The sequence below is a fragment of the Nuphar pumila genome, chromosome 5 (genome assembly GCF_984573655.1).
Source record: "Nuphar pumila chromosome 5, dmNupPumi1.hap1.1, whole genome shotgun sequence".
Classification (NCBI taxonomy): Eukaryota; Viridiplantae; Streptophyta; class Magnoliopsida; order Nymphaeales; family Nymphaeaceae; genus Nuphar; species Nuphar pumila.
Genome location: NC_143253.1, coordinates 87,408,681 through 87,480,769, shown reverse-complemented (window position 1 = coordinate 87,480,769; position 72,089 = coordinate 87,408,681). Strand labels below are relative to the sequence as shown.

Genomic DNA, 72,089 nt, shown 5'->3' with positions numbered 1-72,089 from the left:
AATATTTTGAAAAATTTGGGGTGTTCACAGTAGCCGACGTGGCCACCACAAATGCCTTCGTGTGCTTCTCGCACGACTTCTTTGGCTTCGTCTTCGTCTAAGCATCTGGAATATTCTGAACTGAATCCTCGACGATAAAGGACATTGGCCAAAATGAAGTATCGAGTAGACATACGCTGGATTGCTCGATGCTCTTTCTTTGAGAATTCTGGAGGAAATTCACTGGTTTCTATGAAAGTTTTGATGTTGTAATACCAAGGCTTCTTCCTTTGCTCAGCCTGGTTTACTTGTTCCGCTGGAAAGAAAGCAGGTTGGTCAAGTCTACCAATTTCAAAAGAGCGACAAGATTCTCCATTTCTGAATGCCATAATGGAGCCTAAACTGGCTAGGCTATCAGCCACTTGATTAAAATCTCTCTTGATATGGAAGAGCTGAAATTCTTCAAACTTGCTGACAAGAGCTGAAACAATTTTCTGATAGGGGAATAACTTCTGATCTTTCACTTGCCATTCGACTCGGACTTGATTGACAACGAGTAATGAGTCATCGTAAGCGTGCACTCTCTTGACATTGAAGTCTAGTAGAATTTTTAGACCTTGAATCAGGGCTTCATACTCGGCCATATTGTGGGTTCATTGAAAATCTAACTTGAGAGAAAATGGACTCATTTCTTTTTCAGGGGTGATTAATAAGATTCTGATGCCTATTCCGGCCATATTCTTAGAACCATCGAAAAATAAATTCCAGACTGGAGATTGCTGGATATTGCAAATTTGCTCATCAGGGAAGTCATCTTCGGCTTTCACTTCTTCTGCCAGAGGAAAATCCGCCAATTGATCTGCAATTGCTTGACCTTTGATTGATTGCTGCGAGACATATTCTAAGTCATACTGCATCAGTAAGACTTGCCATTTTGCGACTCGTCCGCTGAGGAAAGGCTGCTCTAAAATATACTTGAGAGGATTGAGTTTGGACAAAATTTTGACTTTAGATGCCACAAGGTAGTGTCTTAGCTTCTGACACATCCATACCAGAGCTAGGTAGGTCTTCTCTATATGAGAGTATTTCTTTTCATAGTCTATGAAAGTCTTACTCACATAATAAATGACGTGCTCTATCAAGCTGCCTTCTTTGTACTGCGCCAAGAATCCGCCGCATGCGACTTGATTGACTGAGATGTATAACAAAAGAGGTTTTCCCAATTCTGGCGGCTTCAAGATAGGAGGATTGAGAAGGTACTTCTTGATCCGATCGAATGATTGCTGACACTCTGGTCCCCATTCGAACTTTACTCCTTTTCTGAGTAAGCGGTTGAAGGGCTCACATCTCATCGCCAAGTTGGAAATAAATCGCCGGATTGATTGCATGCGTCCCTGAAGGCTACGCAACTCTTTGAGATTTTTCGGGGGTGGCATATTAATGATAGCCTTTGCTTTGGCTGGGTCAACTTCAATTCCCTTTTTGCTGACTAGAAATCCCAACAGTTTGCCTGATTCGACTCCAAAGACACATTTTTGCGGGTTAAGCCTTAACTTGTAAAGAATGAGTCTCTTAAAGACTTGATCAAGCGCTTCGAGGTGATCTTCTCCTTCTTTAGATTTCACGAGGATATCATCAACATACGCATCCATGATTTTGAACTTCTGATCGTGAAAGATAACGGCCATTGCCCGTTGATATGTTGCTCCAGCATTCTTGAGCCCAAAAGGCATAACTGTATAGCAGAAAGTACCCCAAGGCGTAGTGAAGGAAGTTTTTGACTGATCGCGGGCGGCCAACTTAATCTGGTTGTAGCCGAAATATCCATCCATGAAGAAGAACATGGCATGTCCAGCTGTGCTGTCAATCAGAAGATCAATGATTGGCAGTGGATAGTCATCCTTCGGAGTTGCCTTGTTGAGATCTCTGAAGTCTATGCAAATCCTGACTTTGCCACTTTTCTTTGGGACAACGACAATATTGGCTAACCAATCTGGATAGTCAATAGGTCGGATAAATCCTGCTTTGAGCAGATCTTCAAGTCCTTCTTTAACTTGTTGTTCTATTCTGGGATCCATTTTCCTCAGCTTTTGCTTAACTGGCTTTACATCTGGCTTCACAACGAGTCGGTGTTCGACCAATTTGGGATCTAAGCCCGCCATATCTTCATATGTCCATGCGAACACTTCTTCATGTTGCTTGAGAAAATTTGTAAGTCTTTCTTTCTCTTCCGGACTCAGACTGGTACCGATCTTGAGAATCTTGGGATTGTCCTCTGAACTGATATTCACATCTTCGGTCGGGTCTTGTACTAGAGTAGATGGTTCATCTTGCTTCTGAACTGAGGCGAACTCTGGTAATTCCTAAAGAGACGGATCAAATTCTGCATAATCATTTAAATGCTTTGCAACCTTGTTATCTCCTGTGCTTGCTTTTACTCGGTGAATTGCTGCTGATTTCTGGAAAGCCTTTGGATTGATAACGAGTTTCTTGATTGTTCGGGAAGACATTTCTGAAATTTTGGATAAGAAATTGGATTTAGGAAAAATCGTCCATCATACGACAAACAATCATTTAAAAAGAACTATGCATAAAATGACATTGAGTTATAAAATGAGGATGTAGAGACAAAAGAGGCAGATGACATCCAGATAGACAAAGAAAATTGACATTTTATTGATTTGAATTGATAAAAGACATTAAGACATTTATTCTGAAAGGAATAGAAAGGAATAGAAAAGAAAATCAACAATTGATTCTCAATGTGCCCCTTTAACAAAAATAGTCTTCTTTGGTGAGCTCCTTCCGGAAAACCCTAGTCCTGCCCTGTGGGGACGATGCTTTTGGATCATTGGCTCGACACGACCATCTTCATTTTTGCCCAGTCCTTTAAAGGGTTGATAACCATGCTTCAAAAGTAAATCAAATCCCTTTCTTACTTTCATGAATTGTGGGAACAATGGATGATCTTTGATAGTGTCGTAGCTGACACGACCTCCAATCTTGAAGAACTTGGGACCTCTCCATCGGGTCATGGCTACAGTGTGCAGGGATAATTCTGATGTTGCCTGAAGTATTTCCCGACTTTCTTTGAGACTGATCTCTTCATTCTCTCTGATGCTATGAATATCTGCAGTGAATGATGGTCGAGGGATCATAGGCTGTGGGAGCCTTTCTTCCGGGTCCTCTCCGAGCACAGTTGTAATCATTCCACCTTTGGACCATTTTACGCATTGATGCAAGGTGGAAGGTACTGTATTTGCATTATGAATCCATATCCTTCCGAGTAACAGATTGTAGGTGGGTGGCACATTGACCATATGAAAAAGCACTGAATGTACCGAATAGTTGATGAAAACTTCCAGGAATATCTTGCCTTTAGCTGTTTGACCATGATTGTCAAACCCATAGATGGTAATAGGATCTGGAATATATTCTTCTTCCTTAATGCCTAGTGCCTTTGCAGTCATTTCGGGACATATATTGAGGTTGCTGCCTCCATCTACTAGCACATGGGGTACTGTCATTCCCCTTACCCGAACGACGATGTAAAGAGCATTATTGTGAAAGGAATGAGGCTTGGGAAGGTCCTCATCCGATAAAGTGATTGGCGCGTTGGTCATGGCCGAATTCACAATTTGTGCCATGTCTTCAGGAGTGGTACTGGGCTTAACTTTGATCTTTCTGAGCAGATCATCCAGTACTTGCTGATGCTTGCAGGAACTCTTGGCCAAGTCGAGAATGGAAACATTGGACAGAGCGGTCAGAGGCTTCTGACTTGAATTCTCCGACTTGGGCTTGATGATTTGATTGAGAAAATCAGGAAGTCCCTTTGACTTGGGGGATGACTTTACAGGTGCTTCAGAAATTTTCATCTTGCTGAATGCTGAGATCAGGTCCATTTTCTTAGAAGCTGGAGCGGCTTGTCGAAGCACTGACACCTGATGTTGAACTTGTAGATCTTGTGCAGAACATGGCTTGATGTGTTCGTGCGGCAGGAATGGTTGTGCAAACACTACTGCTATGGTGTGTGAAGGAAAAGGCTGCTTAAGAATGTCCATTTTTTCTTCTTCTTCTCCTTCTACCAATAAATTCTTGTCAATAAGATCCTGCACAATGTTCTTGAGAACAAAACAGTTCTCAGTGTTGTGTCCCACTGTTCTGTGGAACTTGCAGAATTGATCTTTCCATTTCCCCATAGGCACAAGGGGATCGACCAGTCTATGCAACTTGACCATTTTTTTCGACAGCATATACTCGAGCACATCTTCGAGTGATTGGTCGAGAGGAGTAAATTTTCGGTCATAACTCCATCCTTCATGTTTAACTTTTTCATTGGAATTGTTTGTATTGAGGAGCAGGCTTCATTTTCTGATCTCCTTTATTATTGGAATTGTTTGTGCCGTAGCAGTAATCTTTCTTCTGCCCTTTGTACTGATTTCGGTTATTGTTGTTGTTGTTGTTGGCAGAGAAGGTGAAGTGAGCTTTCTTCTTCTGCTCACCTTGGGGGTTACTCTTGGAAAAAGTGAAGCCTTCATAGACTCCATTCTCTACGCTCAACTCGAGCCATTCTGCTCGCTTAGTGTTATCATCGTAAAATTTTACTTTTGCAAATCAAACTGACCTTTGAAAAAGATTTTGAAAATAACTCACCTCCGTTTTTAAAATGCGGGATAATTCCGATGAATGGGACTCGCCTGTCGGTACGAGGTTCGACCGTTCCTGCCACCTTTAACAGGGGTAATCGAACCAAGGATCAATCTTATACTCTGCTCTATTCAACTTGTCTAAACCATATTCTAATTTCTAAATGCACATGGAATCAGGCATGTGCTATGAATTTTCTGAAAATGCATATTTGAAAACATGATGTTTGCTTTGAATATTGAAAATAATTGGAAAATAAACTCTTTGAAAATCATGAATCAAGGTTGAGATACTGTATTTGAGAAAGAGAAAATCAATTTCTGAAGAATCTAGAGGTTTTGTGAAAATCGATTTTGAAAAATGTGAAATAACTTTGGAAAACTTGATTTCTTTGAATTCAAACTTTGAAATTGAATATATAACTTGGAAAATCAAATTTGGAACTTGGGAAATACTTGAAATATCATTGGCAAATCCATATTTTGAGAAAATCGATTTTTGAATAAGATTTAGAGAATTTTGAGAAAATGATTTCTCTGAATTGAAATTTGAATTGGAATTGGCAAATGCATGAAATGAATGAATATGGATTTGAAATAATTGATTTTGAGGAATTGAGAAAATCCTTTTTGTATTTTTGAGAAATGCAGTACATTTTGAAATTAGCCTAAGAGTGTAGGCTGAATGTGGCTAATGTGAAGATCATAAATCTAGGTATCATTCGTATTCTGACTATGGCCATAAATACAAATTTCACCAAGTTTATAAACTTCATAAAAGCTAGTGTATGTGCCATTCGTGTAGACCATAGTGAGTTTGAATATGCATGAATCATCATCCATCACACATTAACATTATTTAAAAAAATAAACTATATGCAATGCTGCCTAAGCTAAGCAGGAAATGTAAATTCTTATTCCAAAGTTTAATTTAGTTTACATCACTATTGAAAATTAAATATATGAAAAATAAAGTCTTCAATGTACCTGCAAAACTAGAAAACTTGGTTAATGAAAATATGTTGGCTTTTCTAGGTTTATCCAGTAATATCAGGAAATTGCTGGATTTTGCTAGATATAAGCCTTTTTGCCATGATTCCCTTAAATCAAAATGATGAAATATGAAATAAAATTGAATAAATAAGGAAGAGAAGATATGAAATTTCGAAATTGGGGTCAAAATGACCAAAATACCCCTAATAACAAGACTATGGCCTTGAAATTAGGGTTTTCAGAAAGATATTTGGTAAATGCAAGTTTTGAAATACAAATAAAAAAAAATTAAACTAAATATGCTATGACATGATTAAAAATATGAAAATTATGGTTAGAGATTTCGAAATTGAGGTCAAATGACCAAATTGCCCCTGATAGCAAGACTATGGTCTTGAAATCAGGGTTTTTAGAAAATATTTTGGTAAAACTTAGGTTTTATGTACTAAATGAAATCAAATGAACATCAAATTTAACCTAAAGTATCCTAATATGATTATGAATATGATTAAACCCTAAAAATATATGCTTATACACAAAAATCCAAGAATATCACAAAAACTGTGATTTTGGCAGTGCTTTTGGATCTTTCAGGAACCCGGTTTTGCAATTTGCTTAATTCAACCATCAATCAGATTCCAAAATTCATCAAATTTAGTACCTGCACTTGTTATAACCCTAATATCAAATTAGAATTATAAAAATATTTTTTTGGCATTAAATTAATCCGAAAATAGCATCAAACCCTAAAAATATGCTATTTTTAACCTAGTTCACCAACCAGTCTCAGTCCAAGACCAGAACCAGGGGTCAAACCTCCATGAAAATCTATGAAATTTTACAGAGAACAAATAGACAGGAAAACAGAACTTTCCTTTTTACAGATTTGACAAAGCTTTTAAAACCAGGGAGATACCCATCCGACAATCCGGACTTGAATATATTGATTTTAACTTTGGTCTTAACTGATACTTTCAATTGAAAATTCCGGGATAAATAGAAGTGCTCATTCAAAATATTTAAGCTTTTAAAAGTGAACAGTTGACAAAAAAATAATAATACTCATTTTTTACAGATCATAAATCGGATCTGTAGTTTGGGATTTATAAACAACATAAGTCTGATTAAGGTTTTGGAAAACCCTAACGAGTTTTAAATTGAAAATCAGAGTCTCTGACAGAGGAAAAATACTAAAAAGTAAAAAAAAATTCTGAACATTTCACAGTAGCTAGATCTAATCAATATGAATCCATGTCACTTTACAGATCTAGAATCGGATATAAGATGAGAAAAATATCATCACAGCAAGTTACCCTCTTGATTTCAACAACGATTTTAAAGTTTTAAAACCCCGATTTGATGTCTGATTTTTCTGACAGAGTTTCCGAATTCTAAAACCTCTAATTTTTTTACAGTAGTTCAATTACATATGCATGTATCATATATAAAAAAATCAGACATTAACAGCAAGTATTTCAATCTGAAATAGTATGATCTTGACTGTTCTAAACTAAAAACACCCAGAAATCTAATAAAATCTAATAAAACATGCATTAACTAATAAAAACAATAAAACAAACCATAAAACAGTAAATAAAAATTATTTCTATGCTAAAAAACGTAAAATAGACATGAATAAACAGAGAAATAAATAAAAAATTGGGAATCAATGGCTGGAATTTAATATTATCTTTAAAAGCATGAATTTAACCCATTAAAAGGGTAAATCACATGTTTTATTGGTTAATAATGCAAAAGATAATGCTAAAATCGATTCTAATGGATTAGAATCCCTGTAAACACCATGAAACAGAGTTAGATCACTTTCTTGAACCTCTCTTGAGGTTCTTGGACTTGAATCCATGGTTTAATCCATGAAGGGGATGGCACCAATGGCTAAAATTGATTTAAAACATGAAAAAGTATTGAATAAAACTAAAAAAATATTAAAAATATTACCTTGGTGCTTGCAGCTGCAATGGAGGAAGGTGGAGATGCTGGAGAGGAGAGAGAACCCACGAAAATTTGAGAGAGAAAAGACCCCCCCTTTTGACCCCCTTTAGGTCCCCTATTTATAGTAATTTTTTAGGTTTTTAAAAATCACAATTTTGAAAATTTTGGACTCTCCCAAGGGGGGCGATTTTTGTAGAGAATTACCTATATACCCCTAGCCTAAATTATCCTAAATAATGCCTAATTAACCCCTAGCTAATCCTAAAAAATCCTCAAATGTGATGCCACTTGGCATTTTCCACATTTGAGTTTTAAAACACCTTTTAAAAACCTTTAAAAACACTAGTTTTAAAAACTAACTTTCAAAATGAGTTTTCAAAATAAATTTTAACTCTTCTAAACCCCTAACACTAATCAAGACACTGACTAACCCTAGTCTAGCCCTGACTTACTCGAATATGGCACCACCCCGAGTGGGCCCTACTTGAGTTTTTTTTAAAAAAACGATTTTAAAACCTGAAATTGAAGGAGTTTTCAAAAGAGATTCAAAAGTAGACTTGAAAATTAAAAGTTTTGAAATGGCACAGAGTTCCAACTGGGTCAGAACTCCTCTGGATATGGTGCCAACTGAGTGGACCCCACATCAGAGTTTTGAAATTTTGAAATAAATACTGAAAATGGCTTTAAAAAAGGGTTAAAATCAATATTTGAAATTCAAGGTTTTTGAAAATAGGGTTTCAAGCGAGCTGGAACTCCGGGTTAGAGTCCTGAACTCTTAGGACTCTGAGATTTTAGATTTTAAAAGCCAAATGAAAGAATTTTCAAAAGATTTTATCAAGAAATGATGAAATAAGTCAGAAAAACACAGCCAAGGGTAGACTCCTAACTCGACCGACCTCTAAAATAGAGTCCTGAACTAACTGGACTCTGTAAAATGACCTAAATTTTGAAAACAAATGGAAATAAGTGAAAAGGAAATAAAAACAGACTTCAAACAGACTCCTGACTGGACTAGGACTCTGGGACAGAGTTCTGATCGGACTGAAACTCTAGATTTTTTTGGTATTTTCTGAAAAACAAATGAAAGAACTTGTCAAAAAAGTGAAAACAATAACGGAAATTGAAATAAAATAGAGTTCTGATTCAACTGAGACTCTGAGGACAGAGTTCTGATTGAACTAGGACTCTCAAATTTTTGGATTTTCTTGAGAAAACAAATGGGAGGATTTTGAAAAACAAGTGAAAACAGGATAAAATTGAAGTTTTGGTTCAGAGTCCTGATCTAATTAGGACCCTGAGAAAGAGTCCCGATTCGATCAGAACTCTAAGAATTTTGGCTTTCTGATAAGCAAATGATGAAATTTGGGTAAAGCTTTTGAAAACCAGTGAAAATGAAGTATAAAAATCAATTTTGGATAGAGTCCTACTTTGATTAGGACTCTGGAGTAGAGTCCTGATTTGATCAGGACTCTAAGATAAAACCTCAGAATTTTGAAATTCTTTGATAAAAGTGTAATAGTTTTTGTATGTTGAAAGATTTCTGAAAGATTCTCTCAAAATTGAAATCAGGATCAGAGTCCTGATCTAACTAAGACTCTCTGAATAGAGTCTTGCTTTGATTAAAAGTCTGAGTTTCTAACTCATTTTGAAAGATTTTGAAAGATTTGATTGAAAATGGATAGAAATAGTTGTAAAAGATTAGAGTCCCAATCCAATTGAAACTCTGAAGAAGAGTCCTGATCCGACTGGACTCTTGAAGAAGAGTCCTGATCCAACTAGGACTCTGAAATTTTGGCCAAAACAGAAGATTTTGAAAGGTTTTCTTCAAAAATGGGTAAAAAGGTAGTGAAAAGTAGAGTTTTGATCCGACTAGGACTCTGGAAAAAGAGTCCTAATCCAACTAGGACTCTTAAATTTTTGGAGTTTTTTGACAAGTAAAGGAATCCAGAAGCGACACCACCTAAATGGGCCTCATCTGAGAATTAAAATCAATTGAAATTAAGTTTGAAATGAATCCAGATCGTTTTCTAAGAAAGTATTTCAAAATATAAGGTCCCGAGGGTTGGAAAATGACAGAATGTTGAATAAAAAACCAAGTTTTAAAATTGTTTTTGAAAGAAAAGTTTTAAAACTTAAATCTGGATTGAATGTTTTGAAAACAAGAGTGTTGGATCTCGAAAATGAGATGGGATGACATGCAATGCTATGCGATGCAATGAAATGGTATGTCGAATGCATGCAATGACACATGAAATGTAAGTACTGGATGAGGGTGAAAATTTGGGGTGTTTACAGATGCCCTCTTTGCTGCTAAGCTGGTTGAAAGCCAAGCTTAGTGACAAAGAAAACACACCAAATTTGGATTATAAAAATGCCCCAGTTAGATGAATCTGACTGGGTATGAAAGAATTAGTTCAAGTGATGATGGTAGATATGAAATGAAGAATAAGGAGAAAATTTTACTTCGAAAAGAAGTGAGATTCAGGTTTTGCCCTTAACCTGGATGGGACAGAAAATACCTCGTGTACAAACGAAGCTCAGGTTTGACCCTTAACCTGACCGAGAAATGAAATACCTCATCAAAGTGAAGCTCAGGTTTAACCCTTAACCTGATCGGGCGAAAAATGAAATACCTCATCAAAGGAGGCCCAGGTTTGTACCCTTATCCTGATTGGGCAATGAAATACCTCATCAAAGGAGGCTCAGGTTTATACCCTTAACCTGATCGGGCAGAAAATGAAATACCTCATCAAAGGAGGCCCAGGTTTGTACCCTTATCCTGATTGGGCAGAAAATGAAATACCTCATCAAAGGAGGCTCAGGTTTATACCCTTAACCTGATTGGGCAGAAAATGAACGGAATCCTCGAAAGAAGAGACCGTGATGGAACCTTCGGATTTCCACACAATGAATCCGATAAGGGTTTTGCAAAAGGAAGGAAATTGGGATCCCTAAAGTTTGAAAAGGGATTGATTTTGGGCACCTCATTGTTGAGACTAATTAACTTTTGAAATTGCCTTTTGCTGAAATTGGTGGCTTAACCTCAAGTCGAAATTGGACTGTCTATGGTGGGACAGTGGGGACACAGGGAAGTGTGCGAATCTGAGAACCCAGGTGCTTAGATTATACCGAAGAAGGGAAAGAATCTTGAAAACTCCCGTTATCAAGTCTTAAAAAGGGATGGTGTCAGGATGCGCCAAAGATGAACCTCAAGCTCTCGCTTTATGCCAGGATAGCTAGAAAATATTGTCAAAATGTTGAAAATTGTTGTTGATTCAAAATAATTGAAAATGATGCACATTGTTTTGAAAGTATTCCCTCTTTTCTACCTGAAGTATTACCTCCGATTGGGCTTAACTCCATAGAATCAAGATTCGAATTCAAATTGCTTGCGATTGACTTTCTTTCAAGGAAGCTATCAATTTCCTTGATATGGACGAAAAAGAAAGTATTCTTGATATTGCGAGAGCTATTGGTGAAAGAATATTGATAAAAGAATTTCACAAAATTAAAGAAGATTCTTGATAGATTTGGCAGTCTGATATCTTGGGATTCTTTTCTCATGATGATCTTTCTGCACTCTTTTTTTAGCAGATTGGAGCTCTCTTGGATTTTTCGGGAATTACATCATCCTTCATTTTGGAGATGTCCTGACTTGTCTCTCTCTTTTTTTTTTGGGGAAGGGTACGTCACAAACTCCTTCATCTCAGAGATGTTCCGATCCTTCTTTTCTCTCAGGGATTATCTTGACGATTATTGGCTCATTGGTTGGAAATCTCTTGATGATAGCTGGAATTAAATATCCTTTAGGGTTTGTCGGTAGGCTCATCACACTCGCCTTCATCTTGACGGTGATATGAACTTTCCCTGGAAGGATCCGTCACAAACTCCGTCATCTTGGAGATGATCCAAATCTTCTTTGGCCCCGGGGGTCGACTCGCTTAATTCACCTTCATCTTGACGACAATTGAGAGATCCCTTTTGCAGATATTTAATTGCAGCTTAGGTGATTGAGGAGATATGGAAATTGAGTGGATTTTTCTGTATCACCTAGGATATTTCGACTGCTTTATTCTTCAAGAATGGTCTTTAAAAATGTGCCATTGACTGCGATCAATATCAATCACTCATGGCTTTGCAACAACATTGAATTCTCTTTGCTGACCATATCGCGGATTTATTCTTCATCCTTTTGGTTGGCCAATAGAAAGATTTTGAACTTTGAATCCTTTTTCGCGAAAGCATTGCCCTTTCGGAAGTAATAGTGGAGGTATTCTGAAGTAATAATTTTGTGCAATAAAGATTTTTGAAATCAATAAATATTTAATGACAAATTGGCAAAATTTTCTTGAAATCCTTTGTGAAAGCGAGCATTTGAAGCGCAACGCAACACATCCATGACAGAAATTCTCTTCTCCTTTCCCCAAAGGAGAAGATTCAGAAATTATAATTGGGAATTACTCCTCTCTTCCCTGAAGAGGAGGTGTTTGCAAAACGAACTTTCGAAGAGAAATTAAGCTTTCGTCAAAACTTCCTAACATTAGGCTTCTCTTATGGAAAGGGGGCCGGAATTGGTGAGGTTGGTAAATTGGTCATGAAGGAACAAGTTCATCACACTCTCCCTGAAAAGAGGGTCCTTCATGATGAAATGGCCTAGTCTGAAATTATGGGGCCACAAGGAAAGCAAGTCTCCGTCGAGTCTCTCCCTATAAAAAGGGTTCCTTGTGTGAAATTTGGAATTTTGTTTTGCAAACGGTTCACAAAGACACGAGTCCCTTTAAACTCTCTCTGAAAAGGGGCTAAGTGAACGAATTGGATAGCATGCGAAAAGAGCGAGCTCCCTCGAACTCTCCCTATAAAAAGGGTCTCTCGCAAGAGAAAATAATTGAAATTGGGTATTGGGTGACTCAAAAGGGTCAAATTTTGGAAATTGGAATTTTGAAATTTGATATTTGAAATTGGAAATTGGAAATTGATAATTGGAAATTGGAAATTGGAAATTTGGAAATTGATAATTGAAAATTGGAAATTGATTGACCCGAAGGTCGAAATTGTGAATTGGTTTACTGAGAATGACATGGGTTCTATAGGGATTCAGCCTAAGAACGACATTGGTTCAATTGAGAACGGCATTGGTTCACTGGGAACGACATTGGTTCCGCAAAGGTTCAACCTACGAACTATCAATTCCATGGGAATTCAACCTAAGGATCATAGCTTAAGAAGGAATGATTCCAACTTGTGCGCTTTGAATGGACCAGGTGCTAAACTGGGATTTTGAGAGAAGATTCAAATCGGAATTCAATTCTTCAAGGAAAACTAGATGAATTGGATTTTGAAAGACAATTCGAGTCGGAACTCGGATCTTCTAGACCAACTCGCAGGATAGTTTGAGTAGAGGTTCAAACTTGTAAAGGAAAGCTAAGCGAATTGGATTTGAAAGAAAATTCAAGTCGGAACTCTGATTTCCTAGACCAATTCTGAATTGGATTTGGAAGAAGATTCGAATCGGAACTCGACTCTTCTAGACCAATTCTAGAATCTATAGGAAATAAAATTATACGAATTGGATTTGTAAGAAAATTCAAGTCGGAACTTGGATTTTCTAGACCAATTCTGAATTGGATTTGGAAGAAGATTCGAATCGGAACTCGACTCTTCTAGACCAATTCTAGAATCTAGAGGAAGAAAATTATACGAATTGGATTTCACTACAAGAAAATAGGTTGTTAGCGACGGACGTTAGCGACGGAATCTTTCCGTCGCTAGTTAGCGACGGATTGGCGAGCGACAAATATTCGTCGCTATTATCACTGAATCTTATGAAAGTAGCGACGGAAGATAGTCCGTCGCTAATTAGCGACGGATGTTGCGACAGATTGTTTTGTCGGTACGATCGCACCATTTACCGACGACGTTAGCGACGGAAACTAGTCCGTCGCTAACTAGCGACGGATGTGGCGACAGAATATAATCCGTCGCTATTTTCGCGAATTTGATTTTACGTTGGCTTAGCGACGGAATTAATCCGTCGCTAACTTTCGAATAACCCTAATCCCAACTAGGTTTTCCTTTTCTTCTTTCGCTGCTCCTGCGCCGGTCCCGCTCCCGCCGTTCGCCGGTCCCGCCATTCGCCGGTCCCGCCGTTCGCCGGTCCCACCGTCCGCCAGTCCCACCGTCCGCTGGTCCCACCGTTCGCCGCCCAGAGAAAGGTAACGCCCTCCCCCTCCCGTTTCCAGCAAGGGGTTAACCCCCTGCCGGAAAACGAAGGGGGTTAACCCCCTGCCGGAAACGGCAGGGGGTTAACCCCCTCCCGGTTCACGCAGGGGGTTAACCCCCTGCCGTTTCCGGCAGGGGGTTAACCCCCTGCCATTTCCGGCAGGGGGTTAACCCCCTCTCGGTTCACACAGGGGGTTAACCCCCTCCCGGTTCACACAGGGGGTTAACCCCCTGCCGTTTCCGGCAGGGGGTTAACCCCCGTTTTCACACAGGGGGTTAACCCCCTACCGTTTCTGGCAGGGGGTTAACCCCCTCCCGGTTCACATAGGGGGTTAACCCCCTGCCGTTTCCGGCAGGGGGTTAACCCCCATTTTCACGCAGGGGGTTAACCCCCTGCCGTTTCTGGCAGGGGGTTAACCCCCTCCCGGTTCACACAGGGGGTTAACCCCCTGTCGTTTCCGGCAGGGGGTTAACCCCCGTTTTGACGTAAGGGGTTAACCCCCTGCCGTTTTCGGCAGGGGGTTAACCCCCTTCCGGTTCACGCAGGGGGTTAACCCCCATTTTCACGCAGGGGGTTAACCCCCTGCCATTTCCGGCAGGGGGTTAACCCCCTCCCGGTTCACAGGGGGTTAACCCCCTCCCGTTTCCGGCAGGGGGTTAACCCCCTCCCGGTTCACAGGGGGTTAACCCCCGCGTTTTCCTGTAGAGGGTTAACCCCCGCGTTTTCCGGAAGGGGGTTAACCCCCTGCATTTTTCGGCAGAGGACCCTTGCCCCTTGCCTTTCCGGTAGGGGGTCGACCCGGGCAGGGGGTCGACCCCCTGTCGGAACTGCAGGGGAGTCGACCCCTTGTCAGAACAGTTTTTTTTCCGTGGTGACTTCATTTTAAAAAATTGTTTTTTTGTGCAGATTTCTCAACGGAACTCGCTTGTGCCCCGCCACCCGTGGTAAGTAAGTGACAAAAACAATGCAAATCGGGTAAATACCCGTGGTGAGTAAGTGAGGCAAGCGCATCACATGTTATTTAATTTATTGAATGTAACACTTTATTGTTCACACACTCACTTAGTTGTTGATATCTAGGACTGCTTTGTTGGAGTTCGGAGATCATGCTGAGCATGATTTTAATGTATGAATATGGAAGTGTTCTTATTTTTGGAGTACGGAGTCCATGCTATGCGTGGTAGTAGTTAGTGGGATATTGAAGTGTGTTTGCTGCAGGTACATGTTTGACATTTGTTTGATATGAATTATTTCGATGTATTGCAATGTTTGATGTGATTGTATCCATGCTTACATGTAGTTACTTTCAATTTGATTATGTCTTCCATGTGAAATTGTATACTGAAAGCATGCTTCAAATGAATGTATCGTGTCATGAATAGTTTGCACATGAAAATATTAAGTTATCAATGCATGCATCATAATTCTTGTGATTGTATGACATCATATATTGCATGATAAATTTGATATTTTCTTCATCATAGCATTTTGATGGTTCTCTTTTAACTGGTTAGGATACTATTCGTAACATCATACGACAGAATGACTGCAAACCGTGAATGGATGTACCGTAGGATAGTGGACAATGAGTTATCGCATGAATATATGGATGGTGTCGACAGTTTTATTGAATTTGCAACGGCAAGTGTCAGTACGGTAGATCCCACAGGTCGGATTAGGTGTCCCTGCAAGATTTGTAAGAATAATCGATTTGTAGAACCTCATGGCGTTAGACATCACCTATACAGGAAGGGTTTTGTGAGTGATTATCAGAACTGGACGTTTCATGGAGAAGAATTTAGAAACGATTTTGATGCATGGGTGAATGTGGTGCACGATAATCCATATACGGATTTGATATTTGATGCTGCAGGAACAGAACTGGGTTCTGCTATGAGTTCTAGTGATGTAAGAACTGCCGTAGATGAAGAATCACCAAACGATGCAGCTAGTAGATTTTATGATTTACTTAAAGATGCTGATGAGCCACTTTGGAACGGTTGTGAGAGTCACACTATCTTGTCTGCAGTTCTTCAACTAATGAATTTGAAGTCCGAGTATAATTTGAGTCAATCATGTTTTGACCGTTTGTGCATGATTGTGAAGAGTATGTTGCCTAAAGATGAGAAATTGCCACAAAATTTCTATCGTGCGAAAGTTATGGTCAACGCTCTAGGTATGGGTTACAAAAAGATTGATGCTTGTCCAAATCACTGCATGTTGTATTTCAAGGAGCAGGAAAACGACATATCATGCCCGTCATGTGGGCATCCTCGGTTCAAGCCAAAGACAAGAGGCAATGGTAGCACGAGATCAAAGGAAGTTTCATACAAGTCGCTCCGCTACTTTCCTATCACTCCTAGATTGCAGCGATTGTATATGTCTTCAAAGACAGCTAAACACATGAGATGGCATGCAAATAAAGTTCAACACGATGAAAACAAGATCACGCATCCTGTTGACGCTGAAGCTTGGAAGCACTTTGATCGTACTCATCAGAACTTCGCAATGGAAGTGCGAAATGTTAGACTCGGTCTATGTACAGATGGATTTAATCCATTTGGGGGTAGATCAACTCCATACTCATGCTGGCCAGTATTTGTAACTCCATACAACCTTCCACCAAGCTTGTGTATGAAACGTCCAAATCTTTTCTTGTCTCTGTTGATCCCTGGTCCGACCTCACCTGGCCAAAATCTTGATGTATATCTAAGGCCATTGATTGATGAATTAAAAGTACTGTGGGATGACGGTGTTACCACGTATGATGCCCACAAAAAACAAAATTTCAACATGAAGGCCGCTGTTCTATGGACAATCAGTGACTTCCCTGCATATGGTATGTTATCTGGTTGGAGCACACATGGGAGGTTGGCTTGTCCGTACTGCATGGAGGATTCCAAAGCTTTTAGATTGAGGCATGGAAGGAAGCCTTGCTGGTTTGATTGCCATCGTCGATTTCTACCCAGCGATCATCCGTTCCGACGTCAAAAGAATGCATTTACAACAGGCACAACTGAAATGGAAGGTCCATCCTCAAGATTGTCTGGCATAGAGATTTTAAGAAGATTGCGATACTTTCCAGATGTATTAACAGATGCCCGCAGTCCTACACCCTTCCGTGGATTTGGGAAGGAACACAATTGGACGAAAAAGTCTATTTTTTGGGAACTACCGTATTGGCCGACCCTATTGATACGACATAATTTGGATGTGATGCATGTAGAGAAAAATGTGTTTGATAATGTGTTCAATACAGTAATGAATATTAAAGGAAAAACGAAGGATAATCCGAAGGCCCGTATGGATTTAAAATTAATATGTAAAAGACCAGAATTGGAACTCAAAGAGTATAATGGCAAAGTACTGAAACCAAAGGCGAAGTACGTGCTCGGACCTGATCAAATAAAACATGTATGTCAATGGTTGAGACAACTGAGATTTCCAGATGGATATGTCTCTAACATTGCTCGGGCTGTGAAGATTGACGATGGACAGTTATATGGGTTGAAGAGCCATGATTGTCATATTTTTATGCAACGATTGATACCCCTAGCATTCCATGATATGTTAGACAAACCTATATGGGGGGTATTGTCTGAGTTGAGCGGATTTTTCAGAACATTGTGCGCATCGGAGGTCATTGTATCAGATGTAAAGAATCTCGAGGACTCTGTCATCACCACTGTTTGTCTGTTAGAAAAGATATTTACGCCAGCATTTTTCGATGTTATGGAACATTTGATCATACATTTGCCATATGAACTAAGGGTTGGTGGCCCTGTGCAATATCGATGGATGTACCCATTTGAAAGGTATATGTTTTTTTATATTTGTCTCTTTAATGACAGATATTTAAAATTTGAAATGTATATTCTTGTCAGATGCATGTTCGACCTAAAAAAAAAGGTTCGTAATAAAGCAAGAGTAGAAGGCTCTATTTGTGAGGCGTACACTTTAGAAGAGATTTCAAATTTCTCATCTATGTACTTCGAACCTCATATTTCAACACGTTACACATGCCCGCCCCGTAACGATGATGGAGAACAAGTAACTGTAGCTGACAAGCTGTCGATATTTCAACGACTTGGGCATGCATTTGGTAGTTGCCGATCAAGGCTATTGACAGATCGAGAGCAAGATGCAGCACACATCTATATTCTTTTTAATTGTTCAGCGATCGACCCATACATCGAGTAAGTATATGTATATGCAACTCAATTATAAATCCTTTTATGTTCTATATGTGGATACATGGCTCGGTAATATAAGTATTTGTGGTTTGCAGACGATTTGATCTGGAGTTGCAAAGCAAAGTTTCACATCTCACTAATGCAGAAGTACAAAAAGAACGTGAAACTAAGTTTGTGGAGTGGTTGAAACAGTTGGTAAAGAAGCTAACATAATAACAGGGTTACGGTATTCAAGTGTCATTGGTTTGATCCAACTGCAACAAGACTCGACAAAGCTTCAGGCATTGTGGAGGTGAATCATAAATCCAGGTTTGGAACATATGAACCATTCATATTAGCCTCGCAAGCTCAACAAGTTTATTATACTTCATATCCGAGTATAAAAAAGTCAGATAGAAATGAATGGTGGGCAGTTTGCAAGGTGAAATCCAAACTATACCCCGAGTATGATCAGTTACAAGAAGATGAGTTAACTGAAGACAGTGATTACTATCAATCAGATGATGTCTGTGACTTCGCTTATGGTCACGATGTTGCGCATGATATGCATGTCATATCTCCATTAGCTGATGAAACATTCATAGAGGAATGTGATCCAAATGATGTACCAAGTGGATGGGCAAACAATGAAGAAGAAGAAGAAGAAGAAGAAGAAGAAGAAGAAGAAGAAGAAAGTCAAACTAGTGACGAGGAAGAATTCTCAAGCTAGTGAAAAAAATCTTATACTACAAACCTCTATTTAAATGCATTGTAATACTTGATGTGAGTTGTATTGCAATACTTGGTGTGAATGATTAAAATTTTTATTTCAATGTATTGTAATACTTGATACGAATGATTCGAATGCATTGTAATTTATCTGAATGTATTATAATTTATGCAATTAACGAATGATTTGAATTAGTGCAATACTTGATGTCAATGATTTGAATTATTTGAATGCATTGCAATGCTTGATGTGAATGACTTGAATGCATTGTAATACTTGATGTGAATTATTTGAATGTATTGTATGACATATGTTATTTGTTAGAATATGGTTCGTGGAGGTTATAGTGGTCGCTCATCTAGTAGTAGCCAGGCTCAACCTTCATCTTCACGGGCTCCTGTGATAGGTATATCATATAACTAATTAGATGCTTGATTAGTTCAAATGCACATTCTGAGAACTTGGTGTGTATTTTTTTACAGATGATGTTGCGCCTGTATACGACCCACCTACACCAGTTGATCGCACAAGTCAACAGCCAACACAGGAAACAGGGTCTTCACAGGCTGGCACAAGAAGACTCATTCGAATAGTGTATATCGATAATCGACCGTAAGTATTTTGTTTTCAATTATTGCATATCTTTTAAATATTTTATATTGATATTTACTGTGTAACAATTCATGTGCAGCACGAGGTTTGAGCCACAAGAAGTAGTACGGGAGATTAGGAATTCACTTCTTCAACATCTACCAGGACCAGTTGCTCAATGGAAAGAGTACCCAAAGGAGGTATTAGACAGATTGTGGTCCTCATTCATGGTATACAGTTGTTCCTCATAGTTAATGTGTTTCATATTTAATTTATTTAAGCAATGTCTACTAACTTTCTGAAAATATTTGTAGGCTTCGAATCGCTTTGCAACTACGGTGGAAGAAAATGATGCAAGGAAGGTGTGGCAGAAGGTGGCTGCCAATCGATTTGCAGACATGCTGCACACTATGAAGACTGCAGCAAAAAAAGCATCTGGCGTAGTAGATGATCCATTACTGTGGAAGGGCCATGGTCCTATTACTATCAGGAGAGATTACTGGGATGAAATATGCGATATGTGGGCGGGAGATGCATTTAAAAATCGCTCTGCGAAGGCTTCACAAAATCGATCGAAGATGCCCGAAGCCCATCTACACACAGGTGGATCTAAGACATTTGGGAGCCACCTAAAGAAAATGGTAACTCATCAATATATAATATTAATTTTATAAGTATAGTTGCAAATTTGTGTACTAAATCTTTTGTCATTTAACTTCGCAGGAAGCAGAAAAAGGAGGCAGTGTACCATATAAGGATGTGTTTGTAGAAACACATAAACGGAAGACCACGGGAGTCTTCGTATCAGAGAAGGCGAGAACGACAACGGTATGTATTAATTCTATTAATAATCATTGCAATATATATGCAAGTCATCATAATGTTATCATTAATTATTAATGAATACTTTAAACATTATTTTGTAGGAGGCATATGAGCAACAAATGGTAGAGCGATATGGTGAAGACGCTACTCAGCATCCATCATTTGATCCTACAGCATGGGTGACTGCAGCAGGTGAACCCAAAAAAGGTCGCGTGTTCGGGTTTGGGAGTAATATGAACACTTCACCAGTTATTGGTTCTTCCAGTTACGGCTCACCAACTTCTTGCGCCGACATAAGCTCCAAGCAGCCGACTATTCTTTCCGGTGATGATGTATGCGAGATCATTAATGAATCACTGAATAACTACTTCCAATACACCGTCGCCCCCTTTCTCCGAAATGAGATCAAGGCCGCTGTTCAGGATAGGGGATCTTCGATTCCAGGTCCCTCTCAGGTATAATCACATATATAGTTTTTTTGACTATCTTAAAGCACATCTGAGCATGGTAGAATCACATATAGAGTTTTTCTAGATGCCTTAGAACACATATGAACATGCTATAATCACATATTCAATTTTTTTACTGCCTTAGCACACATATGAGCATGATAGAATCACATATATATATATTTAACTTTTTGTCTGTCTTAGAGCACATATGAGCATGATAGAATCACATATAAAGTTTTTTTGATTGCATTAGAACACATAAGCATGCTATAATCACATATTCAGTTTTTTTACTGCCTAAGAACACATATGAGCATATTATAATCACATATTCTGTTTTTTGACTGCCTTAGCACACATATGAACATGCTATAATAACATATAGAGTTTTTTAACTGCCTTAGAACACATATGAACATGTTATATATCATTTATGATAGAATCACATATAAAATTTTTGGCTTTGCCTGCCTTAGAGCACATATGAGCATGCTATATTCACATATTCAATTTTTTTACTGCCTTAGCACACATACGAGCATGATCGAATCACATATATAGTTTTTTGCTTGCCTTAAAGCACATCTGAGCATGGTAGAATCACATATAGAGTTTTTTTATATGCCTTAGAACACATATGAACATGCTATAATCACATATTCAATTTTTTGACTGCCTTAGCACACATATGAGCATGATAGAATCACATATAGAGTTTTTTTATTGCCTTAGATCATACATGAGCACATGATAGAATCACATATAGTGTGTAATTTATTTCATTATATTTTGTTTATCAATACTGACTGTTCTTTTCTTGTGTAGGCTGCTAGCGATAATCAGGGTAGTGGAGCTGAAGGGACAGATAAAGACAATGAACAAGAAGACGCACAAAATCTTGGCGATGATTAGAGGACTGTGTTGAAGAAGTTCTATTTTTTTTATTTTTCCTAATTGTAATTGTTGAATTGTAAATAATTAAACTTCTTAGTTTTAAGGTGGAACGATTAATTATTATAGATACTTGTTATATGAATTTTTTTGTGTGGTTTGTTTTTTATTTACAGGAAATATAAATTGTACAGGAAATATAAATTATACAGTTCTCCGTAATTAATTTTTAAATAATTTTTTTTTGATTTTTTTTCGTTTTTGCGACGGATTAGCGACGGATGATTCTGTCGCTATTCATATTAATCTAGCGACGGCTTAGCGACGGAATTAAATCCGTCGCCACGCCGTGGTCGCCGTTTAGTACCGGCGGATTGGCGACGGAATATAGCGCTCGTTATTCCGTCGCAATTAGCGACGGACTTGGCGACGGAATTATTCCGTCGCCAGTTAGCGTCGAAATATTCGCGACGTAAGCATACTGTCGCCGCGTTGTCGCTAATCCGTCGCTAACCATGTTAGCGACGGATTAGCGACGGATTAGCGACGGAAGGTGGTCGTCGCTAATCTACTGCTCTGTTGTAGTGTTTGTAAGAAAATTCAAGTCGGAACTTGGATTTTCTAGACCAATTCTGAATTGGATTTGGAAGAAGATTCGAATCTGAACTCGACTCTTTTAGACCAATTCTAGAATCTAGAGGAAAGGAAATTATACGAATTGGATTTGTAAGAAAATTCAAGTCGGAACTTGGATTTTCTAGACCAATTCTGAATTGGATTTGGAAGAAGATTCGAATCGAAACTCGACTCTTCTAGACCAATTCTAGAATCTAGAGGAAAGAAAATTATACGAATTGGATTTGTAAGAAAATTCAAGTCGGAACTTGGATTTTCTAGACCAATTCTGAATTGGATTTGGAAGAAGATTCGAATCGAAACTCGACTCTTCTAGACCAATTCTAGAATCTAGAGGAAAGAAAATTATACGAATTGGATTTGTAAGAAAATTCAAGTCGGAACTTGGATTTTCTAGACCAATTCTGAATTGGATTTAGAAGAAGATTCGAATTGGAATTCGACTCTTCTAGACCAATTCTAGAATCTAGAGGAAAGAAAATTATACGAATTGGATTTGTAAGAAAATTCAAGTCAGAACTTGGATTTTCTAGACCAATTCTGAATTGGCTTTGGAAGAAGATTCGAATCGGAACTCGACTCTTCTAGACCAATTCTAGACATTTAAAGGAAAGAAAAGTTGATAAGTATGACATTTGGGACTAGTTCAACTAGCACGAGCATCAGATTTTGGAAGAGTACCAGTACGAGCACTGGATTTTGAAAGATTATCAGTACGAGCACTGCATTTTAAATGGTTACCAGTACGAGCACTGGGTTTTAAATGATTATCAGTACGAGTACTGGGTTTTGAAAGTTTACCAGCACGAACACTGGATTTTTGAAAAATTACAAGCACGAACACTGGATTCTGAAGAATTACTAATTGATTTTGATGGAAGATTTTCAGTCTTCACCTTTACGACAACTTGGGCGACTGTCGGGGCCTCAGGATTTATCCCTTATCCTGAATGGGGAGTTCAATGCAAATTGATGTAGATGAATGCAGATGAATGCGAATGAATGCATGCAAATGCAAATGAATATAGATGGGTGCACATGTGTGCAAAATGAGAGATTTGTTTGATCCTGCCTGCATACAGAAAGTTTTGAAGCCAATTTTCAAAATAATGCCCCAGTATAACTGGGGAGTGAGAGTTTGGATGAAAGGATAAGTAATTGATATTTGATGAGAATTCTTTGAGAATAACGAGGTAAAAACTGACAATGAGCTTCTTGGTTGATCACAGAGGCACTTTAAAAAAAATTACCCCTTATAAGAAGACATTTAAACATTTGCAAATGAGGAATATAAAAGATGACGCCAGGCCATAAGAAAGATTGACAAATTTATTAATGCATTGAAGAAGGAAATAACAAATTGATAGAAGAACTGGGACTACATTGTCCCTTCAAAATGACAAAATGATGAAAGTGACCTAGTCTTGACATTGTCAATTTTTAGAAAACTTGCTCAGGATGGTCGACTGGTATCTTCCTTATCTTCAATAAGGATATTCTTGTCGATGCAATCTTGAATGATATTCTTCAGGACAAAACAATTCTCAGTGTCATGTCCCACTGCCCGATGAAATTTGCAAAATTTTCCTTTGAATCTGCCCATGATTGTTGCAGGATCAGCTGCTTTAGGTAAACAGATCATATCTTTCGCGAGCATGTATTCCAAAACACTCTCTAGTGTCTGGTCCAAAGGGGTGAACTTTCGATTCGTACTCCAATCCTTGCGCTTTGGCTTTTCTTGATCTTTCTCTTTATGCTGAGGTCTAGATTGAAGAGGCCTATCATTGTTGGAGAACTTTCCTTTTTGGCCCTTGGATCCCTCTGAATAGTGATCATGATTCTTCTTATTGTTTTTGCTATCATTGGCACAAAGAGTGAAGTGAGCCTTCGGAGATCTTACTGTATCTTTCGCGAGCATGTATCCCAAAAAACTTTCAAATATTTGATCCAAAGGGGCCATCTTGCGGTCCTGATTTCGATCATCATGTTGTACATCTTGCCGAGTGCTTGATTTCTGCTGAGACTTAGCAAAGACAGTCGACTGGTATTCTTTCTCACCCTTAACAAAGAAATTCTTGTCGATATAATCTTGGACGATATTCTTAAAGACGAAACAATGTTCAGTATTGTGCCCCGTTGTTTGGTGGAATTTGCAGAAGCGGTCTTTCCATTTCCCTAGGGTGACCAGAGGATTAGCAATTCTTGGAAGCTTAACCATTCCTTGGCTCAGCATGTATTCAAGGACCTCTTCGAGGGGCTGATCTAGAGGAGTGAATTCGCGATCGTAACCCCAACCGTCATGCTTTTTCTTCTCTTTCTGTTGACTCAATTTTTCACTCTGCTTTAAAGATTTCTCTTTCTGACTTGTACGATTGCCTTTGTTATCCTTGCACCCCTCGCGGTGGGCCTTGACAGAATTTGTCTTTTTTGAATCTTGATCATTCCTGACGAGAGTGATGCTCTTGTAGAAATCTTTGCTCGTGAAGACCTTCTTGCCCTTGTCGCGGGCCTGCAAATCTTTAATCCTTTTTGTCATTTCCTTCAGCTGTATTTGGACTGGATCATCCATTGCTTGATCTTTCAACTTATAGGTTGTCCCTTGTCTATGAGAGGATCTTGGAAGTGCTTGCCAGACTTCATACTCTTCATCAGTGCCAACTACTGATTCTGATTCATCAGATGTATCCTCGTGTTGGATATGTTTCTTGGATAGTTCTGCTTGACCTGGATCTTTTCTGTACTAGCTTCAGCTTGTTCTGTCGACATTTTGGTCATCATCTCTTTGAACATAGCATATATCTAGGGATCAACATCATCCTTTGCTTGCTGACCCTGACTTCTAGCTGATCGAGGTGAGTCCATTTCCTCTTCTGAAGCGATCGAGTATGCCACACCTTCGATTGATGAGGTTTTCTTTCCGGATCTTGTATAAACCATCGAGTATCACAAATGTTTTCCTGAATGTTGCTGATGCTCTCTGCAAGGTAGAACTGATGATTAGGCTTTTGAAGGAAGTTTGGTTGGAGAAGAATATTTGTTGAGAATTTTGGTAGACAATTGAAATAATATCCCATTACTAGGGATTGAGTCGTCGCTGGAGTTTACGACAATTGTGCTGCTATTCTTTGCAAAATAAACAACTGAGAATATGCCTTGTTACCTAGGCGAGGTCGTCAAACCAAAGTGAAATGAAGATTAAAGGAACTTTATTGAAAATATGATTTTAATAATATACTTGACAGAGGGGAGGGGGACAAACAATTTTCCACCACTCTGGAAAATCAGAAGACACACGAGGACCAGGAAAAATAGTAAGATTGATAAAGGAATCCCAGCCATGTCTGGCAGAATGGTATGCTCCGGACAACTGATCTGATGCGAGGTCGAATTCTAGCAGAACCCCTGCTAGTGGACGAATCTCTACGCACTTCTGCCTCTGAGAGAACTGCGTGACACACCACTCTGGATAATAGTATGCGCAGAAGAAGGGGCCAAGTAGCCTGAACCGCTTGCCATAAGCATAAGTATATCTGGGAGGTGATTCCTGACGATCAAAGTAGTCCCATACGACTTCTTCCTCCTGAAGGTTGTCGATCAAGAACCGGTATCGCGTAACTGGAAGAAGCTTTTTTCCATTGTATCTGAATGAACTGACTCGGACTGGCACATGCCGGAGGAACCAAGACTGCCAGGCATAGGTGCACCCTTCGACTAGGATCGACTCTCCGAGTGTGAAACGGGTCAACCCTCGGTATAGAAAGGCGAGTGCGGCCATGGCTATCGAGAGGCGGCTGGTCTGTTGACTTCCCCACCTATTTAGAAGCTGAACTATTCTGATATCCATATAATTCCGTCCATCGGGAAAGAAAGCTAATCCCACCGTGCACAGAACCATCGCATGCTGAATTCTTTCTCGAGCTGTCCTGGACAACGAGCTGACTTCTACGAATATCCCATTCTCTCTGTAGATTTTGAGCAGATCCACATATTCATTTCCATCTTCTTCAATCAAAGGCCAAGACTTGCATCCCGTCATGCGAGCTAAGGCATCTTTAGGGTCCAGACCCTTGACATTAATAAAAAAGTGTTTCTCCAATGGATCTTCAGGCTGACCGGCTGGCTCGGGCAATCCCATGATTTCTGAAAATTCATCCATCAGTATTGTCACCTCGCCCCATGGGAACCAGAAGGTAGAAGTGCTCGGATTCCACCGTTCTGCTAGTGCATGGATCAAGTTGCCGTTAACTGTCTGCTTTCCCACTGCGGACGCCAGTTCTAACCCACAATCGTCCAAGTGGTTCGGAAACATACGAGAGAAATTCTTGAACCATAAATAGTACCACCGGGAAAAGAAGGATCCGGTGCCGAGGACTCGATGCTCGGGAAGACTTTGTCGCACCTCGTAGGAGATGTGACCCTCAGGGAAGACTGAATCAAGCTGACTGGATGCCATCAGATTGGAAAACATGGAAAATTGGAATAAGACTTGGGAAAATACAGGAAATTTGAGGGAAATGCAGGCAGGATAAAAATAAAGTAGGAAATTCGAGATCCAGAAGACAGGAAAGATGGGAAATCACCTGGAGTTTTGAAGGAAATTAAGGGAAATTTGGAAAATCGTCCAGGGTTTGATGAAATATGAAGAAATAAATGGAAAATGAAGTATTTGGAAAATCGTCCAAGGTTTAAAACATGGACATAGATTGGGGAATTTTGAGAAAATCGTCTAGTATTTTAGAAAATTGGGAAAATATGGAAAATAAAAAGGAAATAACACATTCAATCATATTCTGCATAAACAAGTATGCACATACAGCATTCCCTAAAAGCTGACTCTAGATGCATAAATTTTGAAATAGCTGTAGGACCTTAATCCTAACTCTAAGGTTCAGATCAACTGTATCCAATCCAGTTATGCCTATATACTCAAGCCAAGGCTCGATGTACGTGGCATAAAATCAATTTCTCCGGTTCTAGGTTCAAGTTTTCCAACATCCTTGAGCACCTGCCGATATACGTTGGACTATGGCCCTTGGTACGTGGCAGGGGGGTTTTCACCCAAATAGGTGGCCCAGTTGTGAGGCTCTGTCCCGAACTATGGTTTTGGAAGAGAGCCCAGCAACGTGAAGACCGGGACAATATAGGTAGGGTGATTTTTGAAATATGAGCACATGCAAGAAAATAGAGGGCTCTAAGTCCTAAAGAGATAGAATTTTGAAATATTTGAAGAAGCAAACATTGTTTTCATACAATTCCTAAATTGAGGAGTGTTATATTAGACCTAAGTCTATGTGAGCATGAATAATTCTCCCCAATATGGTCCTACCAAACCATACCCAGTCTATATGCATTCCATGTCAGCTGGGTTCAAGTCTAGGCTCCTAGGTTCACATGATATCATAAAGCAAAGCTGACATTCCATGGAAATCGATTTTGACAATTTGAACTAAGTAGAGCATTAGATTGATCAGGAGAAGACAGGTCCCATCACGGTCGCCAAACCTGTTATCATCGCAAAATTTTACTTTTGCAAATCAAACTGACCTTTGAAAAAGATTTTGAAAATAACTCGCCTCCGTTTTTAAAATGCGGGATAATTCCGATGAATGGGACTCGCCTGTCTGTACGACGTTCGACCGTTCCTGCCACCTTTAACAGGGGTAATCGAACCAAGGATCAATCTTATACTCTGCTCTATTCAACTTGTCTAAACCATATTCGAATTTCTAAATGCACATAGAATCAGGCATGTGCTATGAATTTTCTGAAAATGCATATTTGAAAACATGATGTTTGCTTTGAATATTGAAAATAATTGGAAAATAAACTCTTTGAAAATCATGAATCAAGGTTGAGATATTGTATTTGAGAAAGTGAAAATCGATTTCTGAAGAATCTAGAGGTTTTGTGAAAATCGATTTTGAGAAATGTGAAATAACTTTGGAAAACTTGATTTCTTTGAATTCAAACTTTGAAATTGAATATATAACTTGGAAAATCAAATTTTGAACTTGGGAAATACTTGAAATATCATTGGCAAATCCATATTTTGAGAAAATCGATTTTTGAATAAGATTTAGAGAATTTTGAGAAAATGATTTCTCTGAATTGAAATTTGAATTGGAATTGGCAAATGCATGAAATGAATGAATATGGATTCGAAATACTTGATTTTGAGGAATTGAGAAAATCCTTTTTGTATTTTTGAGAAATGCAGTACATTTTGAAATTAGCCTAAGAGTGTAGGCTGAATGTGGCTAATGTGAAGATCATAAATCTAGGTATCATTCGTATTCTAACTATGGCCATAAATACAAATTCCACCAAGTTTATAAACTTCATAAAAGCTAGTGTATGTGCCATTCGTGTAGACCATAGTGAGTTTGAATATGCATGAATCATCATTCACCACACATTAACATTATTTAAAAAAATAAACTATATGCAATACTGCCCAAGCTAAGCAGGAAATGTAAATTCTTATTCCAAAGTTTAATTTAGTTTACATCACTATTGAAAATTAAATATATGAAAAATAAAGTCTTCAATGTACCTGCAAAACTAGAAAACTTGGTTAATAAAAATATGTTGGCTTTTCTAGGTTTATCCAGTAATATCAGGAAATTGCTGGATTTTGCTAGATATAAGCCTTTTTGCCATGATTCCCTTAAATCAAAATGATGAAATATGAAATAAAATTGAATAAATAAGGAAGAGAAGATATGAAATTTCGAAATTGGGGTCAAAATGACCAAAATACCCCTAATAACAAGACTATGGCCTTGAAATTAGGGTTTTCAGAAAGATATTTAGTAAATGCAAGTTTTGAAATACAAATAAAAATAAATTAAACTAAATAAGCTATGACATGATTAAAAATATGAAAATTATGGTTAGAGATTTCAAAATTGAGGTCAAATGACCAAATTGCCCCTGATAGCAAGACTATGGTCTTCAAATCAGGGTTTTTAGAAAATATTTTGGTAAAACTTAGGTTTTATGCACTAAATGAAATCAAATGAACATCAAATTTAACCTAAAGTATCCTAATATGATTATGAATATGATTAAACGCTAAAAATATATGCTTATACACGAAAATCCAAGAATATCACAAAAACTGTGATTTTGGCAGTGTCTTTGGATCTTTCAGGAACCCGGTTTTGCAATTTGCTTAATTCAGCCATCAATCAGATTCCAAAATTCATCAAATTTAATACCTGCACTTTTTATAACCCTAATATCAAATTAGAATTATAAAAATATTTTTTCGGCATTAAATTAATCCGAAAATAGTATCAAACCCTAAAAATATGCTATTTTTAATCTAGTTCACCAACCAGTCTCAGTCCAAGACCCGAACCAGGGGTCAAACCTCCATGAAAATCTATGAAATTTTACAGAAAATAAATAGACAAGAAAACATAACTTTTCCTTTTTACAGATTTGAAAAAGCGTTTAAAACCAGGGAGACACCGATCCGACAATCCGGACTTGAATATATTGATTTTAACTTTGGTCTTAACTGATACTTTCAATTGAAAATTTTGGGATAAATAGCAGCGCTCATTCAAAATATCTAAGCTTTTAACAGTGAATATATGACAGAAAAATAACAATACTCACTTTTTACAGATCATGAATCGGATCTGTAGTTTGGGATTTATAAACAACACAATTCTGATTAGGGTTTTGGAAAACCCTAACGAGTTTTAAATTGAAAATCAGAGTCTCTGACAGAGGAAAAATATTTAAAGTAATAAAAAATTCTGAAAAATTCACAGTAGCTAGATCTAATCAATATGAATCCATGGCACTTTACAGATCTAGAATCAGATATAAGATGAGAAAAATATCATCACAGCAAGTTACCCTCTTGATTTCAACAACGATTTTAAAGTTTTAAAAACCCGATTTGATGTCTGATTTTTCTTACAAAGTTCCCGAATTCCAAAACCTCTAATTTTTTTACAGTAGTTCAATTACATATGCATGTATCACATATAAAAAAATCAGACATTAACATCAAGTATTTTAATCCGAAATAGTATGATCTTGACTGTTCTAAACTAAAAACACCCAGAAATCTAATAAAATCTAGTAAAACATGCATTAACTAATAAAAACAATAAAACAAACCATAAAACAGTAAATAAAAATTATTTCTATGCTAAAAAACGTAAAATAGACATGAATAAACAGAGAAATAAATAAAAATTTGGGAATCAATGGCTGGAATTTAATATTACCTTTAAAAGCATGGATTTAACCCATTAAAAGGGTAAATCACATGTTTAATTGGTTAATAATGCAAAAGATAATGCTAAAATCGATTCTAATGGATTAGAATCCCTGTAAACACCATGAAACAGAGTTAGATCACTTTCTTGAACCTCTCTTGAGGTTCTTGGACTTGAATCCATGGTTTAATTAATGAAGGGGATGGCACCAATGGCTAAAATTGATTTAAAACATGAAAAAGTATTGAATAAAACTAAAAAAATATTAAAAATATTACCTTGGTGCTTGCAGCTGCAATGGAGGAAGGTGGAGATGATGGAGAGGAGAGAGAGGCCACGAAAATTTGAGAGAAAAAGAGCCCCTTTTGACCCCCTTTAGGTCCCCTATTTATAGTAATTTTTTTAGGTTTTTAAAAATCACAATTTTGAAAATTTTGGACTCTCCCAAGGGGGGCGATTTTTGTAGAGAATTAACTATATACCCCTAGCCTAAATTATCCTAAATAATGCCTAATTAACCCCTAGCTAATCCTAAAAAATCCCCAAATGTGATGCCACTTGGATTTTCCACATTTGAGTTTTAAAACACCTTTTAAAAACCTTCAAAAACACTAGTTTTAAAAACTAACTTTCAAAATGAGTTTTCAAAATAAATTTTAACTCTTCTGAACCCCTAACACTAATCAAGACACTGACTAACCCTAGTCTAGACCTGACTTACTCGAATATGGCGCCACCCCGAGTGGGCCCTACTTGAGTTTTTTTTTAAAAAACGATTTTAAAACCTGAAATTGAAGGAGTTTTCAAAAGAGATTCAAAAGTAGACTTGAAATTAAAAGTTTTGAAATGGCACAGAGTTCCAACTGGGTCAGAACTCCTCTGGATATGGTGCCAACTGAGTGGACCCCACATCAGAGTTTTGAAAATTTGAAATAAATACTGAAAATGGCTTTAAAAAAGGGTTAAGATCAATATTTGAAATTCAAGGTTTTTGAAAATAGGGTTTCAAGCGAGCTGGAACTCCGGGTTAGAGTCCTGAACTCTTAGGACTCTGAGATTTTAGATTTTAAAAGCCAAATAAAAGAATTTTCAAAAGATTTTATCAAGAAATGATGAAATAAGTCAGAAAAACACAGCCAGGGGTAGACTCCTAACTCGACCAACCTCTAAAATAGAGTCCTGAACTAACTGGACTCTGTAAAATGACCTAAATTTTGAAAACAAATGGAAATAAGTGAAAAGGAAATAAAAACAGACTTCAAACAGACTCCTGACTGGACTAGGACTCTGGGACAGAGTTCTGATCGGACTGAAACTCTAGATTTTTTTCGGTATTTTCTGAAAAACAAATGAAAGAACTTATCAAAAAAGTGAAAACAATAACGGAAATTGAAATAAAATAGAGTTCTGATTCAACTGAGACTCTGAGAACAGAGTCCTGATTGAACTAGGACTCTCAGATTTTTGGATTTTTGGATTTTCTTGAGAAAACAAATGGGAGGATTTTGAAAAACAAGTGAAAACAGGATAAAATTGAAGTTTTGGTTCAGAGTCCTGATCTAATTAGGACCCTGAGAAAGAGTCCTGATTCGATCAGAACTCTAAGAATTTTGGCTTTTTGATAAGCAAATGATGAAATTTGGGTAAAGCTTTTGAAAACTAGTGAAAATGAAGTATAAATAAAGGCACGCTTTGTCATTGATCCTCAACAACTTTTCTCAACCATTAAGAGGATTAATCTCTACTGCACCGTCCAGGACCTTCATTGAATTAACTGAGTGTAAACACCCCAAATTTTCACCCTCATCCAGTACTTACATTTCATGTGTCATTGCATGCATTCGGCATACCATTTCATTGCATCGCATAGCATTGCATGTCATCCCATCTCATTTTCGAGATCCAGCACTCTTGTTTTCAAAACATTCAATCCAGATTTAAGTTTTAAAACTTTTCTTTCAAAAACAATTTTAAAACTTGGTTTTTTATTCAACATTCTGTCATTTTCCAACCCTCGGGACCTTATATTTTGAAATACTTTCTTAGAAAACGATCTGGATTCATTTCAAACTCAATTTCAATTGATTTTAATTCTCAGATGAGGCCCATTTAGGTGGTGTCACTTTTGGATTCCTTGTCAAAAATCTCCAAAAATTTAAGAGTCCTAGTTGAATTAGGACTCTTTTTCCAGAGTCCTAGTCGGATCAAAACTCTACTTTTCACTACCTTTTTACCCGTTTTTGAAGAAAACCTTTCAAAATCTTCAGTTTTGGCCAAAATTTCAGAGTCCTAGTTGGATCAGGACTCTTCTTCAAGAGTCCAGTCGGATCAGGACTCTTCTTCAGAGTTTCAATTGGATTGAGACTCTAATCTTTTACAACTATTTTTATCCATTTTCAATCAAATCTTTCAAAATCTTTCAAAATGAGTCAGAAACTCAGACTTTTAATCAAAGCAGGACTCTGTTCAGAGAGTCCTAGTTGGATCAGGACTCTGATCCTGATTTTAATTTTGAGAGAATTGATGATGCATGAAATGCACATCATGTAAACAAGTTTTTCATGCGTTTTGTATCAAGTTTAAGGTTTTAAACCCATGTTTAGATGTGTTTTGATAGTAAGGGGCTATGGTTCGAATTTCAGAAAAATCAGAGTTAAAATGAGAGAGTTATGGCTATTTCAGTGTTTGTGCACGGATTTCGAGGTGGATCGGATCCATATCCGACCCAATTAGGTCAATTGGACCTTGGATCAACTCTTAGAAAGCCCAAAACCCAACCCACACACCTATCCATACTCATTTCAAAAAGTTTTTCTAAAAACCCCCCAGAAAGTGGCGCCTAGCAATATTTTATTTTTTAACACTCTTTCTGAAAAATGTCAAAACTATAAATAGTTTTTTTTCAAGAACCCTAGGCGTCTTTGGCTGTGTTTGGACGCCCCCTACAGTGACTCTACAGCAGCAGCTCCTTCCTCTCCATCTTCCCCAAGTGTTGGCCATTGAAGATCGACCTATGCTTGATTTTCAAGCATATTTTCAAGCTTTCTTTGGTTTCTTTTCATTTCTTTCTTATTCCTTGCTGTCTTTTCACCATTTTTCTGTACTTTTGCAGGTGTAGCAGAGGTGGAGACCATTAACCTTGGGCGGGAGTGCGCAACACACCACCAAGGTGAGCCGACCCTACCTCCATCCGGCTTTCTACACCCTCCGATCGCGAATCGGCTCACATTCCATCACCGGTGGATCTCCAACGTGTAGCAGCTGCAATAGGTGCCGTTTTTGGTGAAGTACAGCATCCTTGAACTGTAGAAGACGTTTACCTCCAGCCACGGTCCGCTCTTCTTCATCCCCCCGGTCGTCGGATCTTCCAAAAGGTAGGTCTTCTTCTTCCTTCTCTTCTAGATAAAACCGATTTGTGTGTGTGGTTTTTGTTTTGTTATTTTCTGTATGTTTCTTGTTTTTCTTTTTATTTCAACCTTAGAATAGCATTCGTGCATAGGCCAGCACGTTAGCTTAGGTTTATTTATTTGATTGATTCATTGGAATCGAGTTTTTATTGATTTTTCATCTTTTTTATAAAAATCGGCTAGATCTTCATCTAGCCGATTCTTCAAGTTTGTCATAAGTGTTCTTGATATTGTTTTACAGAAAATCCAATAAAAAAAGTGTTCATTTTGATTTACTTTATTCGGTTTTTGTGTGGGTTGTATTTGGTTTTAATTAAAAAGAAAAAAAATCCAAAATCGGCTAGACTTATTCTAGCCGATTCTTGATTTTTACAAAAATATTTTTCTGTTTTGATATTTTTGTTTTGTCCAGCATGTGTATTGTGTTGTTTTGCTGAAAATCCTATTCCAAAAAGTTTATTTTAATTCATTTTGATTGTGGGTGCTGCTTGTCTTGTTTTGATTGTATTTTTGAAAAAGAAAAAGAAAAATTTCGGCTAGAGATATTCTAGCCGATCTTTGTATTTTTGTTAAATGTTTGTGTTGATGTTGGTGAATCGTGTAGTTGCTGTGTGTTTTAGGTGTTAACAGCAGTATATAGTTGTGTTAGTCATTTCATTGTTTTAGGATTGATTTAATTAGTTGTTTTAATCAATTTTTCGTTTTTGTGTTTTGAGTCTATTGTTGAAAATTATAAAAATCAAGTTTTCTTTTTTTTTCATGTTTTTAATTCCAGCATAGTGCTGTTCTTGTTAGCCTTGGTGTAATTAGGAGTCCTTTGTATTATTCTCTAATTTAGTTTTATCAAATTAGTGGTTATTTAGTTTTATTGCTTTTTGTTAATTTATAATTTTAGTCTTTTTATTTTCGTGTGGTTCTTCTTCTTCCCCAAGGTGGGTCGGCAGCCATTAGAGCTCCCCTGGAGCTCTTGGTCGATTTTTTTTTAGCAAGTCTTAATGGTCATTAGTTGAGTTAGGAAGGTGTCTAGGTTCAATGTATTAGGTCTTTCTTTTTTTAGCCGTTTTTAGGGTTGCATTTAGGTAAGTTTTGGAATTAGGTTAGCATTAACTCCTAGGAAATCGATTTTCCATTTAAGTTCTTTTGTTCCCTAGGTATAATTAAGTCTATTAGTTTAGAAAGTAGCATCCATTGAAGTTGGCGATTTTTGGAGAAGGGAGGTAATTAAAGTAATTGAAAATTGGAAAGCTTTTGGAAAAAGGATATTCTTCAAAAATCGTGTGAGGCATTTAAGGAAAATTTGAATTTTGAATGTGTATTAAAGAAGGAGTTACTCCTTAACTTTGGAAAGTGTTTTGCAATTAAACCAAAATTCCAATCTAGGTTACACGATTTCCATAGAGCATTAAAAGCATTTTAATTCCATCTTGAAAAGCAAAAATCGTGGATTTCTAGATTGGTCTTTTCAGATTTCCAAAAAGGTATTAAAGGCAATTAAGGAGTGTAACTCCCTCTTTAAATGGGGCGATTTTTGAGAATCCAAAGCATTTCAAAGTTTGAATATTGGTAATTATTACATTCCTTTTTCCAACCTCCTCCATTAAAATCGTGAACTTTGGATTAATTGTAGCTTAATTAGGAGGTTACTACTTTAGTCTAGACCTAACCTAGTCAAACCGAGCCTAGGTCGAGTCAACCCCTAGTCTACACCCCCTTTGAGTCTAGTCAAAACCTAGCCTAGCCCAAGTCAAAGCCTAAACCGCACTTAGGTCAAGTCTAAGACCAAAGCCCAACCTTAGTCAAGTTTAGTGGAGTCAACCTTAACCTAAGTTAGGTCAACCTAGTCTACCTAACTTATCTAAGTCAACCCCAGTTGAGTCAAACTTAGTTCAAGCCTACTTAAACCGAGTTCACCCTAGTCTTGCTAAACCTACATCCAAAACCCAATCTTGGTCAAACCTAGTCAAAGACCTAACTCGGGTCAAAACTTAGTCTAAACCTAGTGAGTCAACCGAGCTTACCTTAGCCCATTCGAGCCTAGTCAAACCCTAAGCTGGGTCCAACTTAGTTGAGCCTAAGTCAATTCGAACCTAGTTGACTAAGGTAACTCAAAACCGAATCCAATTAGTGAGTCCACCTTAGCTCGAACCTATCTCTTTCAACCTAGTCAAACCGAGCCTACCTAATCCCATCCGAGTGCATCCAAACCCAAACTGAACTTACTCAAGTCGAAACCGATCCTAGATCGAGTCAACCAAGTGAATCCTAACCTTAGCCTTCGTTCTTTAGTTAAGTAAGTCATTTTTTATTATTTCCTTTGATTTCTATATTAATTAGTTTATTTATCTAATTTAGTTTTAGTATAGAAGTGTGTGTACGTATAACGTATTTATTCAATATGTATGAAATGTGTTTTGTTGTGTTTTGAATGATAGTTAGATATTAGTTAACTTAGTGGTTAGATTGCATTTTATTATTTAGCATAGTTGCATTTCCATTGTGAGTTAACTTAGTTCTAGTCATAAATTGCTTGTAGGTTTTGTGCGTCGTGCATTTAGTATTTTCCTAATTATCATCTGCATATACACTGTTATACAGTGTCATTTAGATTGCATTAGGTGTAGATTGCATTTGATAGTGTTTCCATAGGTTCATAAAGTGAATAGTGCACTCAAATAAAAACCAGATTTTTTCCCTGTCGAAACAGAATTATTTTCTGATAAAAAACTCTGTGTTTTCCAAATTTATTTTTTCTATTCACTGTATTGACGTGTTATTTAACTGCAGACCAAATTTCAGCTCATTCGGAGTTGATTTGGTCTGATTTTTAAGCGTTTTGTGAAAACCGCTTTTTCTGGATTTTAAATTACAGGACTGGCGATATCCTGATTTTTCCCAGATTTGAAACGCTTATATCTGGAGTTCCAGATACTGTTTTTTAATTCTGTAAAAACTGTCATTTTGTTTAATCTGTCAGTTGCAGAACAGAACAAATTTCGGGAAAATCGAACCTCGTTTGCCCTATCAAACAGTGGTTTTCCGATAACCTATCAGATTGCTAGTTTACACTAGTTAAGGGCAGTTTCGTAATTTTCTTAGTTTCGGCATTTTAGACTTGTTTTCAGTAGTTTCTGTATTTTAGAAGTTGCATAATCATCATACAGCATTAGTAGAAGTAATTTGGTTAATTTTAGAATTAATTTAGTATGTTATTTAATTTTTGTTTGATAAATAGCATTTGTTTATTATTTTCGTAGAATTAGACATAGTTGTAATTGTTGTTTGCATCATTAAAATAGAAAACTAACTTTGTATTTTTCTGCATTTTTTAGGTTGAAAAGCATATTTAGTTTCCAGGGTTAGTATACAAGTGAAAAGATTCTCTAAGTGGCGAAAAGACAGAATTACCCTTGGCGTGGAGCAGAAGACTAAATGCTTGTTTATTGTTCTTTTAGTGCTTAATTGTAGTTGTATTCACTTTATAATTGTAGATTGTCATTTGATATTAATAAATTAAATTTTCTAGAATTATAGTGATTAATTCCTGTTCCCTGAGGATCGACCCGTACTTACCACTTTGTGGAAAGTCGGTTTTTATATTTTTGGTTGACGATTTTCCAAAGTTTTATTGAAAATAACTGTTTTAAAAAGAGCAAATCCAAAATATCAACCAAATTTTGGCGCCGTTGCCGGGGAACGGCGAATTAATTACTTTATTTCTTAGAGTTTAATTTATTATTATTTTGTTTTAGTTAGTTAATTAGTTGTTTTCTTTTTAGTTAGTAGGATTAGTAAGTGAATATAGGATTAACATAGTTAGTAAATATAGGATTCACATATTGTTCTTTTTAGGATTCACTTAATTATCATTCTGCAAGGAGCGATTAGACAGGTGGGTTTTAGAAAAACATAGTTTGTGATTTCCTGTATTTATTTGTTTTAGCATTTTAGAATAGTTTACTTTGTTATTTAATTATTTAGTATAGAATTCTGACATAGCTATATAGCATATTTGTTTGTTTTTAGTTACTGTTATTTGCTTATTTACATTTTAGTATCTGTGCTAGTTTAATTTTTTTTTAGTTAGGTCGTTTGCTTACATCTGGTCTTAGTACCAGTGTATGCAGGGTCGACGAGGTCTAGGAACCCCATTACACCCATTTGTTGACAACCCAGAGAGAATTTTACATTCTCATCGAAGTTCGGCAACAATGGCTGACATGGATCCTCCACCTCCACCCCCAGTTCTTTCGCGCCCTCTGCGGGAATACTTCATTCCCACAGACTATGTTCAGGCATCCTGCATTCGGAGACCCGATGTAGGAGCGCCACATTATGAGATTAAGGCCAGCATTATTCAAATGCTTCCATCCTTTTATGGCCTTAGTCATGAGGATCCCTACCGACACTTAGATGAATTCCTCGAAATCTGTTCTACTGTTAAGATACAGAATTTCGATGATGATGCGTTGAGGTTGACTCTATTCCCTTTTTCATTGAAGGACAAAGCCAAGTATTGGCTAAAGTCCTTAGATTCTGTAGAAATAGAGTCCTGGGATCAATTGCAACAGGAGTTTCTTCGGAAATACTTTCCCATTGGTCGCACGAACCAATATCGTAGAGCCATCACTAGCTTTTCAGAGCTAGATGGTGAGCGCTTTCATGAGACCTGGGAGAGAATGAAGGATCTCCTCAGGAAATGCCCCCATCATCAGGTGCCGAAATGGCAACTGGTGCAGAGTTTCTATGATGGATTGTCTGACAAGAATCGTCAGATGATCGACTCTTCATGCGGTGGGACATTCATGCTGAAGAGCGAGGACGAAGCATGGAGGCTATTTGATACATTGGCCGAGAATTCACTCCACCATGCTTCGAGCTCTCATTCTGATAGAGCCACACCCAACATTCAGAAGAAAGCTGGCGTTCTTGAGATTGGTCCATCTACTGCACTACAGTGTAAAGTAGACATGATTGCTCAGAAGCTGGACCAGCTTCTCTCAGGACCATCCACTACACAGCAGGTGTGTACTCTTTGTGCCAGTCCGGCACACGAGATCACTGAGTGCCCTTCAGCAGCTCAGTACCCTGAATTTGTTCAAGAACAAGTTCAGGCAGCTCAGGGTTACGTCAGACCGCCAAATAACCCATTTTCATCGACATATAATCCGGGTTGGCGTAACCATCCCAATTTTTCATGGAAGAATCCACAGTCTTCTATACAGATGCCTTCTTCCTCTCAGCCAGTTCGGCAGCCATCTTTTACTCAGCCATTTCAAAGACCGAACTATGCTCAGTCTTCTTCTTCTTCAGTTCCTTCCCCGATTCAGCAGGAGTCTGCCCCGCAGACATCTTTTGAGGAGAGACTTCTCCAGGCATTCCAAGAGGTGAAAACCTCTAATCAGAACGCCTTCGAGAAGTGTAGCCAGATTTTGAGCTCACATACGCAGTCCATTGCGAAGTTAGAGTCGCAAATGGGACAGTTAGCTGAGGCTATTAGTAGGAGACCCAAGGGTACATTGCCGAGTCAGGCTGTCATGAACCCGAAGGGTAAGGACCAGATGACTGGAGGCCTATTTCATACTGAGACACAGCAGCAGGCTAAATCAGTTATGGCCTTGAGGAGTGGACGTGAGTATCACGTTGAGAGTAGAGAGAAGATAGAGGAGCCAGAGACCATTGTTTCACCTACGTCGGCTCAATCATCATCCCCATCCCCATCATCACCTTCATCATCTTTATCCTCAGAGAAGAAGAAGGATAGGAGTGAGCCTTCTCGCAAAGAGGAGGAGCCAGCAGAGTATATCCCCCCACCACCCTATCCCAAAGCATTAGAGTCTCCTGGTTATAGAGGGAAGCAAGGTGCGAAGATCCAGGACATGCTTGATATCTTCAAGCATGTACAGATCAACCTACCTTTGCTCGATGCTATTCAGCAGGTGCCGGCTTATGCCAAATTTCTGAAGGAGCTATGTACGCAAAAGAGGAAATCCAGAGAGCGAGTTCCTAACAGGGTCCATCTGACTGAGCAGGTGAGTTCAGTACTTCAGCATCAGACACCACCCAAGCTCAAGGACCCTGGAGCACCTATCATTGCTTGTACTATAGGGAACATCCGGATAGAACGCGCATTGCTCGATCTTGGAGCAAGCGTGAACATTCTTCCCAGATATTTCTTTGATTCTTTTGGGTTAGGGGAGATGAGATCGACTCCGATTACACTTCAACTGGCAGATCGTTCCGTCAAGGTACCGAGAGGTGTCTTGGAGGACGTGCTAGTTAAAGTGGATGACTTTTATTTTCCAGTCGATTTCATTATCCTTGATATGGAAGGAGTAGACAGCCAGCACCAGACTCCGATTATTTTAGGCAGACCATTCTTGGCGACTGCCAATGCGTGCATCAATTGTAGAACTGGAGCCATGGATCTCTCATTTGGCAATAGGAAGGTAAAACTGAATATTTTCAATGCCGCGATGGGACCAGCAGGAGACATGGACTGCTTTCATGTAGACATTGCACAGGAGTTAGTGGAGGAGCAGCCTGAGTTGTACATTACTGAGGATTCTTTAGATTTGTACCATATAGAGAAGAATAGCGGTTTAGATAGTGTAGATGTGTCTAGAGTGTCGTCGGAGAGACCACCTTGGGGAGCAGTCAGGGAACCCCTTCCACCACTGTGGTTGAGAATGAGAAGGGTGAGAGAATTCCGATGAGGACCACTACAGGATGGCGAGTCTGCATCGATTATAGGAAGTTGAATGTGGCAACTAGGAAAGATCATTTCCCATTGCCATTTATTGATCAGATCTTAGAGCGACTCGCAGGACAGAGCTACTACTGCTTTCTAGACGGATATTCAGGATACAATCAGGTAGCTGTCCATCCTGACGACCAAGAGAAGACCACGTTTACATGTCCTTATGGCACCTTCGCATTTAGACGTATGCCTTTTGGGCTCTGTAATGCCCCGGCTACTTTTCAGAGGTGCATGCTTGCTATCTTCTCGGACATGATTGATGATGTGATGGAAGTTTTTATGGACGACTTTTCAGTGTATGGCTCTTCTTTTGAAGATTGCCTCCATAAACTTGCTCGAGTACTGAGTAGGTGTGTGGAGACCAATCTCGTCCTGAGTTGGGAAAAGAGCCATTTTATGGTCCAGGAGGGGATTGTGTTAGGACACATTGTGTCCAAGCATGGTATTGAGGTTGACAGAGCAAAGGTGGAATCCATTTCTCGTTTGACTCCACCCACCTCTGTGAGGCAGATTCGATCATTTTTAGGGCATGCGGGATTTTACAGGCGGTTCATAAAAGATTTCAGCAAAATCTCTCGACCGCTTTGCACGTTATTGGAGAAAGACCAGCCCTTTGTTTTCGGTGAGGATTGTATGAAGGCCTTTGAGATTCTCAAAGAGGCCTTGATTACTGCACCTATTTTGAGACCTCCAGATTGGACTCTCCCATTTGAGATTATGTGCGATGCTTCTGATTATGCTATGGGGGCCATTCTAGGACAACGCATTGATAGGAAGCCCTATGTGATCTACTATGCGAGTAGAACTCTGTCTGATGCACAGATGAATTATACTACGACAGAGAAGGAACTACTTGCGGTAGTTTTCGCATTGGATAAATTTAGGTCCTATTTACTCGGTTTGAAGGTGGTTGTCTATTCTGATCATTCTGCATTGAAATATTTGTTGAATAAGAAAGACACCAAACCGAGATTGATTCGTTGGGTCCTACTACTACAGGAGTTTGATATCGAGATTCGAGATAAGAAAGGAAGCGAGAATGTAGTAGCAGACCATCTTTTCAGACTGATCGTGGAGACCACGCAGGATCAGAGACCGATCAGTGATTCTTTCCCCGACGAGCAGATCATGTCAGTCAGTACATCGCAGTTACCCTGGTTTGCAGATATTGTGAACTATCTGGTTTCGAGGCAGATACCTGAGCATTGGAACAAGAATGAGCGTGAGAGGTTCCTATCTCAGGTGAGGCACTATTATTGGGATGAACCGGAGTTGTTCAAATACTGTGCAGATCAGATCATTAGGAGATGCGTTCCGGAGGAGGAATACCAATCCATTTTGAATTTTTCCCATTCGTTAGCCTGTGGAGGGCATTTTAGTAGTAGGAAGACGGCTGCAAAGGTTTTGCAGTCAGGATTTTATTGGCCCACACTCCACAGGGACGCTCATGAGTTCTGTAGGCGATGCATGCGATGTCAGCAGATTGGAAACATGTCCAAGAGGGACATGATGCCCTTGCTACCGATTTTGATAGTCGAAATTTTTGATGTTTGGGGCATTGATTTCATGGGACCATTTCCGCCCTCATTCGGAAATTTATATATTCTGGTGGCGGTTGATTATGTGTCCAAGTGGGTCGAGGCTGTGGCCACCAAGACCAATGATCACAGAGTAGTGCTTAAGTTCATTAAGCACAACATTTTCAGTCGTTTTGGAGTGCCACGTGCGATGATTAGCGATGGTGGCAAGCATTTTAGGAATGTTCAGATAGCTTCTCTGCTGAGAAGATATTCTGTCAATCATAGATTCACCACTCCATATCATCCGCAGACTAGTGGACAGGTTGAAGTGTCCAATAGGGAGATTAAGCGAATTTTAGAAAAGACAGTTCATCCGGACCGCAAGGATTGGTCCCAGCGCTTAGATGATGCACTTTGGGCATATAGAACTGCATTCAAGACTCCCATTGGCATGTCTCCGTATCGCCTTGTATTCGGGAAAGCATGCCATCTTCCTGTCGAGCTAGAGCATAGAGCGTACTGGGCTATAAAGAGATTGAATTTTGACCTCACCCAGGCTGGCAAAGAGAGAGCACTGCAGCTCTCAGAATTAGAGGAACTCAGGAATGATGCATATGAGAATGCCAAATTATACAAGGCTCGCACAAAAGCATTTCATGATAAGCATATTGTCAGAAAAGTGTTTGAGCCAGATCAGAAAGTGTGGCTATACAATTCTCGTTTACATTTATTCCCAGGGAAGTTAAGATCGAGATGGACAGGTCCATACATTGTAAAAGAAGTATTTCCCCATGGAGCAGTGACATTATTCGATCCTATGACCCAAGGTACATTCAAAGTAAATGGGCAAAGACTGAAGCCATTCATTTCAGATGCCTTACAGGATGGTGAGTGTGAGATAGTGCATCTCACGAAGGCATGAAGATTCGACCAGAGGGATGTATGATATGTACATTATTTATTTTTCATTTCAGAGTTTTTTTTTTATTATTTAGTATTTCATTTCACATGTGCTAATTTGTGTTTTGATGTATGCAGGATGAACTTAACAATTAGTGTATCAATTACCAGGTACAGAGAAGAGTTTTCAAAGAATTCAAGAATCAGAGGAAAATCAACTTCAAAAGCTCAGAGCAAATCAGGTTGTATCTATCCTTTCTCCCATATTTTTTTTAGTGTCTTTTAGTGTGCATTTGCATTACATTTTTATTCATTTTGTATGCCACTAGAGACAGTGTCATTCAAGCATGGGGGGGTGGTTTAGATGCATGCACACAAAAATACACAAAAAAAAAAATTTTGTATGACTGGTAATCAAAGTAGGCATTTAAGAACAAAGTGTAGCATATATGATTGTTTTTGGCATAATCTAACAGTTTAAAAATTTTTAAGCCCCATAAATTTTTTTTCTGAACTGAATCAAATATAGTAGTTGTTTATGAGATAATTCAAAGAAAAGATAGTATTTGATTGTTAGAAAATGTTGAATCACTTTTGTATAAGTATGCACAGTATGTTTTGAGGAAGAAATAACCAATGGAAAGATGTGTTTGAAAAATGAGTTTAAAAGAATAGAGCTACGTTTAGTTGTTGATGTATTCGTGAATCCTAGTAGTGGAACTCAGACACGAGATGAAGTGTTTGAGTGTCTTAACGAAAAGGATAACGAAGGAGATCATCTTCTTGTCTAAGTCTATATTTGTGGCCTTTGCAGTTCGAGTAAGTAGAATCTGAAGGGTGTTTTACACCTGGTGCCCCAAAGCCAACTGACTTGGGAGCCACCGGTTCGAAAGCTTGTTACATGGACTGCATAGAAAGCCTAAGAGATAGAGACATTGCACATGACAAGAGGAAGACTATACGTAAACTATTAGAATAGAAGGTCTAGTGACTCGAGCAATTAAGTCCGAGGGATACTCTGTATCTAGTGCCCTAAGGTCGGCCGACTTGGGAGTCACTGACCCAAAGCTCGCTACACGGGTCACGAAAACTGACTATTCGAAATAGTGCTCATATGAGAAGAATGCGCAAGAGATCAAAAGTTGAAAATGAAAGAAAAAGAATGTGCTGAATGAGAAAATTTTCATTGCTTAAGTATATGTGCATTACTGTGCAGAAAATATACAAGTGAGAATAAATGAGTAAAACATGAGAATACTTGATTTTCGGAGAAAAATCATGAACTAGCTACAATATTAGAAAAGTGAAGGAAAAGAATTTTTACTGTGGAGGCATGAGATTTTTAAACTTGTTTTGAGAATGTCAATTACATGAAATATTTGTTACAACTGCATTCTTAAGAGCCTAATATTTTTGAAAGATCATCCTTGCATTTTATTGATGTTTGTGGGTAGCATCGCTGCAAACCCTCACGAGACCTTACTCGTACACTAGTGTAAGCTAGGGGTTTAAAGGGCTTGTTGCATACGCTAAATGCAACCGTGATTCCTACGAAAGTGAGGTAGTATTATGCATTCATGCTTATCATTTCTTGTCTTCAGTGCATATCATGATTAGGGTTTGTTAAGGGACTAACAAACATTCAAGCATGGGGGTATTTGATGATGCATGAAATGCACATCATGTAAACAAGTTTTTCATGCATTTTGTATCAAGTTTAAGGTTTTAAACCCATGTTTAGATGTGTTTTGATAGTAAGGGGCTATGGTTCGAATTTCAGAAAAATCGGAGTTAAAATGAGAGAGTTATGGCTATTTCAGTGTTTGGGCACGGATTTCGAGGTGGATCGGATCCATATCCGACCGAATTAGGTCAATTGGACCTTGGATCAACTCTTAGAAAGCCCAAAACCCAACCCACACACCTATCCATACTCATTTCAAAAAGTTTTTCTAAAAACCCCCCAGAAAGTGGCGCCTAGCAATATTTTATTTTTTAACACTCTTTCTGAAAAATGTCAAAACTATAAATAGTTTTTTTTCAAGAACCCTAGGCGTCTTTGGCTGTGTTTGGACACCCCCTACAGTGACTCTACAGCAGCAGCTCCTTCCTCTCCATCTTCCCCAAGTGTTGGCCATTGAAGATCGACCTATGCTTGATTTTCAAGCATATTTTCAAGCTTTCTTTGGTTTCTTTTCATTTCTTTCTTATTCCTTGCTGTCTTTTCACCATTTTTCTGTACTTTTGCAGGTGTAGCAGAGGTGGAGACCATTAACCTTGGGCGGGAGTGCGCAACACACCACCAAGGTGAGCCGACCCTACCTCCATCCGGCTTTCTACACCCTCCGATCGCGAATCGGCTCACATTCCATCACCGGTGGATCTCCAACGTGTAGCAGCTGCAATAGGTGCCGTTTTTGGTGAAGTACAGCATCCTTGAACTGTAGAAGACGTTTACCTCCAGCCACGGTCCGCTCTTCTTCATCCCCCCGGTCGTCGGATCTTCCAAAAGGTAGGTCTTCTTCTTCCTTCTCTTCTAGATAAAACCGATTTGTGTGTGTGGTTTTTGTTTTGTTATTTTCTGTATGTTTCTTGTTTTTCTTTTTATTTCAACCTTAGAATAGCATTCGTGCATAGGCCAGCACGTTAGCTTAGGTTTATTTATTTGATTGATTCATTGGAATCGAGTTTTTATTGATTTTTCATCTTTTTTATAAAAATCGGCTAGATCTTCATCTAGCCGATTCTTCAAGTTTGTCATAAGTGTTCTTGATATTGTTTTACAGAAAATCCAATAAAAAAAGTGTTCATTTTGATTTACTTTATTCGGTTTTTGTGTGGGTTGTATTTGGTTTTAATTAAAAAGAAAAAAAATCCAAAATCGGCTAGACTTATTCTAGCCGATTCTTGATTTTTACAAAAATATTTTTCTGTTTTGATATTTTTGTTTTGTCCAGCATGTGTATTGTGTTGTTTTGCTGAAAATCCTATTCCAAAAAGTTTATTTTAATTCATTTTGATTGTGGGTGCTGCTTGTCTTGTTTTGATTGTATTTTTGAAAAAGAAAAAGAAAAATTTCGGCTAGAGATATTCTAGCCGATCTTTGTATTTTTGTTAAATGTTTGTGTTGATGTTGGTGAATCGTGTAGTTGCTGTGTGTTTTAGGTGTTAACAGCAGTATATAGTTGTGTTAGTCATTTCATTGTTTTAGGATTGATTTAATTAGTTGTTTTAATCAATTTTTTGTTTTTGTGTTTTGAGTCTATTGTTGAAAATTATAAAAATCAAGTTTTCTTTTTTTTTTCATGTTTTTAATTCCAGCATAGTGCTGTTCTTGTTAGCCTTGGTGTAATTAGGAGTCCTTTGTATTATTCTCTAATTTAGTTTTATCAAATTAGTGGTTATTTAGTTTTATTGCTTTTTGTTAATTTATAATTTTAGTCATTTTATTTTCGTGTGGTTCTTCTTCTTCCCCAAGGTGGGGCGGCAGCCATTAGAGCTCCCCTGGAGCTCTTGGTCGATTTTTTTTTAGCAAGTCTTAATGGTCATTAGTTGAGTTAGGAAGGTGTCTAGGTTCAATGTATTAGGTCTTTCTTTTTTTAGCCGTTTTTAGGGTTGCATTTAGGTAAGTTTTGGAATTAGGTTAGCATTAACTCCTAGGAAATCGATTTTCCATTTAAGTTCTTTTGTTCCCTAGGTATAATTAAGTCTATTAGTTTAGAAAGTAGCATCCATTGAAGTTGGCGATTTTTGGAGAAGGGAGGTAATTAAAGTAATTGAAAATTGGAAAGCTTTTGGAAAAAGGATATTCTTCAAAAATCGTGTGAGGCATTTAAGGAAAATTTGAATTTTGAATGTGTATTAAAGAAGGAGTTACTCCTTAACTTTGGAAAGTGTTTTGCAATTAAACCAAAATTCCAATCTAGGTTACACGATTTCCATAGAGCATTAAAAGCATTTTAATTCCATCTTGAAAAGCAAAAATCGTGGATTTCTAGATTGGTCTTTTCAGATTTCCAAAAAGGTATTAAAGGCAATTAAGGAGTGTAACTCCCTCTTTAAATGGGGCGATTTTTGAGAATCCAAAGCATTTCAAAGTTTGAATATTGGTAATTATTACATTCCTTTTTCCAACCTCCTCCATTAAAATCGTGAACTTTGGATTAATTGTAGCTTAATTAGGAGGTTACTACTTTAGTCTAGACCTAACCTAGTCAAACCGAGCCTAGGTCGAGTCAACCCCTAGTCTACACCCCCTTTGAGTCTAGTCAAAACCTAGCCTAGCCCAAGTCAAAGCCTAAACCGCACTTAGGTCAAGTCTAAGACCAAAGCCCAACCTTAGTCAAGTTTAGTGGAGTCAACCTTAACCTAAGTTAGGTCAACCTAGTCTACCTAACTTATCTAAGTCAACCCCAGTTGAGTCAAACTTAGTTCAAGCCTACTTAAACCGAGTTCACCCTAGTCTTGCTAAACCTACATCCAAAACCCAATCTTGGTCAAACCTAGTCAAAGACCTAACTCGGGTCAAAACTTAGTCTAAACCTAGTGAGTCAACCGAGCTTACCTTAGCCCATTCGAGCCTAGTCAAACCCTAAGCTGGGTCCAACTTAGTTGAGCCTAAGTCAATTCGAACCTAGTTGACTAAGGTAACTCAAAACCGAATCCAATTAGTGAGTCCACCTTAGCTCGAACCTATCTCTTTCAACCTAGTCAAACCGAGCCTACCTAATCCCATCCGAGTGCATCCAAACCCAAACTGAACCTACTCAAGTCGAAACCGATCCTAGATCGAGTCAACCAAGTGAATCCTAACCTTAGCCTTCGTTCTTTAGTTAAGTAAGTCATTTTTTATTATTTCCTTTGATTTCTATATTAATTAGTTTATTTATCTAATTTAGTTTTAGTATAGAAGTGTGTGTACGTATAACGTATTTATTCAAAATGTATGAAATGTGTTTTGTTGTGTTTTGAATGATAGTTAGATATTAGTTAACTTAGTGGTTAGATTGCATTTTATTATTTAGCATAGTTGCATTTCCATTGTGAGTTAACTTAGTTCTAGTCATAAATTGCTTGTAGGTTTTGTGCGTCGTGCATTTAGTATTTTCCTAATTATCATCTGCATATACACTGTTATACAGTGTCATTTAGATTGCATTAGGTGTAGATTGCATTTGATAGTGTTTCCATAGGTTCATAAAGTGAATAGTGCACTCAAATAAAAACCAGATTTTTGCCCTGTCGAAACAGAATTATTTTCTGATCAAAAACTCTGTGTTTTCCAAATTTATTTTTTCTATTCACTGTATTGACGTGTTATTTAACTGCAGACCAAATTTCAGCTCATTCGGAGTTGATTTGGTCTGATTTTTAAGCGTTTTGTGAAAACCGCTTTTTCTGGATTTTAAATTACAGGACTGGCGATATCCTGATTTTTCCCAGATTTGAAACGCTTATATCTGGAGTTCCAGATACTGTTTTTTAATTCTGTAAAAACTGTCATTTTGTTTAATCTGTCAGTTGCAGAACAGAACAAATTTCGGGAAAATCGGACCTCGTTTGCCCTATCAAACAGTGGTTTTCCGATAACCTGTCAGATTGCTAGTTTACACTAGTTAAGGGCAGTTTCGTAATTTTCTTAGTTTCGGCATTTTAGACTTGTTTTCAGTAGTTTCTGTATTTTAGAAGTTGCATAATCATCATACAGCATTAGTAGAAGTAATTTGGTTAATTTTAGAATTAATTTAGTATGTTATTTAATTTTTGTTTGATAAATAGCATTTGTTTATTATTTTCGTAGAATTAGACATAGTTGTAATTGTTGTTTGCATCATTAAAATAGAAAACTAACTTTGTATTTTTCTGCATTTTTTAGGTTGAAAAGCATATTTAGTTTCCAGGGTTAGTATACAAGTGAAAAGATTCTCTAAGTGGCGAAAAGACAGAATTACCCTTGGCGTGGAGCGGAAGACTAAATGCTTGTTTATTGTTCTTTTAGTGCTTAATTGTAGTTGTATTCACTTTATAATTGTAGATTGTCATTTGATATTAATAAATTAAATTTTCTAGAATTATAGTGATTAATTCCTGTTCCCTGAGGATCGACCCGTACTTACCACTTTGTGGAAAGTCGGTTTTTATATTTTTGGTTGACGATTTTCCAAAGTTTTATTGAAAATAACTGTTTTAAAAAGAGCAAATCCAAAATATCAACCAAGAATCTTTCAAAAATCTTTCAACATACAAAAACTATGACACTTTTATCAAAGAATTTCAAAATTCTGAGGTTTTATCTCAGAGTCCTGATCAAATCAGGACTCTACCCCAGAGTCCTGATCAAAGTAGGACTCTATGGGATCTCTCATTTTTTTGCAGGCTGACCTCCATCTGTGAATGAAATCTCGTGCTTTTTCATTCTCATTCTGCCTCAAACTGCAGAGATGACTTAATGTCGGGAGCGCTTCTGTGTTGAACAAGAAACGTTCAATAAATAAATTCACCACTTTATCGAACTCCTTGAGCTCGATGGGATTGATATGCTCAGCATACCATTTAGTTGCAACTCCTTCCAAGCTGCGAGGGAAACACAGGAACAGTGCTCTGTTATCTCTCTTGACTCTTGAGCACTCTGCGAAGAAAGTGGCGAGATGGGCTTTCGGATCGCCACAACCATTGAACTTGATGAATTTTCGGGGAAGGTTTTCGAGATCATCATCCCCTTCGAGGCCGTCATAGAAGTCCTCACTGGTGAAGACTTTCTTGGCCTTGTCGCGGGCTTGGAGATCCTTAACAACTCGGGCCATTTCCCTGAATTGTGACTGCAGTGGTTCTTCTGTGACCTGATTCTTTGATTTGCAGCTCCTCCTTTGTTCTCGCCCACGTTTCAGAAATGCCGGAGGCACCTCATATTCTTCCTCAGTGTCTTCAGTTGATTTGGATTCATCTGAGATTTCTTCTGGCTGAACCTGCTTCTTGGGAGCCTTCTTATTCTTGTGCCCGTGGAACTTTTCTCTGAATTGATTTTTTTCTGCACTAGAACCAGCTTGTTCACTCATCATTTTATTCATCTTATTTCGGAACATGGCATACATTTGCCGGTCTATGCCATCATCCTCTTGTTGTTGATCTTGATTCACGGGATGATCCATTTCTCCTTCTGAGGCTGAGGAGTGCTGAGGTGATGTGGTTCTTCTTCCTGACCTTGTTCGAACCATCAAATGTTGCGGATGCTCTAATGTAGCTGTGGATGCTCTCTGCAGAGCAAAGACCTGATTAGATTATGAAGGAATTGACTTTTGGAAGAAATATTTATTGAAAATATGGTAGACAATTTAAAGAAGATATCCCATTACTAGGGACTGAGTCGTCGCGAGAATCACGACAATTGTGTTGTCATTCTTTTAGCACGAGAAACAAACAACGAAAATGTGCCTTGTTACCTAAGCGAGGTCGTCAAACCACAATAGAAAAAAGAGAGAATTTTATTGAAATGAGGAAATATGATTTTATTGATCTTGACAAAGAGGTGGAGGACAAACAATTTGCCACCATTCACAATAATCAGCAGACACTCTAGGACCAGGAAAGATTTTAAGAGAGACAAAGGAATTGCAGCCGTAGCGGGCAGAATGATATGCCCCGGACCATTGTGCGGAAGTGAGATCAAATTCCGCCATAGCGCCTGATAACAGTCGGGCTTCGACGTATTGCTGTCTCTAGGAGAACTGTCGAACACATCTCTCTGGTTGGTAGTAAGTACAGAAGAATGGTCCCAGTAACTTGAACCTCTTGTCATAAGCATATGTGTATCTGGGAGGAGATAGTTGCCGATCAAAATAGTCCCAGACTACATCATCTTCTTGAATGTTGTTGATCATAGACCGGTACTGTGCCACTGGAAGAAGTTCTTGACCATTGTATCTGAAGGAGCTTGCTCGGGCTGGAACATGTTGAAAGAACCAGGATTGAAGTGCGTAGATGCATCCTTCAACTAAGATGGATTCCCCAAGTGAGAATCGAGTCAAACCACGATATAGGAAGGCGAGCGCTGCCATGGCTATGGAGAGGCGATTGGTTTGCCGACTTCTCCATCTTCTCATAAGCTAGATTATTCTGATATCCATGTAGTTTTGTTCATCTGGAAAGAGGGATAATCCTACAGTGCACAATACCATTGCATTCTGAATCCTTTCTTTAGCTGTCCTGGATAGCGAACTGACTTCAACGAAGGTCCCGTACTGGCGATACAACTCGAGCAGGTCAACATATTCATTTCCGTCCAACTGGATCAGGGGCCAGGATCGACAGCCTGTCATACGAGCTAATGAATCTCGGGGGTCCAAACCCTTGACATTGATCAGGAATTGATGTTCTAATGGATCGCTTGGCTGACCGGCTGGTTCTGGTAACCCCATGATTTCTGAAAATTCATCCATTAAAACGGTCATCTCTCCCCACGGGAACCAGAAGGTACATGTCCGAGGATTCCATCGCTCCGCCATTGCGTGGATCAGGTTTTCGTTGATGGTCTATTTTCCGACTGTTGACGCCAGTTCTAATCTGCACTCGCTCAAATGGTCTGGGAACATTCGGGAAAAGCTTTTTAGCCAAGAATAGTACCACCGGGGAATGAAAGTGCCGGTGCTGAGGGGTCGATGTTCAGGACGACCTTGTCGCACCTCGTAGGAGATGTGACCTTCAGGAAAGATAGGATCGACTTGACTGGATGCCATCGAACTGAAAACAGAGGAAGACTTAGAATGAGACTTAGGAAAATGTGGGAAATTTTGAAAAATTTTGCAGGCAGGATAAAATGCAGTTGGAAATTCGAGATCCAGTAGAAAGGTGGAATGGGAAAATCGCCTGGAGTTTTGAAAGAAATTGGATATTTGAAAAGATCATCCAAGGTTTGAGAAAATAAAGGAAAAGATGAGAAATATGGAAATTTGAAAGATATTTTGGGAAAATGTAAGAAAACAAAGGTAGCATACAAACAATCACATCCTGCACAAACATTTATGCACATCCAGCACTCCCTAAAAAGCTGACTCTAGATGCATCATTTTGAAAACAGTTGTAGGACCTTAATCCTAACTCTAGGATTAGATCATCTTTGTCCAATCCAGTTATGTTGATATACCCGAACCGAAATTCGAGGTACGTGGCATATAATTTCAACTCCGGTTCTAAGGTAAGGTTTTCCAACATCCTTGAGCGCCTACCGATATACTTCGGACGGTGGCCCGCGGTACGTGGTAGGGGGGTGTTAACCCAAATAGTTGGCCCAGTTGTGAGGCTCTGTCCCGAACTAGGGTTCTGGAAGAGAGCCCAGCAACGTGAAGACCGGGTAATGATAGGTAATTGAGTTTTTGAAAAATGATCACATGCAAGAAATAGAGGGCTCAAAATCCTAGAGAGATAGATTTTGAAAACTTTGAAAAAGCATACATTGTTTGCATTCAGATCCTAAATTGAGGAGAGTAGTGTTTAGACCTAAGTCTATGTGAGCATGAAAATATCTCATCAATCTGGTCCTACCAAACCATGCCTAGTCTATATGCAATCAATGTCAGCTAGGTCAGAATCTAGGCTCCTAGGTTCGCATGATATAAAAAGTAAAAGAGCTGACATTTTGTGAACATAATTCCAATAATTGAACTAAATCAAGCACAATTTAGGTCAGACAAGGACAGGTCCCATCACGGTCGCCAAACCAGTTATCGTCGCGAAATTTTTCCCGTCTTCCCTTCTTTGCGGAAGAGAAAAAGGGAAACGCTTTCGCGATTCAAACTTTACCGGATTTTGGAAATTGTTTTGAAATACTCGCCTCCGTTTTGAAAATTACGGGAAAATCCATGGGATGGGGCTCGACCTGTCAGTACGAGGTTCGACCGTTCCTGCCGCCTTTAACAGGGGTAATCGAACCAAGGACCAAAATTGTGCTTGACTTAGTAAAATCATTGAAATTGTGTTCTATCCTAAATGCACAGAGAATTCAGGCATGTGCTATGAGAATTTTGGAAGTGTAAATTGGAAAATATGATGTATGCTTAGAAAACATTTGGAGTTGAAAAGCATTTCTCAGGAAAAGATGGAAATCAATCTCTCAGGAAAACTCAGACGAAGAAGGTTTGAAAATCTCAGGAAAGTTTATAAAAACTTAGAAAACCATGAAGAAATGAGAATGTCAGAAAAATTTTGAGAAAGCTTAGAAAGACTTGGAAAACCATGAGGAAATAAGAATCTCAGGAAAATTTTAAGAAAGTTTAGAAAGACTTGGAAAACCATGAAGAAATGAGAATCTCAGGAAAATTTTGAGAAAGTTTATAAAGACTTAGAAAACCATGAAGAAATAAGAATCTCAGGAACATTTTGAGAAAGCTTAGAAAGACTTGGAAAACCATGAAGAAACAAGAATCTCAGGAAAACTGAAGGAATTCTTGAGAAAAGATGATCATTTGAAAAGAAAAACACTTATCAGGAAAACTTGGATTTTGAGAATTTTCTTAGGAAAAGGATGGAAAATTTATAGGAAAAATTCATTGGAAAAGGAAATTTAGAACTTAGGAAATTGAAATCCTGTTGTTTTGGAAATGTTTGAAAATCAACTTTTTATTCTTGAGAAAGATGAAAATTCCTTTTGAAAATGGATCTTAAGAAAATAACTTTTTAAAGAAAATCACAGGAAAACTTTGATTTGGAAAATCCAACTTCAAATATCATCATAGTTTCTTGAGAAATCGACTCCATGAAATGAAAATCTTTTGAGAAAATCATGAGAAAAACGAATGATGCAGATGATTTGAATGAATGAATGCCCTTTGAAAAACTTTCTGAAAAAATTGTTGAAAAAAAATGTGGATTAAGCCAAAGTAAATCCTTCACATATTCTGACTGTGGCCATGAATATATTCAGGGTTTATCTGAGTTAATTCACAATATTTTGAAAACATTGGAAATATGAGGTGCATTTTCAAGATAGCCTAAGAGTGTAGGCTCAATGTGACTGGTAGAGGGATAATGGATCTGGGTCTCGTCCATATTCAGACTAGGGCCGTAAATATGGATTCCACCGAGTTCATCAACTCTCTAAGAGTTGGTGCACGTGCCATTCGTGTTCATCCACGATGAATTTTGAAAAATTGAGATATATGCATCATAGAGTCAGGATATTACTGAAATCAAACTATATAAGATGCAGCCTAATCTAAGCAGTAAAAGTAAATCTTATTCCAAGGTTTACATTGGATTGTTACATTGCTAACATAAAGTAAAAAAAAAAATAAAATGGAGCCAAGGAATGAGCATCTTCTAGATTTTCCTGCAAAATGAGAGTTAGTACAAGATAACCAAGGAAATGGGTATATATATACTATATACAACAAAGATATACATATAGATATAAAAATACTTGAATTTATGATGAATGATATATGACAATGAAGATATATTTACAAAAGTAAGAGAAAAGAAAAATATATGTAATAACAAGTACACATGAAGGGATATATATATATATAAGTATATATATACATATATATATATATATATACATATATATATACATATATACATATATACGTATACATATAAGTAGATATACAATAGATATACATATATATAGATATATATATATATACATGTAATGAGAAACATATACATATAAATGGAAAATCCATATAATGGGCAAAATCAGAAAATACAGGTATATACAGTTTCTATAGGGGATTTCACAAAGCTGTATTTCTCAAATTATAATGTATTTTTCAATAAAATTGGGTATGAAGCTTCTCTATATACCAATAACGATGCCTACCAAAGATGGTATATAGATCATGAACGGATATGGATATATCCGTTCATGAAGGTAGCCCATTATCAAGACTGCATACCTGCAGAAAAGATAGTGATTCATCACATCTTATGGTTTTATAGAAAGGAGTCAACCGGTTGCTGAGCGAAGTTGAATTACCAATAACAAATGCTCGAAAATAACCTGTTGGATAAATGGGATTAACTCCCATAAGGCGCAGATGGAAACTATCCAGAAAATGAATAACCACAGGAATTAGAGCTTACACAGATTCAATAACTATATGCAATAGAGGAACAGATTTTCCTTTTATACACAGTAAACAGGAGGTTAAAGGGCAAAGAAAAGATTGCCATGAGTTCAATATCAACAAGGCCACTATACTGGCTGGAGCAAATTAGATAGCCACAGTCATGCCACCTGATGGGTTCATCGTCAACATAAAAAAAAATTGCAGTAACCGGAAAACGCAAGATACAGATTTAGGTATGAGAATAAAAAGTAGCATATATAATGTTCCATTCTCTAGACCCAAGGCATAGGCTGAACTGAGAAAGACCTACGGTACATGATGCTAAGAGTAATTAAAAAAAGTAGCATTTGAAACAGCTTCACATTATAACTCATTAGCATTAGCAATCTGAGAATGATGGTATGGCATTGCCAGTTTGTTCCAAAAGTTGGGAAATCCCATGCTGTCAAACAAAGTCATAATAGGCTCAGATAAAACCTGTGAATACAGGATGTAAAGAAAAAAAAAATAGGGGAATACATGAAACTGTGAAATATTAAAAGATACGGATATGAACATCATTGATGCAATGGAATATTGTAAAGAGCAAAAATGCTGGATTTAAGTGTAGTGCTCTGATTAAGAGCACCGTTTGCTGTATGATGAGCCTTGCCAGCCATCACTTGACCCCACAATACACCGACTTTTTCAACAAAAGGACCACACGCATGCAGCAAAAAAAATCGCCTGGTATATAAAGATTTATAACTGAATTTTAAACATTTGTGACTTGATAATGAAGAAATTATCATAGATAGCACCTGAAACTTTAATTACTACATGGATGATCATCTGAAGAACTAAAATTCCTGAGAGAATAATCTTTTAAATAACAAAGTACAGATGGGTAATAGGATGAATCAGATACATGCAGGAAAATCCAGAGTTTGGAGTAAAGAAATCATTTTGCAACATTCATGATGCTTATGCCACCAAAGTAAACCGATTAAAACTTCATGGAAAATGACTATTTGATTTAAAACATGATTTCCAACTGAATTGATAATATCATTGTGAGATATTATCGGTTCTTGAAGCCTTAAACAAGAATACTAAACCGTCTCAACTATTGCAATGAATTTGCAGTGTTGACGACATGAACATGTTACTTGATTTTCATAAAAGCGAGTGTAGAGATTGGACTTTACCTTGATCCGACAGAGAGAGAGATTGCTATCTTTCAAGATGGGTTGAATCTCCTGAGATGGATGAGAAAGTTTCAATCACGCCCTTCCTGTCTGCCTTTTAAGTGTTCTCCTGAAGGATGACTGAGGCACTTTGAAGAACAAAAGATGGATCAAGATGCAAAATAGACTTTCCCAATCGAGACCCTTTCAAAGGGTTTTTGGAAAGATGACAGGTCTTTTGCTGAGTGTTCTGCTGTTGGGCGAAAAGAAAAGGGAATGAACAACAGCTGCTGGAGATGCCCTGCGGCTGAAGGATGATGGTAGCCTGTTGGTGGGCTGAAGGAAAGTGCAGGAATGGACGTCTGCTGTGGCTAGGCTGGAGTGGAGGTGTGCGGTAGTTGGCTGGGGCTGAAATGGGGATGGGCAACAAACCGTTGGAGGCCTTTTGCTGATGGGATTGAAGAAAGTGACAGCAGCCGTTGGATTTCCTGTGGCTGGGTTGAAGGTGAGGTAAAGTGCGGCTGGGCTGAAGAAAGAGAAGTCCTTCTTCACGTTGGATGAAGGAAAGTGCAGCAACAAGGGTCGATTTTCAATGGCTGGGCTGAATGAAATAAGTTGAAGAAGATGGGAATGAGCTGGGTCTCTGTTGGCTGAAGGGTGATGGCAATCATTGAAAGGCTTGGTGGCTGGGCTGAATGAAGGTGGAAAGCAGCTGATTGGAGGTCCTGTGGTGGCTGGAATGAAGAAGGGGAAGATCTTGGTGGTGATGGTGGAAGACCCTGCAAAACCGAAAACAAAACCCTCTCTTCAATCGGCTCTCTTCCCTTCTGCGAAAACCCAAAAGAGCAATTTCAATCTCCTTCCTTCATGAGTGTCTCCCCTTTTTAAAACTTTCCTTTCTCCAAAAAAAACGCAGCCCCTTCCCCATTCATGAGGTTCCGTTACCTCTCTTTTGAAAAATTTTTGAAATAACCGTTTCAAGAGAGGCGCACCTTATGATTTTTCAAAATTTTGGTTTCATTTCCCTAAGTTTTGGGCAAAATTAAATTCGCTTCTTTAGGGAAATTCGGCTGTGCCATTTAAGGCTGCCTCCTTCTAAAAAAAAAAAAAAATTTATTAAAACAAATAACTAAAAAGGAAATAAATGAGAGGCTTTCATGGAAATGCCACCTCAATCCACCTTTAAAATCCTTTTGAAGATAAAGCTTTATTTTGTTTTGTAAAATCTTTTATTTTCAAATGGGGTGCCACATGTGTGTGGGCCCGCTAACTAAAAAAAATAAATAAATAAATATTGAGAAATTAAGAAAAAATTGCAAATTGGTATGAACTTTGGGTGGGTCCCACTTGAGAATAAACAACTTACCTGAGAGTCTGAGTATCAGGCTAGTTCAAAGGCGGGTCCCGCTCCATTTATTTAAAGATACGAAATATAACATTATTTGTTTTTAAGAATTTGGAAAAATTGGTTTTTTCAGAGCAAAATATGGATAAAGTAAATGTAAGAAATTTTGTAAAGAGATTTAAAATACTTTTTGCAAAAAGTTTTGAGATAAAATCTTTAAAATCAATATCCAAATATCCAGATTATTTTTCTTTAAAAAAATTTTGTAATTCAAAGTCCTGGGGGTAAAATGGGAAAATTTGGTAATTTTGAATACCCAGGGTTTTAAAAATCAATTTGAAAAGGTTTAAAAATCAAATCTGGATGGACAATTTTAAAAATCAGGAGTTCTGGATCTCAAACTAACATGCTATGCAGTGAAATGATGCAATGCTATGCAAAGACATGTTCTATGAAATGTCACTCTGAGCTTGGACTTGGAAATTCTAACTTTTTGTCCCGAAAAAGGATTTTGAAATTTTGCAATTTGAAGATGTCTCTGAACCTAAATATAGAAATTTAGGACTTTCTGCAAGGTTCAATCTTGAAAAAAATGACTATTTTGCCCTTCATTGCTTCTGAAGAACTGAAATGTGCCGATTGAGGGTGATGTCAAGAAGGTGAGTGAAAATTTGGGGTGTTTACAGTACCCCTAACACGATTTTCAACCGCGGGGTATGTGCGACCTTAAGTCTTTTTCATATGCATGCAGAACACCGATCTTGGCACTTCGGCCACCACGAGCATCACACATCTTTGGGTGAAAGCAACACACTCTAGCTCTTCGGCCCTTACGAGTCTGGTTGTGTAACCGTTCTCAATGAGCATGCATATGACTCGATCTAAATAGATCGGCTACTCGGTGTATTTTTACGCAACGAGTCCAAACCTAGTCAAGGCGCAACCTTTACTCTGGCTCGACGACCCTTACGAGCAAGGTGCCCTTGCAGGCACAGGGATACGATCCGATCTGGCATCGTTCCATCAACGGACATCATTATGCCGTTCCATTGGTTCCGGCAGCTCTTCTGCCAACCATTTCATCAGCACCTCCCCTGCTCTACCGGTAGCGGTGCGACGAACCCTTCTACGTTGTAGAAGGCATACTATGAACTGGGTAGCACTCTGCTATATGTCAGAGTATCCTGCTATGTTCTTTTTGAGCTATCATTAGCTTCTTCAGAAATTTCAGCAGCACTTCCTCTCTTTTACGGAGAAAGCGTGTGTTTCTTTTATCCATTTCAGCGGCATCTCCCCTCTTTGGAGGGAAATCGCTCCGCTTTAACTCGGGAAATGGATGTGCACCGTTGTGCGTACTTTGCATCCATCAAGGTTGCAGGAACTCTGAGCCATAGCCAGGCCATACGTAATTGACTTAGTCTTTACGTAAAGAGCATTTTGCCAAAAACCGAAGCCTTTCAAATAGGGGCTTCATTCGTCAAGTAGAATCTTGAACAAGGAGCGGTCAAGGAATCCCATTGGCGATTTGGAGTTTGATCTCCATTTGAACGCTCATTTACGCGCCATATATGTAGTATAAGCAGAAGCCTATGCTTTATACAGCGGCGGCGTAAAGGAAATGCATATACTAATGTTCAGGGTGTGTAACTGAACAAAATATTCTACATATATAACAAAACAGAAGCCTTGGCATCGTTCGACACGACGACGTAAGTAAATGCATAATCGGAAGTACAGAAAACAGGGAGCCTTGGCATCATACGACGCGACGGCAAAGGTAAATTACATAGCCTGTGCGATATAGGACGCGTCGGCAGAATCAGCAGATATACACCTAGATCCGTATCCAACAATAGTTACGAGGTGAGCGGGTGAACACCAAAGTGTTCTGAAGGGCTCAACCAAGAACTAAGGCGAGGTACCATTTTTAAAACACATATTGTAAGACCCGCAATTTTTCAGAAAATATCTGAATAAAATTCATGAGGCATTTACCGGTAAAAATAGCATTTCTTCTCAGAATGCGAAACGAATCAATTCCTGCGAGCCAGTTATACTTAGGATATTCGTCGAATTGCGAATATATGCTCAAACCCTCTGGAAGCCATAACTTCCTACCTAAACGAAATCAATAGATTCGTACGAGCCAACTTTCTTAGTTACGTCAATACGAAGGGAATGGCGTACTCAGAATTTTTTCGGAAAAAATCGCCGGAAACCCGAAATTCTTGCGGGACGCACAGAAATATTGTTGGGACCCGCAGAAATATTCCTCAGAAAATATCTTGTGGGACCCACAAAATATCCTATGGAAATATCTTGTGGGCCCCACCTCAAAAGGAACCTCTTGGAATTAAAAAGAAACCAAGGGGGTAAAAGGGGCATGAAAAAACCCAAGAGCAGGTGGGCTTGGGCTATAAATAGCCCTCCCCACTCTCTCTCTTCTCATAAAAATCGACCCCCTCTCTCTCTTGCCTTCTCAATCTCTCCTAAACCTCCCCTATCTAGCCTAGCCCACCTGAGCCCACCTGACCTGGTCTGAGCCTGCCTGACTTAGCCTGAGCCTGCCTGACCTGGTCCTAACCCACCTGACCTGGGTCTGAACCCACTTGACCTAGTCCAAACCCAGTTGACTTGACTTGAACCTAGTTGGGTTTAAAGTCAAAGTCAAAGTCCTTTTTGGTCCAGATTCCGGTTTGGATTTCTGAACCCAGACTTAGCCTACTTGAGCTGAGTTCGAACCTGCTGAACCCAGTTGACTTGGATCGAACCCTATTTGGTTCAAACCACTTAGGTTGAGTAGCTTGACCTACTCTACCTCTTTCTCAACTAAGTCAGCTTCATCTGACTTAGTCTGACCTCTCGAAGGAAGGCTCGAAGCCAAAGAAGCAACCCGGAGCCGTTTCTTCCACGATTTGAAGTAAGTTCGCTTCGTTGATCAATCTCTCTCAAGTATTTGATTGTTTGTATATAGAATATACTTTCCGAAGTAGTATCTTGCTTTAGTTCTTGGTTGAGCCCTCTAGGACGCTTCGGTGTTCACGCGCTCGCCTCGTAACTATCGTCGGATATATATGTTCGAATGCGCAGTATATGCTTTCTTCAAAAATAGTATCTCACCCTAGTTCTTGGTTGAGCCCTCTAGGACACTTCGGTGTTCACTCGCTCGCCTCGTAACTATCGTTGGATACAGATCTAGGTGTATATCTGCTGATTCTGCCGACGCGTCTTATATCGCACAGGCTATGTAATTTACCTTTGCCGTCGCGTTGTATGATGCCAAGGCTCCCTGTTTTCTGCACTTCCGATTACTGCACTTCCGATTATGCATTTACTTACGCCGTCACGTCGAACGATGCCAAGGCTCCTGCTTTCTGCAATGTATTTACTTACGCCGTCGCGTCGAACGATGCCAAGGCTTCTGCTTTGTTATATATGTAGAATATTTCGTTCAGTTACGCACCCTGAACAATAGTATATGCATTTCTTTACGCCGCCGCTGTATAAAGCACAGGCTTCTGCTTATACTACATATATAGCGCATAAATGAGCGTTCAAATGGAGATCAACTCCAAATCGCCCATGCGATTCCTTGACCACTCTTCGTTCAAGATTCTGCTTGACGAATGAAGCCCCTATTGGAAAGGCTTCGCTTTTTGGCAAAATGCTCTTTACGTAAAGACTAAGTTAATTACGTATGGCCTGGCTATGGCCAAGGGTTCCTGCAACCTTGATGGATGCAAAGTACGCACAACGGTGCGCATCCATTTCCCCTAATTAAGCGTGGCAATTTCCTACCAAAGAGGGGAGATGCCGCTGAAATGGATAAAAGAAACGCACGCTTTCTCCGTAAAAGAGAGGAAGTGCTGCTGAAATTTCTGAAGAAGCTAAGAATAGCTCAGAAAGAACGTAGCAGGATACTCTGACATATAGCAGAGTGCTACCCAGTTCATGGTTTGCCCTCTACAACGTAGAAGGGTTCGTCGCACCACTGCCGGTAGAGCAGGGGAGGTGCTGACGAAATGGTCGGCAGAAGAGCTGCCAGAACCAATGGAACAGCATAATGATGTCCGTTGATGGAACGATGCCAGATCGGCTTGTATCCTTGTGCCTGCAAGGGCACCTTGCTCGTAAGGGCCGCTGAGCCAGAGTAGAGGTTGCGCCTTGGCTAGGTTTGGACTCGTTGCGTAAAAATACGCCGAGTAGCCGATCTATTTAGATTGAGTCATATGCATGCTCATTGAGAACGGTTACTGTAAGACCCGCAATTTTTCAGAAAATATCTGAATAAAATTCATGAGGCATTTACCGGTAAAAATAACATTTCTTCTTAGAATGCGAAACGAATCAATTCCTGCGAGCCAGTTATACTTAGGATATTCGTCGAATTGCGAATATATGCACAAACACTCTGGAAGCCATAACTTCCTAACTAAACGAAATCAATAGATTCATACGAGCCAACTTTCTTAGTTACGTCAATACGAAGAAAATGGCGTACTCAGAATTTTTCGGAAAAAAATCGCCGAAAACCCGAAATTCTTGCGATACCCACGGAAATATTTGTGGGACCCACAGAAATATTCCTCAGAAAATATCTTGTGGGACCCACAAAATATCCTATGGAAATATCTTGTGGGCCCCACCTCAAAAGGAACCTCCAGGAATTTAAAAGAAGCCAAGGGGTAAAAGGGGCATGGAAAAACCCAAGAGGAGGTGGGCTTGGGCTATAAATAGCCCTCCCCACTCTCTCTCTTCTCATAATTTCGACCCCCCCCTCTCTCTCTTGCCTTCTCTCTCTCTCCTAAACCTCCCCTACCTAGCCTAGCCCACCTGAGCCCACCTGACCTGGTCTGAGCCTGCCTGACTTAGCCTGAGCCTGCCTGACCTGGGTCTGAACCCACTTGACCTGGTCCAAACCCGGTTGACTTGACTTGAACCTAGTTGGGTTTAAAGTCAAAGTCAAAGTCCTTTTTAGTCCAGATTCCGGTTTGGGTTTCTGAACCCAGACTTAGCCTACTTGAGCTGAGTTCGAACCTGCTGAAACCCAGTTGACTTGGATCGAACCCTGATTGGTTCAAACCACTTAGGTTGAGTAGCTTGACCTACTCTACCTCTTTCTCAACTAAGTCAGCTTCATCTGACTTAGTCTGACCTCTCGAAGGAAGGCTCGAAGCCAAAGAAGCAACCCGGAGCCGTTTCTTCCACGATTTGAAGTAAGTTCGCTTCATTAAACCATCTCTCTCAAGTATTTGATTGTTTGTATATAGCATATACTTTCTGAAGTAGTATCTTGCTTTAGTTCTTGGTTGAGCCCTCTAGGACACTTCGGTGTTCACTCGCTCGCCTCGTAACTATCATCGGATATATATGTTCGAATACGCAGTATATGCGTTCTTCAAAATAGTATCTCACCCTAGTTCTTGGTTGAGCCCTCTAGGACACTTCGGTGTTCACTCGCTCGCCTCGTAACTATCGTTGGATACAGATCTAGGTGTATATCTGCTGATACTGCCGACGCGTCTTATATCGCACAGGCCATGTAATTTACCTTTGCCGTCGCGTCGTATGATGCCAAGGCTCCCTGCTTTCTGTACTTCCGATTACTGCACTTCCGATTATGCATTTACTTACGCCGTCGCGTCGAACAATGCCAAGGCTTCTGCTTTGTTATATATGTAGAATATTTCGTTCAGTTACACACCCTGAACAATAGTATATGCATTTCCTTTACGCCGCCGCTGTATAAAGCACAGGCTTCTGCTTATATTACATATATGGCGCGTAAGTGAGCGTTCAAATGGAGATCAACTCCAAAATCGCCCATGCGATTCCCTTACCGCTCCTCGTACAAGATTCTGCTTGACGAATGAAGCCCCTATTGGAAAGGCTTCGCCTTTTGGCAAAATGCTCTTTACGTAAAGACTAAGTCAATTACGTATGGCCTGGCTATGTCCCAAGGTTCCTGCAACCTTGATGGATGCAAAGTACGCACAACGGTGCGCATCCATTTCCCGAATTAAGCGTGGCGATTTCCTACCAAAGAGGGGAGATGCCGCTGAAATGGATAAAAGAAACACACGCTTTCTCCATAAAAGAGAGGAAGTGCTGCTGAAATTTCTGAAGAAGCTAAGAATAGCTCAGAAAGAACGTAGCAGGATACTCTGACATATAGCAGAGTGCTACCCAGTTCATGGTTTGCCCTCTACAATGTAGAAGGGTTCGTCGCACCACTGCCGGTAGAGCAGGGGAGGTGCTGACGAAATGGTTGGCAGAAGAACTGCCGGAACCAATTGAAGGGCATAATGATGTCCGTTGATGGAACGATGCCAGAACGGCTCGTATCCCTGTGCCTGCAAGGGCACCTTGCTCGTAAGGGCCGTTGAGCCGGAGTAGAGGTTGCGCCTTGGCTAGGTTTGGACTCGTTGCGTGAAAATACGCCGAGTAGCCGATCTATTTAGATCGAGTCATATGCATGCTCATTGAGAACGGTTACACAACCAGACTCGTAAGGGCTGATGAGCCAGAGTGTGTTGTTTCCACCCAAAGAGGTGTGATGCTCGTGGTGGCCGAAGTGCCAAGAGCGGTGTTCTGCATGCATATGAATAAGACTTAAGGTCTCACATACCCCGCGGTTGAAAATCGTGTTAGGGGTACCCCCTCAGTAATGACTGTGTTAGGGCAGACTGAATGGGGTCGGGTACATACTCCCGTAGTGCTAAAAGCACGGGCTGCCTAAATGGCATGCAGATTCTGTCCAAGTAATTGTAAGACTGGCAGACCCCTTCAGGAATTATGCTCACTGTGGAATGACAGTGATGGTACAGCCTTGAGTGACATGTATTTTACTTTGGACCTGATAGAGTCCACGATGGCCTCAGTCACTCATGGGTTTTGGGGTCGTGGTTATCCTTAAGATCTAAGGATTGAACCCAACTACTGCAAGTAGAGGATGCATCCGAATATGGGCCTAGTAGGATTCTCCCAGTTGAAACACACTGCCCTACTATGGATAGGGTCAACAGGCCTCTGGGGTATCTAAAATACATAGAATAATCAACCCCCAAAACGACGCATTGATGCCCGGACAATAGCTCTACCTGCGTACCAAAGGCGGGAGCGGTTAATTATCAAACAATGCATTAGTTCTAGGTTCAACGATGCTTTGAATGTATGAGTGGATGACGTGTTGAGTCAGTCCTGCATAACCTTTGTGAAGGTGTCATGTTCGGTATACTACTGGACCGACTGGGCAAAGACCCGTGTTGTATCCGCACGACTAAGCGAAGCTCGATGAGTTGTCCTTAGATGCGTGGGATACGGATGTGCCAAGTATGAAGACTTGAGCTAGACATCACTTTGAGACCCGGAAGAGGTCATGGCTAAGTCATGGAGACTTAAGCGGCTATTCAAATCACAGCCCTGAAAAGGCTTGCTCTAAGTCATGAGGACTCGAGCGGATGTTCAACTCATAGCCCTGAGGAGGCTCTTGCGATATACGCTAAGTCTTGGAGGCTTGAGCGTCGTTATTGCGCATTGCGACCCTGAGTGGTCATTACTGTACTTGAGTTGAATGGATGTATGACTGCATGCTTACCAGACCATCAGTGGCTCTGACACCGTTTTATGGGGATTTCAGGTGTTGGACCTGCGTGACGATATGCGGAGCAAGGCGGCATCGAGTTCCAGGGTTTCTCTAGACAGAGTTGTACTGCTTCCTTTTTATTTTACCTATACTGCTTTTCTAAGCAGTAGTGTTGTAATAAACATGAGTTTTCGATAAAATGGAACACTTTGGTGGTCAATGAGTTGATTGGCCACATACCTGCAACGTGCTCCGAGTTTTCTAAAACTGACGACTCATTATCGTCTTATTCCGCTGCTAAAAGCTTTTCTAAGTTCCGCTGCAATGAAAAAAAAAAAGAAATTCATGAAAATTTTAACTTAGCTTCGTTTTGGAAATCCGGGGCGTTACAGAATTGGTATCAGAGCATGAGTCTGAGAAACCTGGTTCAAGATCCGTCGTGGTCCCGATATCGCACTGTAAGTATATGTTTTTATACTTTTGTTCTGATCTGGTTGCATCTTTGTATAGATGGCAACTCATGACTCTCGAGGATATTGCTATCGCTGCAAGGTCATGCACGATGAGTGGATATGCCCGTATGAAGTCCAAGACTGCCAATACTGTGGCGAAGATGGGCATTCCGCCAACGAATGCCAAAGGAAATATACCGCCGATATGGGTCGGCGGGCTTCAAAGGGTCTCAGGGATGAGACTTCGCGTGTCAGTGGACCGCATCACTCTAGTGTTGGGAGCAACCATACCCCAACATCTTTTGATGAATTACCAAGGCTGAGGGATTTTGATTTGAACTTCCCTGAGGAGGTCTATCACTCGCCAAGCTACCATCCGGCATCACATATGCCGAGCTTAAATGGCAGGAACAAAAGAGGGGATTCTTTCTGTTCGCCAATCATTATTCCAGACTCCTAGAGTCTTGATCTTGCTGACTGGGAAAGTGGACTGGAGTCTCTCATATATCCCCAGTATTCGCTTGCTAGTGCAGAAGTGCCGCCCAAGCCAAAGCTAGTAGTGCCTGCACCAAGGCCATGTGGCAATAGATGGACCTTTTGGAGTTCATCTTCATCAAAGAAATCCAAGTCTTAAAGAGACTGGTGATGTTTTGGAGTCAGTAGACTCATGTATATAGTTTCTCAACGCCTAAAGTCTGCCAGTGCGGCATGACGTTTTGTTTAAGGCGATGCTTGTGTAAATGTGATGTATATTAAGTAAATAAAGCTTTTACTTCCTCATATACATCGAGAAACTAAAAACAAGTGCTTGTGTGTGCATAGATAAATGGCTCCTACGACGAGGAGAACCATACCAAGCGAGGAGTCCCATACGCAAGGATTCCTGTTGGAGACACTCAACAACCTGATTACCGCCATCCGTGAAACGAGGCCAGAACCAGTCGCACCACGAAATGAGCACCTGGGAGGAGTGACTTATGAGAAGTTCCTCAAGCTTGACCCGCCAGTTTTCATTGGCAGAGCCGATCCTGAGCTCGCGGAGAGTTGGATCGAAGAGACAGAACGTGCCTTCTCAGTACTGGGAGTACCAGAAGAGAAGAAGACCAACTTTGGCACGTATCGATTAAAAGATAATGCACGGAAGTGGTGGGATACCACTAAACTTATCCAGTTCTCACAAGTCGAAGTCATTCCTTGGACTGACTTTCGGAGGACTTTTATGGATAACTACTTCCCGTTGCATTCCAGAAACAAGAAAAAGATGGAGTTTCTGGAGTTGGAACAGGGAGGTATGAGTCTAATGGACTATACCACCAAATTTCAGAATCTAGAGCGCTACTGCTCTCGATTGTTCGAAACAGACCAAGAAAGGGCCGACAAATATGTGAATGGTCTGCGCGAAGGGCTGCGATCTCGAGTGATAACAAGCATGCCTTCGACTTTTCAGGCTGCGGTAGCAGCAGCTTCAAAAATCCAAGAGGACTGGGCACGATCTAAAGTGATTGTAGCAAAGAAGCCCATAGTGAATGGTGGGAATCGTAAAAGGACGTTCCCAAGTGGCCAGGGTTCACGACAACCCTTTCAAAAGAAGAAGTTCCAAGGAGGGAACAACACTCAGCAAGTCGTGAGGCCAAGACAGAACCCAACTCCGAATGGTCAGCAGTCCAACTTCAACTGCCCAAGGTGTCGTATGAACCACCCCGGAAAACCATGTCCTCATGACATTGGTGGGTGCTTGTATTGTGGCAAGATGGGCCACTTTATAAGGGATTGCGCCAAGAAGGCTGCAGATGAACAGAGGGGTAATGCCGGATCTGCCGAACCCTCTCGACCAGCGCCACAACGTTCTCAGTTTCAATGACCTCCACCTAGAGTAGAACAAAGGCCTGTTGCAGGTCGTGTATACGCTGTAACGACTGAACAAGTCGAAAATGGTGACCTGATTGAAGGCACCGTACCTGTTAATGGACATGCAGCTTACGTCTTGTTTGATTGTGGTGCTACTCATACGTTTATCTCTGACGATTTCACCGAACAACTCCACGCTTCGGTGCAACCGATTGATAAAATGATCGAAGTGTATAACCCGTTGGGTTCACGCACCAAATGTATCCGGTGTGTGAAAAATTTGGATATTGAGATAGCAGGGCAACACTTGCCTACTGACGCCATCCTGATCGATATGATACAGTACGATGTCATTCTGGGAATGGATTGGTTGGCTCAGAATAATGCCAAGATTCTGTGCTGCGAGGGCAGAGTGATTCTATCTCGACCCGGATTGCCTAAGATGGAATACCGGTTATCCAAACCTGTTCCACAGAAAAGGCTCATATCAGCACTTAAGGTACAAAAATACCTTAGGAAGGGTTGTGTGGCCTTCCTGTTGAGTCTCTCGGTGGAAAAATCCAATGACCAACCCCTTGAGAGTTTGGAAGTGGTGCGGGAGTTTCCCGATGTGTTTCCTGAGGAATTGCCAGGACTTCCGCCACTTCGTGAGGTTGAATTTGGAATTCAATCCTTACCTAGAACAGCGCCGATATCCAAAGCCCCGTATCGAATGGCGCCAGCTGAACTCAGTGAGTTAAAGTGTCAGTTGGAAGAACTGATGGAACAAGGGTTCATCCGTCCTAGTGTGTCACCGTGGAGAGCCCCAGTGCTGTTTGTAAAGAAGAATGATGGATTCCTTCGGTTATGCATCGATTATCGGATGCTTAACCAGGCAACTGTTAAAAATAAGTACCCGTTGCCTCGGATTGAGGACTTATTCGATCAGCTCAGAACAGCGAGGGTGTTCTCCAAGATCGACCTCAGGTCAAGATACCATCAACTCAGAGTAAAGGAAGAGGATATACCTAAGACCGCCTTCAGAACGAGATATGGCCATTATGAGTTCGTAGTAATGCCCTTCGGACTCACTAATGCGCCTGCTGCCTTTATGGATCTAATGAACCGGATATTCAGACCATATTTGGATAGCTTTGTCATCGTCTTTATTGATGACATTCTCGTATATTCTGAGAACAAGGAACAACACGTGGAGCACTTGAAAATCGTCTTGAAAACCCTTCAAGATAACCAACTCTATGCTAAGTTTTCAAAATGTGAATTCTGGCTAGATAAAGTGATGTTCCTTGGTCATGTGATCTCAAAAGATGGAATCGCAGTAGATCCTGCGAAGGTGGAAGCTGTGATGGACTGGAAGCAGCCAGAAAATATCACTGAGGTCCGTAGCTTCCTTGGACTTGCCGGATATTATCGGAAGTTCATACAAGACTTCTCCCGAATCGCCGTACCGATGACGAAATTACTTAAAAAGGGAGTCAAGTTTGAATGGACTGACCAGTGTAAGGAGTGCTTTGAGGTTCTCAAACAGAGGCTTACCACTGCCTCTGTCCTTACCTTACCTTCTGGCCAGGGAGGCTTCGTTGCTTATACCGATGCCTCGGGAACGGGTCTGGGTTGTGTGTTGATGCAGCATGGCAAAGTAATCGCCTATGCGTCACGACAGTTGAGGGTCCATGAGAAAAACTATCCAACCCACGACTTGGAGCTTGCCGCGGTAGTGTTCGCGCTTAAAATTTGGCGACACTACCTATATGGAGAGAAATTTGAGGTCATGTCGGACCATAAAAGCCTAAAATACCTCTTTTCTCAAAAAGAACTCAATATGCGGCAACGACGATGGCTGGAATTCCTCAAAGACTATGAATTCACGCTTTCCTATCACCCTGGAAAGGCGAATGTTGTAGCAGATGCCCTTAGTCGTAAGACTGTTGGCACTCTGGCCAGCCTAACCGGACAATGGAAGTTGATGGAGGATTTCGTCAAGTGGAAGCCATTTTTGGCTGATTCTGGCAGAATCCAAATGTCATGTTTGACGATCCACATTGAGTTCCTCGATCGCATCGTAGCCGAACAATTCAAGGATCCCTAGTACATGGAATTGAAAGCTCGTGCTGAAAAAGATAACACTTTCTTCCATTTGAAAAAAGATGGAGGAATATGGATGGAAGAAAGAATTTGGGTTCCAAATAACCCTGAGCTAAGACAGGAAGTACTCCAGCAGGCCCATAGTAGCAAATATACTATCCACCCTGGGGGTACGAAGATGTTCCGAGATTTACAGAGAAAGTACTGGTGGAAGGGTATGAAGCGTGATGTGGCTACGTTTGTCTCGAAGTGTTTGATCTGCCAGCAAGTTAAGATCGAACATCAGCGACCTGGTGGAAAGATGCAACGGATCGAGATTCCAGAATAGAAATGGGAAGGCATTACGATGGATTTCATCGTTGGATTGCCTCGATCCAAGAGACAACATGACTCAATATGGGTGATTGTGGACAGACTCACCAAGTCTGCTCATTTTCTGCCAATCAACACTCGATACTCAACTTAACGATTGGCGGAGATCTACATTCGGGAAATCGTTAGACTCCATGGAGTGCCGATTTCGATCATATCTGATCGTGACCCGAAGTTCACCTCTCACTTTTGAGAGCAGCTTCAGAGAGCCCTGGGGACGAAACTCAAGTTCAGTACAGCATTCCATCCCCAAACAGATGGGCAATCAGAACGAACCATACAGACTCTTGAAGATATGCTAAGAGCCTGTATGCTGGAATGGAAAGGTGATTGGGATTCCCACCTAGCGTTGGCTGAATTTGCTTATAATAATAGCCACCACGCTAGCATTGGGATGGCATCGTATGAAGCCTTGTATGGACGACCCTGTAGATCACCAATCCATTGGGGTGAAGTGGGTGAGCGAACCTTGGACTCGCCCATTGTGTTGCAGCATTATACTGAGCAGGTCCACATGATCAGAAAGAAGCTACTGACTGCTCAGAGTCGACAGAAGAGCTACGCCGATCAGCGGCGTAGGGAACTCGCTTTTGCGGTTGGAGATAAGGTTTTTATCAAGGTCTCTCCAACCAAGAGTGTGTTTCGTTTTGGAAAGAAGGGGAAGCTCAGCCCCAGATTCGTTGGTCCCTTCGAAGTTTTGAGCCGGATCGGAGAGACTGCCTACCGAGTAGCATTGCCACCACAATACGCGCAAATACATGATGTATTTCACGTATCAATGCTTAGAAAGTACGTTCATGATCCTTCTCACGTCATTCAACATGAAGACATTGACATCCGAGAAGATATGACGGTAGAAGAAAGGCCAGTGGAGATCATGGACCGACGGGAGCAAGTGCTAAGAACAAAGGTCATTCCACTTGTTAAAGTGAGGTGGCAGCATCATGGAATCGATGATTGCACTTGGGAGCCCGAATCGGATATGCGGGATAAATATCCTAAACTCTTCACCTTGTACTCTTAGCTGAATTTCGCGGACGAAATTCCTTTAAGGGGGTAATGATGTAAGACCCGCAATTTTTCAGAAAATATCTGAATAAAATTCATGAGGCATTTACCGGTAAAAATAGCATTTCTTCTCAGAATGCGAAACGAATCAATTCCTGCGAGCCAGTTATACTTAGGATATTCGTCGAATTGCGAATATATGCTCAAACACTCTGGAAGCCATAACTTCCTAACTAAACGAAATCAATAGATTCGTACGAGCCAACTTTCTTAGTTACGTCAATACGAAGAAAATGGCGTACTCAGAATTTTTCGGAAAAAAATCGCCGAAAACCCGAAATTCTTGCGGGACCCACGGAAATATTGGTGGGACCCACAGAAATATTCCTCAGAAAATATCTTGTGGGACCCACAAAATATCCTATGGAAATATCTTGTGGGCCCCACCTGAAAAGGAACCTCCAGGAATTTAAAAGAAGCCAAGGGGTAAAAGGGGCATGAAAAAACCCAAGAGGAGGTGGGCTTGGGCTATAAATAGCCCTCCCCACTCTCTCTCTTCAATTCACTAGTTATTCCTGATGCTCGCCAAATCTGAAAAAATCCAGAGGTTATTTGTATTCCTCGGAAACCCCCGCCTACATCACCATTCAATATTTCTTGACCCACTATTGGCCAAACCACCTGGGCACTGGGTCCGATGTGAGTAGGGTCGCTCAGCCATGCTTCATAATTGGAAAAACGGGCTCCATGGAAATACATGCCACTCAGCCAAAGAAAGATGATGGATAGTTGACCGAAATGAGCACTAAATACTTTTCGGGAGATCTCCTCCAAATCACTAGTATGGCTATCGAAATCGTGAGCATCAGCATGTAGGTTCCAGATCCAAGTGGTAGTATCAGGGCCCTTAGCTATTGTCCTTGAGAAATGGCCGGGTCTGGCCCATTCCTCGAATGAAGTTTTTATGGGATCCCTATCCACCAAAATCTTCACTTCTGGTTCCGGCGAACGAATAATCATTGAGTCCTCCTCTTTCCGGACAACACATACGAAGAGACCCGCCAACAAAGAGTAAAGTAATTAGTGAACCTCTGAGAAATATATATTTATGATTAGTTCTTTTCTATCCCCCACTATTTTCCTTAGTTATTCACTAGAGCAATTATGAGCAATTATGATATGGAAGTCGATCCGGGGCAAGTGTTTGGATCTATTATGACATATCTGTGAGGTGCTCAACGGACCGTTTTT

The 72,089-nt window shown here is 39.5% G+C and overlaps 1 protein-coding gene and 1 non-coding gene across 2 annotated transcripts; one reads left to right on the top strand and one right to left on the bottom strand.

Annotated features, from left to right (window-relative positions):
* Positions 1-20,333: 20,333 nt before the first annotated feature.
* Positions 20,334-21,578, top strand: LOC149837795 (uncharacterized). The gene is made up of 2 exons (XM_090007494.1): positions 20,334-20,564; positions 21,387-21,578. The coding sequence occupies exons 1-2, from the start codon at positions 20,343-20,345 to the stop codon at positions 21,471-21,473; spliced, it is 309 nt and encodes a 102-aa protein (XP_089863620.1). The 5' UTR covers positions 20,334-20,342; the 3' UTR covers positions 21,474-21,578.
* Positions 21,579-38,346: 16,768 nt separating this feature from the next.
* LOC149837794 (small nucleolar RNA R71) lies at positions 38,347-38,449 on the bottom strand. Its single transcript, XR_016432297.1, has one exon. It is a non-coding gene; the product is annotated as a small nucleolar RNA R71 (small nucleolar RNA).
* Between the last annotated feature and the right edge of the window lie 33,640 nt (positions 38,450-72,089).

What these genes read in the sequence shown, in the direction of transcription:
- LOC149837795 (XM_090007494.1), top strand. Translation starts at nt 20,343, where the DNA reads ATGAACACTTCACCAGTTATTGGTTCTTCCAGTTACGGCTCACCAACT. An exon ending in CGATTCCAGGTCCCTCTCAG is followed by an intron (nt 20,565 to 21,386) that starts GTATAATCACAT and finishes TTTCTTGTGTAG; the next exon opens with GCTGCTAGCGATAATCAGGG.